Source organism: Pseudophryne corroboree, chromosome 9, assembly GCF_028390025.1.
Source record: "Pseudophryne corroboree isolate aPseCor3 chromosome 9, aPseCor3.hap2, whole genome shotgun sequence".
Lineage (NCBI taxonomy): Eukaryota > Metazoa > Chordata > Amphibia > Anura > Myobatrachidae > Pseudophryne > Pseudophryne corroboree.
In genome coordinates, this window is record NC_086452.1 from 232,098,336 (window position 1) to 232,170,424 (window position 72,089).

A 72,089-nucleotide genomic window follows, 5' to 3' on the forward strand; every position below is an offset into this window, starting at 1 on the left:
ACGAAAATGCAGTGAAACGGCACACTGAACATAAAGAACCTTAGGGACCTTTTAATAAATCTACCCCATAATGCCGGGAGAAGAGAGGAGGGGGGAGAAATGGGACACACACACACACACACACACACACCTAATCATTGATGGAGGCCGGGTCCCGCCGCGATATTGGGAACGGGTGCCGAGCGGTGCAGCGAGGCGGAGGACGAAGACAGAGAGAGAGCGTCCTCCTGACGCGCGTACAGGAAGGAGGGGGCGTGCTCAGATCAGAGGTCACCGTACGCGCGTCAGGACGCTCCTCTCTCTCCTCGTCCGCCGCCGCGCTGCACCGCTCTCCAACCCGTTCCCAATACCGCGCCGTTCCCAATACCGCAGCGGGACCCGGCCTCCATCCCGCTGCCGGTATATGTAGGGGGGGGCGTTCGCCCTGATCGCCCCCCGCTAAATCCGCCACTGGATACAGCACTCACCATCCTGCTGGAGGGGCTGTGCTGAGGATTTCCGGGTGGGACTGGGGGTGCAGTGTCACCAGGTGCATGGTGTATAGGGTGACCCAGGGATAGGGGGTGCAGCAGTAAGACGGGGAAGACAGTCAGGGGTCAGGGAGTCTCTCTATGTGATGCAGCAGTACCGGGACACAGCTTTACCCCCCTCCCTCCCGCCTGCCGAGATTACCTTAGCAGCGAGACATCACTCGAGCCCGACACAGAGAACAGTCCCAGGGGCCGGGCATCTCTGTGCTGCTAGGAGGTTGGGCATCGGCTTTCCCCACCATCCCGGGAGCCAGCCATGCTCTTCTCCTCCGGCCGCACCAGCCACTTGGCTGCAGCCAGCATGAAGGCCCACAGCACCTGGTGATGTTCATGGTGCGGGGTCCCCACCGGGATGTCCAGAGTTAGGGGGTGATGCTGGGTCCTGGTCATCTGCAGACCTGCGGTAGCCGGCTAGCCGCAGCCAGGCTTCACCACAGTGCTGGCTGCGGCTGCCACAGCTGATAATAGGGCCAGGCACCGGGCAGAAGTACTGTGCGGCCGGATGTGTTGCCTGGCCGCAGCTGCGCAGATGATTGCCGCGGCGGGACCTGGCCGTCCATCCTGGCACCAGTATGTATAGGGGGGTGTTCGCCCTAATCGCCCCCCGCTAAATCCACCACTGGTGGCAGCCCTATCTGGCACCAAACTGAGATCAGTCAGCTGGTCAAGATCATAAAAAGCTTGCAGTGACATACACCTGCAAATAGAGGGTGCTCTGGCAATGTACCAAGTGGCTAAAAGCATGTTGTATACCCAAAAAGAGACAGCTAGGACCTGCTGCCACTGCAGCAGTGCCATAGACCCGGCAGCTCATACTCTGGGCCAAACAAAGATCATCAGAGCGGTGGGGACAGATGACCCTCCACTGAAGCAAGTAACACAGTCCACAGTTTAGAGCAATGGCAGTCAGGAAAACAGGACCTTCACATAGTATACAGCAGCATCAAAAGCAGTATGATAACCGAAGGACCATATCAGTTTATTTGGGGCCAAGTTTTTTCATCCTATTTGTGAATGTAGTCAACATATACTAGTTTATGGTAACCATCTAAAGCTAGAAAAGTACATAGCTGCTTTTGCTTCACTGAAGGCCTTAACATTATCAACCATATGCTTAAGGTAACCAGTACTCACAGAGTAGCCCAAATATTTTGTTTTTCTCTTGCTGAAGTGGGCCATTAAGCATGCCTGCCACAAAGACTAAATGACAGCATATACTGAAGACTATTCTGGAATGTTTTTATTATAGACTACAGGTGACTCTTTTCAAGGTAAGAAGCGGCATAGTTCTGATGAGGACACAGGCCTTTGACACTAACGCACTGGAAAGATGCAGGTGCACCAAGGAGCCTGAAAGAAATAGTTACAAATTGATGCAGATCTACAGTACAAGGGTAGAAATGTATAATGTCTTATGCTGGAACTTCTTGGTCAACTAAATTTGCAAGTAGTCTTTTAGAAATAAATATCGTAGAACCCAACTAACATAGAAGCTCATACACACAGGGAATTGGGTTACATTATAACTAAAACCATATTTAGCTTGTGAAAATCTACGCAAAAGCGGGTACTATCACATATTTGTTGACAAGTAAAATTGGATTACAACCATTCACTTATAGACTTCTCTATTATGTCCAGGAGATTTGGTGATGTGCGGTGAGGTCAGTGGCTAGGGAGGCACTGGCAGCTAAACACCCCCCCAATAGAGGGGGAAAAAAGAAAAAAAGAAAAAGTGTAGCCCCCTTCACATCACTAAAAGCAGATTCAGGCAGAACCAGCCAGGGAGAAATAATACCATAGCAGGGGGAGACACTGAGTATGGGGTCCCCCTGCCATAACATTAACCAGCCCCCAAGCCAGTCAGCCAAGGGCTTGAATTCTTTGGAAAGTGGAGACCCCAAAAAATAAAAATGTGGTTCCCCCCTCCCAAGCAACAACCAGCACTGGGCTGATAGCCCAGTGCTATGCACCGCACCCCTGGTGTCGGTGGGTGCGGGGTTCATTGTATGTTAATATTGTTCTTTACAGGTGGCCCACAGGTCCCAGCCAGCCTGCCCCAACAGGCTGGCACTTGGAGAACCACAAGTGCCAGCATGCCCAGACATAAAAGGCCCGCTGGCACCTGTAGTCCGCCTGTAAAGGAAATATTAAAATAAAACACCACTCTTAAAAAAAAAAGTTTTATTAGTCAGGGTCTTCACCTGGGGACGGCGGCCTTTAAGATCTTTTGCACGGCTGCTGCCTTCCCAGGGCTTTTGATGTCTTCACCTGGGGTGCAACCGCCTCCGCAGGGCTTCCAGCGTCTTCCTCCAGCGTCTTCACCTGGGAGGCGGCGGCCTTTAAGCTCTTTTGCATGGCCGCCGCCTTCCCAGGTCTTCCGGTGTCTTCACTTAGGGGGCGGCAGCCTTTAAGCTCTTTTGCATGGCCGCCACCTTTCCAGGGCTTCCGGCATCTTCACCTGGTGGGCGGCGGCTGTTAAGCTCTTTTGCATAGCCGCCGCCCATGCAGGACTTCCACGGCGTCTTCTTTCTTCAGGAGCTCTTCACTGCTCCTCCTCCACCATTGGACTGACGGCGCTGCCTCGTGATGACTTATATAAGTCAGCCGGAGGGGGCAGAGCGATGATGCGGTGAGCCGTGATTGGTTCACGGTGGCCATCTTTAATTAAAAAAATTATGCTGAGGCGCCTTTTTTGAAAATGGTACCGCTCTGCTGCTAAACTCTGCAGAATGGCAGGCAGGGATTTTGGATCCCTGTCTGCCGCTAATACTATCACCTCCAGCTCGTCCTGCTGCCCGCACCTCCGCCGCCCACACCTCCGCCGCATGCTGCTGCCACCGATGCCCGCACCTCTGCTGCACCCACACAGTGATGACAGCGGATGCAGTGATGGATCCGCTGGCCAAACACTGTGGCCTCACTGACAGGGGCGTGCTTTCATGGGTTGAAAGCACATCCCTGTATCAAGGCGGCACTTTAGTAGGTGCCGCTTTGCCTTTGATTTTCAATGGGCTTTTACAGCCCATAGCATGGCCCCACCTCCGCCCGCCCCCCGCTCCTGCCTCTGTGCTATTGACAATAGGAGGCACCACTGTTGTTGCCTCCCAAACTCATTTTAAGTGTAGAAATGATTAGATTAATATAAAGGAGATACTTATGACACAGAATATGTGTCATAAGTATCTTCTTTGTATTATTTTAATCATTATGACAGGGGCGGCACTGACTCCCCTGCCTCCCGTGACTGCACATCCCTGCCACAATCCCAGTGAAATTTGGTTCACAGAGGAAGTGATGCAGTGTCTGTGAGTTCTGAGGTACCTACTGACCAAAACAAACGTCACCTATACAATGGTGTGTAAATAAAGTTTCCTGCTTTGTTCAATGTTTAATCAAGTTTATATGAAAAAGCTACCACCTCTAACTAGTGTCAGATGTACCATGTCATTTATTTCCCCAACTTAATGGAAATCTTCAAAAGGGGCCTTCCATTTGACAACAAATTGTTCATCTAGCATAGGCACTGGGGGGTCTATTGAGAGGTGGACACAGTTAACCAAAAATCGTCCATTTGTGACTGCACATGCACTGCAGGTGCAATGCGCAGACTTTCACTATGCCTATTGCATCCTGGAAGGATGTGATTGCATAGTGATTGACAGGCGGCGGGTGTCCAGAGGCGGCGTTGCGGCATTATTGTAACCCTCACTTGTGACTAATTAGGAGTTACCTCTAAATGTGTGCCTCCACCCAAGCTATTTAATTAAGATCCTTTACCCGTCTGGGTAGGCCTACCTTGCACATAGAGATTTATCAATAAAGTCATTTAATTTACTGTTTTTACCACACTAGGGGGGTCATTCCGAGTTGATCGTAGCTGTGCTAAATTTAGCACAGCTACGATCATCTTCCCTGACATGTGGTGACATGTCAGTGCCGACCCCCCCCCACCCCCGCACAAATACAACAGCATTGCACAGCGGCAATGCTCTTGTTTTTGTGGAGTAACTCCTGGCCAGCGCAGCTCCTGCGGCTGTCCGGGAGTTGTGTGTCGCTGCCACTGGCCACAGCGGCTGCGTGAGATGTCACGCAGCCGCCGCGGCATGCCCCCCCTAACGGACCGGCCACACCAGCGTTGGCTGGACCACGCCTACTAAACGGCGGCTTAACGCCGCCGTTCAGCCCCCTCCTGCCCAGCGACCGCCTCTGTCCCAGAGGCGATCGCTAGGCAGCGACACATGCACAGTTCCGATCCAATCGTTGCGACAAACTGCAGCGAGCGATCGGGTCGGAATGACCCCCTATGTTACCAATATACCTGCTTTTTTATAGGTCTCCGGATTCCGCTCCCATTAATGATCAGAAAATGGTAAGTATAACCGATTTTAATAAAGCGGCACAACATTCATGTAACATAGATATAGGTAAATACACTGCTCAAAAAATAAAGGGAACACTAAAACAACACATCCTAGATCTAAATGAATGAAATATTCTTATTGAATACTTTGTTCTTTACATAGTTGAATGTGCTGACAACAAAATCACACAAAAATTATCAATGGAAATCAAATTTATTAACCCATGGAGGTGTGGATTTGGAGTCACCCTCAAAATTAAAGTGGAAAAACACACTACAGGCTGATCCAACTTTGATGTAATGTCCTTAAAACAAGTCAAAATGAGGCTCAGTAGTGTGTGTGGCCTCCACGTGCCTGTATGACCTCCCTACAACCAACACAAGTGGCTCAGGTAGTGAAGCTCATCTAGGATGGCACATCAATGCGAGCTGTGGCAAGAAGGTTTGCTGTATCTGTCAGCGTAGTGTCCAGAGCATGGAGGCGCTACCAGGAGACAGGCCAGTACATCAGGAGACGTGGAGGAGGCCGTAGGAGGGCAACAACCCAGCAGCAGGACCACTTCCTCTGCCTTTGTGCAAGGAGGAACAGGAGGAGCACTGCCAGAGCCCTGCAAAATTACCTCCAGCAAGCAACAAATTTGCATGTGTCTACTCAAACGATCAGAAACAGACTCCATGAGGGTGGTATGAGGGCCCGAAGTCCACAGGTGGGGGGTTGTGCTTACAGCCCAACACCGTGCAGGACGTTTGGCATTTGCCAGAGAACACCAGGATTGGCAAATTCACCACTGGCGCCCTGTGCTCTTCACAGATGAATGCAGGTTCTCATTGAGCACATGTGATAGACGGAGTCTGGAGATGCCAAGGAGAACGTTCTGCTGCCTGCAACATCCTCCAGCATGACAGGTATGGCAGTGGATCAGTAATGGTGTGGGGTGGCATTTCTTTGGGGGGACGCACAGCCCTCCATGTGCTCGCCAGAGGTAGCTTGACTGCCATTAGGTACCAAGATGAGATCCTCAGACCCCTTGTGAGACCATATGCTGGTGCGTTTGGCCCTGGGTTCCTTCTAATGCAAGACAATGCTAGACCTCATGTGGCTGGAGTGTGTCAGCATTTCCTGCAAGACGAAGGCATTGATGCTATGGACTGGCCCGCCCATTCCCCAGACCTGAATCCAATTGAGCACATCTGGGACATCATGTCTCGCTCAATCCACCAACGCACCACAGACTGTCCAGGAGTTGGCGGATGCTTTCGTTCAGGTCTGGGAGGAAATCCCTCAGGAGACCATCCGCCACCTCATCAGAAGCATGCCCAGGCATTGTAGGGAGGTCATACAGGCACGTGGAGGCCACACACACCACTGAGCCTCATTTTGACTTGTTTTAAGGACATTACATGAAAGTTGGATCAGCCTGTAGTGTGTTTTTCCACTTTAATTTTGAGTGTGACTCCAAATCCAGACCTCCATGGGTTAATAAATTTGATTTCCATTGATAATTTTTGTGTGATTTTGACTTTGTTGTCAGCACATTCAACTATGAAAAGAACAAAGTATTTAATAAGATTATTTCATTCATTCAGATCTAGGATGTGTTATTTAAGTGTTCCCTTTATTTTTTTGAGCAGTGTATATTCATTTTGTCCTTAATGCAGCCTGTCCCTTATTGTCCTGCACTGGGCTATGTAATTTTAGCAGGTAACTCTCTTTGGGGGAAATTCAAATGTTTGAAAAGTCAGTTGGGAGTCTGTTTTTTTCATATCTAATAGACAGGAAAAAAAAGACACCCAACCAACTTTTCAAACATTTGAATCTCCCCCTCTGTGTCTATTCCTATGGGATGCTTGTACTTAATGGCCACCCACTGAACCAATATAATGTCTATATATGACTGTAGTGCAGTTCGTTTTACACTTACGCCTCCTGCAGTCTCTCCCTTAGCGGTGTAGGCTGCGCTCCCCTGTCTCCTCCCTTAATTAGTCACTGGCTGACTGACTATGTAATTTTCATCTCATGCAGCTCTGCCTCCTCCCTCTGAATGCTGGCAAACTTCTCTCACTGGTCTGACTGTTCTGCTCCGCCTCCTCTCTAGACGCTGCTGCCACTTGCCAAATGAGCCTCTCGCCGCTCTGCTCCTACTTGATTGACACATGGAGGTATGTGCTTTGCTGCTGAGTGTTTAGGGACTGCACTGCCCAAGCCTCTGCCGCCGCTGTATGTTCACAGCACCTTACAACTCAGATGTCAGCGGCGGTGAGAGCTCCAGCCCACCCACTTACTCCTATATGCGCCCTCTACTTTGGCTAGCTCCTGCTAACCTGTCCTGTGTGGGCTCCGTCTCCTAAGCCTCAGCCACCACTGTATGTTTACAGCATCTACAGCTTAGTCAGCAGCAGTGAGAGCCCAGGGAGACAAGCGCTAACAGGAGGATCTCCAGTCTGGCTGTCAGCTGTAACTGACAGCTATTTTATACCCTGCAGTGAGGAGAAGCCCCACCCACTGGTATCTCACTCTGAGTGGTAGGCCTGGGGCTAGGCCCCTCCCACTGGCAATCGCCCAATATCAAGCCCCTCCCACTGGCAATCACCCCACTAGGTGATTGACAGCTATGAGTGAGAGGAGTTGCTAGAATGTTCCCTCAGTCACTGGCCACCATTGTGTATATACAGTTTAATGGTATACATCAATTACATGTAAATAAAGTATTAACATGACATGTTTAATATACACATATACACATACATATACACATACATATATGTATATATATATATATATATAATTTTACACACACACACACACATATATATATATATATATATATATATACATACATACCAGGGACGTGCAATCAGGGGAGGCAGTGCCTCCCCTGTCACAATGATTAAAATAATAAAAAGAAGATATTTATAACAGAGTCTGTGATAAATATATTCTTTTATTATTTTAATATTCTCCCCCCCGTGAAAATGTTGGGCTGGTAGGCAGCGGGAGAGGTGCCTCCCGCACCTAACATTAAAGTCCGGGTAGCGGGGGGCGGGGCGCAGCAATGGGCTGTGAAAGCCCATTGAAAAAGTACAGGGAAGCGGCACCTTTACTGATGCCTCAATGACAGGGGCGTGCATTCAGCCCCGATGAATGTACACCCCTGTCATTCCCCCAGATATGATTGGCCCAGGGGATCCATGTCTGGATCCGCTGTCCAATCACTAGCGATCCCCCTTCCCGGCTGTATTTTTTTTATTTTTATGTGTTTGTGTTTGAGGCACAGCTACAGGGGCGCAGTTACAGGGGGCACAACTACAAGGGGCGCAGCTACAGGGGGCACAACTACAAGGGGTGCAGCTACAGGGGCACAACTACAAGGGGCGCAGCTACAGGGGCACAACTACAAGGGGTGCAGCTACAGGGGCACAACTACAAGGGGTGCAGCTACAGGGGCACAATTACAAGGGGCGCAGCTACAAGGGCACAACTACAAGGGGCGCAGCTACAGGGGGCACAACTACAAGGGACGCAGCTACAGGGACACTACTACAAGGGGCGGAGCTACAGGGGCACAACTACAAGGGGCGCAGCTACAGGGGGCACAACTACAAGGGGCGCAGCTACAGGGGCACAACTACAAGGGGCACAGCTACAGGGGCACAACTACAAGGGACACAGCAACTGGGGGCACAACTACAAGGGGCACAGCTACAGGGGACACAGCGACTGGGGGCACAACTACAAGGGGCTCAGCTACAGGGGGCACAGCTACAAGGGGCACAATTACAGGGGGCACAGCCACAAGGGGCACAGCTACTGGGGGCACAATTACAGGGGTCACAACTACTGGGGGCACAGCGACTGGGGGCACAACTACAGGTGTCACAACTACTGGGGGCACAGCTGCAGGGGGCACAGCTACAGGGGGTACAACTACTCAGGGCACTGCTACAAGGGGCACAGCTACAGGGGGCACAGCTACAGGGGTCACAACTACTGGGGGCACAGATACTGGGGGCAAAGCTACAGGGGGAACAGCCACAAAGGGCACAGCTACTGGGGGCACAATTACAGGGGTCACAACTACTGGGGGCACAGCGACTGGGGGCACAACTACAGGTGTCACAACTACTGGGGGCACAGCTGTAGGGGGCACAGCTACAGGGGGTACATATACTCAGGGCACTGCTACAAGGGGCACAGCTACATGGGGCACAGCTACAGGGGTCACAACTACTGGGGGCACAGATACTGGGGGCAAAGCTACAGGGGGAACAGCTACAAGGGGCACTGCGACTGGGGGCACAAATACAGGGGTCACAACTACTCGGGGCACTGTTACAGGGGGCACTGCTACAGGGGGCAAAGCTACTGGGGTCATAGCTAGAGGGGTCACAACTACTGGGGGGCACAGCTACTGGGCTCATAACTATTGGGGGCGCCTGCTACATCCTCCCATCCTCCCCCGTCTGTGCTAACGTCTTCCCACGTCAGTGAGGGCATAATATTCTTTCATTTTTTTCTCTCTCTCTCTCCCTCTCTCTCTCTCTCCTCCTGTGGATTACTTCATTTGTAAGTATAATTTTAATTTTTACAGGTACCCCTATTGGATTCTACTGGACAAGTGGACGTGACCGGCTTGGGATATAGGTAAGTAATCTCTCTCTCTCATTTTTACAGGAACCACCTATTGGATTCTACATGGACAAGTGGACGTGACCGGCGTGGGATGTAGGTAAGTATGTGTGAGTGTGTAAGTGTGTTTTAATAAATTTTTACTTTCACGGTGTGTGTGTTGTGTTTTTTTTGGGGTATTTTTTTGTTGTAGAACTACAGGTACCAGCGGGCCCGATATTTCCCCACATGCTGGTACGTGAGGTTTTACAAGTACCAGCAAGCGGGGGAGGCTTGCTGGGCCTTGTAGCAAACAATGTTTTTTTTTTTACACACTTATGGCTATCAGCCCGGCACCCACTGCCCAGGGGTGCTGGGGACAGCCTCGGGATTCACCACTGGCCCTTGGGTGCCTGGAGGGGGAAAGACCCCTTGATTTAAGGGGTCCCCACTCCTCCAGGGAACCCCGGCCAGGGGTGACTAGTTGGGGGGGGGTAATGCCACGGCCGCAGGGACCTACATAAATGTGTCCCCCGGCTGTGGCATTATGTCCCTGGCTAGTGGAGCCCGTGTTGGTTTTAAAATACGGGGGACCCCTACATCTTTTGTCCCCTGTATTTTTGGAACCAGGACCGGTCTACGAGCCCGGTGCTGGTTGTCTAAATACGGGGAACCCCTGCCCAATTTTTTTCCCAGTATTTAAACAACCAGGACTGGCTCAAAGAGCCCAAGGCTGGTTATGCTTAGGAGGGAGGACCTCACACATTTTTTTTTAAATTTTTTTAATACAGTAAGACCCTTCTCCATTAAATTAATGGAAGCCCTGGACAGCAAAATTGCATTCATTTCCTCCTCCCACTCCCTTCCCAGTCCCAAACACTCATTTTTATTTTTTTTCTATAAAAATGTACAATATATCACAAGCATGATGAGCAGGCAGGCAGCGGGCATTGGCGGCATCGGACTGAGATGCAAATTAGTGGTGGAGTGCTGGGTCAGTTGATGGTAGGCAAATTTGTAAGCCATTGGCGGTGGCAGCAGGCATTGGCTCAGAGGCAGTAGCGGGCATTGGCTCGTGGTGGTAGGGGTCATTGGCAGGATCTGACATTATGGCTGTAGTGCCTCACCAGCCACTGATCTCACCGCATGCCACTGATAGATACATACATACACACTTATATTCCTCTGGGGTACAAATACCTTAAATTAACCACCTACAAATATATACTCCACATCTGTCTCTCTCAGTACAGTGCCATGACCTCAATCACAACAACTTTTACCTCACATTTAGCACTGTAACCCTTAATCAGGATATCATTATGGGGGAGTTTCGTGGGAAATGCAGACATGTCATGGCATGTCACCTGCATTCCTGCGATTGGAAACATGGCGTCGATGCAACTGCCTATTCAGCAAGGATGCGTAGGCAGGTGTCAACCTCTATTCAAGGTTTTTGCAATGCGATCACAATAGAATTGTGATCACATCACTAAGTGGTGCAGCACAAGCTGGCCGGCCATGCTCAGTGCTGGGCAGCCCCCAGCATGTGATTTAGTGGTCACAGTTTTGTTAAAATTGCAAAAACTGCGACCAACTCTGAATAACCCTCTAAATCCAGATGATTATGCATACTCATATAATATTGCACAACATTCTAACCCTGTAGCAGCTGCTTCACCCAGTGCTCCCGAAGGTAGTCAAGGATTCCCTGAGGCTTTCTCCCATAAAGGAGCTCAAACTCAGAAAAGCCAGTAGATAGCTGTGGTACCAGTGGCAGAACTAGGTAGTGGTGGGCCCAAGTCAGGGACGTGCAGTCAGGGGAGGCAGGAGAGGCAGTGCCTCCCCTGTCATAATGATTAAAATAATAAAAAGAAGATATTTATAACAGAGTCTGTGATAAATATATTCTTTTATTATTTTAATAATCTCCCCCCCGTGAAAATGTTGTGCTGGTAGGCAGCGGGAGAGGTGCCTCCCGCACCTAACATTAAAGTCCGGGTAGCGGGGGGCGGGGCGCAGCAATGGGCTGTGAAAGCCCATTGAAAAAGTACAGGGAAGCGGCACCTTTACTGATGCCTCAATGACAGGGGCGTGCATTCAGCCCCGATGAATGTACACCCCTGTCATTCCCCCAGATATGATTGGCCCAGGGGATCCAGTGCTGGATCCGCTGTCCAATCACTAACAATCCCCCTTCCCGGCTGTATTTTTTTTATTTTATGTGTTTGTGTTTGAGGCACAGCTACAGGGGCACAACTACAAGGGGCGCAGCTACAGGGAGCACAACTACAAGGGGCGCAGCTACAGGGGGCACAACTACAAGGGGTGCAGCTACAGGGGCACAACTACAAGGGGCGCAGCTACAGGGGCACAACTACAAGGGGCGCAGCTACAGGGGCACAACTACAAGGGGCGCAGCTACAGGGGCACAACTACAAGGGGCGCAGCTACAGGGGCACAACTACAAGGGGCGCAGCTACAGGGGGCACAACTACAATGGATGCAGCTACATGGACACTACTACAAGGGGCGGAGCTACAGGGACACAACTACAAGGGGCGCAGCTATAGGGGGCACAACTACAAGGGGCACAGCTACAGGGGCACAACTACAAGGGGCACAGCTACAGGCGGCACAGAAACTGGGGGCACAACTACAAGGGGCACAGCAACTGGGGGCTCAACTACAAGGGGCACAGCTACAGGGGACACAGCGACTGGGGGCACAACTACAAGGGGCTCAGCTACAGGGGGCACAGCTACAAGGGGCACAATTACAGGGGGCACAGCCACAAGGGGCACAGCTACTGGGGGCACAATAACAGGGGTCACAACTACTGGGGGCACAGCGACTGGGGGCACAACTACAGGGGTCACAACTACTGGGGGCACAGCTACTGGGGGGCACAGCTGCAGGGGGCACAGCTACAGGGGGTACAACTACTCAGGGCACTGCTACAAGGGGCACAGCTACAGGGGGCACAGCTACAGGGGTCACAACTACTGGGGGCACAGATACTGGGGGCAAAGCTACAGGGGTAACAGCTACAAGGGGCACAGCGACTGGGGGCACAAATACAGGGGTCACAACTACTCGAGGCACTGTTACAGGGGGCGCTGCTACAGGGGGCAAAGCTACTGGGGTCATAGCTAGAGGGGTCACAACTACTGGGGGGCACAGCTACTGGGCTCATAACTATTGGGGGCGCCTGCTACATCCTCCCATCCTCCCCCGTCTGTGCTAACGTCTTCCCACGTCATTGAGGGCATAATATTCTTTCATTTCTCTCTCTCTCTCTATCTCTCTCTCTCTCTCTCTCTCTCCCCTCCTGTGGATTACTTCGTTTGTAAGTATAATTTTAATTTTTACAGGTACCCCTATTGGATTCTACTGGACAAGTGGACGTGACCGGCTTGGGAGATAGGTAAGTAATCTCTCTCTCATTTTTACAGGAACCACCTATTGTATTCTACATGGATAAGTGGACGTGACCGGCGTGGGATGTAGGTAAGTATGTGTGAGTGTGTAAGTGTGTTTTAATAAATTTTTACTTTCACGGTGTGTGTGTTGTGTTTTTATTTGGGTATTTTTTTGTTGTAGAACTACAGGTACCAGCGGGCCCGTTATTTCCCCACATGCTGGTACTTGAGGTTCTCCAAGTACCAGCAAGCGGGGGAGGCTTGCTGGGCCTTGTAGCTCCACAACAAAAAACAATGGTTTTTTTTTACACACTTATGGCTATCAGCCCGGCACCCACTGCCCAGGGGTGCTGGGGACAGCCTCGGGATTCACCACTGGCCCTTGGGTGCCTGGAGGGGGAAAGACCCCTTGATTTAAGGGGTTCCCACTCCTCCAGGGAACCCCGGCCAGGGGTGACTAGTTGGGGGGTAATGCCACGGCCGCAGGGACCAACATAAATGTGTCCCCCGGCTGTGGCATTATGTCCCTGGCTAGTGGAGCCCGGTGCTGGTTTTAAAAATATGGGGGACCCCTACATCTTTTGTCCCCTGTATTTTTGGAACCAGCACCGGTCTAAGAGCCCGGTGCTGGTTGTCTAAATACGGGGAACCCCTGTCCAATTTTTCCCCAGTATTTAAACAACCAGGACCGGCTCAAAGAGCCCGAGGCTGGTTATGCTTAGGAGGGGGGACCTCACACATTTTTTTTTTTACATTTTTTAACACATTAAGACCCTTCTCCATTAAATTAATGGAAGCCCTGGACAACAAAATTGCATTCATTTCCTCCTTCCACTCCCTTCCCAGTCCCAAACACTCATTTTTATTTTTTTTTCTATAAAAATGTACAATATATCACAAGTATGATGAGTAGGCAGGCAGCGGGCACTGGCGGCATCGGACTGAGATGCAAATTAGTGGTGGAGTGCTGGGTCAGTTGATGGTAGGCAAGTTTGTAAGCCATTGGCGGTGGCAGCAGGCATTGGCTCAGAGGCAGTAGCGGGCATTGGCTCGTGGTGGTAGGGGTCATCGGCAGGATCCGACATTATGGCTGTAGTGCCTCACCAGCCACTGATCTCGCCGCACGCCACTGGCCCAAGTGTAAAATTATATTTTTAGCCCTCCTCCCCGACACACACACACATATATACATACACACTACTACGCTCTCACTTCACACTATACTCTGCACAGTTCCAGTGGTGCAAGTGTGTGGGTACGGGTGGGTACGGCGTACCCGTAAGAATTTAGCCGTGGGTACGCCGTACCCACACCGACGGGCCGCCGCTCCTCTTCCCTCCCTCCCTCTGCTGCTCCCCACCGTCCCCGCCGCACCGCCGCTGATGTGAGGGAAGGAGAGCGCAGCCTGCGCATCTCCTTCCCCTCAGTCTCCGGCGGCTGTCTCAGTTTAATTCAGCGCCGATCCGTGAGCCAATCAGAGCTCGCGGGTGCGAGCTCTGATTGGCTCACGGATCGGCGCTGAATTAAACTGAGACACCCGCCGGAGACTGAGGGGAAGGAGAGGGTGCAGGCTGCGCTCTCCTTCCCTCACACAGACAGGACGGCGACGGCAGCGGTGAGCAGGGGAGGGGGGGCATGTATACCTGGCACTGGGGGGGCATGTTATACCTGGCACTGGGGATACCTGGCACTGGGGATATCTGGCACCGGGGGCATATCTGGCACTGGGGGCATATCTGGCACTGGGGGGGGGGGCATGTTATACCTGGCACTGGGGGATATCTGGCACTGGGGGGGCATGTATACCTGGCACTGGGAGCATATCTGGCACTGGGGGGGGGCATGTATACCTGGCACTGGGAGCATATCTGGCACTGGGGGACTTGTGCACCTGGCACTGGGGGATATCTGGCACTGGGGGGGCATATATACCTGGCACTGGGGGGGACTTGTGTACCTGGCACTGGGGGATATCTGGCACTGGGGGCATATCTGGCACTGGAAGGACATGTGTATCTGGCACTGGGGGCATATCTGGCACTGGGGGGCATATCTGGCACTGCGGAGACATGTGTATCTGGCACTGGGGCATATCTGACACTGAGGGCATATCTGGCAATGGGGGCATACTTGTGTATCTGGCACTGGGGGCATTTCTGTATCTGGCACTGGGGGCATATCTGGCACTGGGGGCATACTTGTGTATCTGGCACTGTGGGGGCATTTCTGTATCTGGCACTGGGGGGCAATGTATATTTGACACAGTGTGGGGCATTTGTGTATCTGGCACTGTGGGGCAATGTGTATCTGACACTGTGAGGCAATGTATATCTGGCACTCTGGGGGCATTTGTGTATCTGGCACTGTGAGGCAATGTGTATCTGGCACTGTGAGGCAATGTGTATCTGGCACTCTGGGGACATTTGTGTATCTGGCACTCTGGGGGCATTTGTGTATCTGGCACAGTGAGGCAATGTGTATCTGGCACTGTGGGGCAATGTATATCTTGCACTGTGGGGCAATGTGTATCTGGCACTATTGGGGTCATAGGTGTATCTGCCCCCCCCCCCATATGTGTATCATGCCCCCATTTTTATTGGCCACGCCCCATGTGGCATTTGGCAACACCCATTTTTTTGCGCGCGCGACGAAGGCGCGCGCACACAGTACCCATAAGACATTTTTTCTACTTGCACCACTGCACAGTTCCCACAATTCACATTATATGCCACAATGTGCTGCAATTTAAATGATACAGTATGTCACACTGTGCCCCCAAATCACATAACATGCCCCAGTTAACCCAGAGATTAAATATGGTCCAATGTGCCCCAAAATACATAATATGCCCCTGCATGCATCCAAACCACATAATATACCCCAATGTGTCCTCAAATCACATGTGACCCGGTGTGACCCCAGGTCACATGATATGCCCCCAGTGTGCCCCCAAATCATATGTTCCAGTGTGTCCCCAATTCTCATATCTGACTAGTACTACCCTACAATATGAAAATAATATTTGAATAACTTACCTGTACTGGCTGACTCATTCATGGAATCTTCCTAGCACAAACAAAATAAAGCAAAGCCCTACCTTCCCAACCCACCGAGCCCCCTCTCCCACTCCACCTGCCCACCACCAGGTGCATTTAGCCATGCACATATAAACACCCTTATGTAAAACAGACAATAAAAAGCAAAAAAATAAAACCCATTAAAAAAAAAAATATATATATATAGACAACAAGAAGGTCCGGCACGGCCACTTGAACTGAGAATAAAGCTGGGTGCCCTCACAGTAAAGACGTGTACACAGAGGGTAGGTGCGGCACTCCAATAAAACAGTCGTACAGCTTCGTAAAACACAACGTTTCGATGCCGTTTATTTAGGCATTTTCATCAGGATACAACAAGAACATAAAACAACCTACCTTATATAGCAGGTATCACCCAGTGAAGTGCCAATTACCGCGACGGGACTGCACACCCGGCGGAAGCGCACTGAAAATGACGTAATGACGTCCTGTAGGAGGAAGTCATACGACACGTGTAAGAACCATCACCATGACAACCAGTATCAACACACCAGCTGCCGTATGCTACTATAATGTGGCTGTTAACTTTAGGATACATGCAAATAGAAACATCGCAAGGTAAACATTAGAATGCTATAATGCCATATATAACCAAGAGCAAACGTCTAGTCAATACATACAAATATATAGCTGGTGAATCGAACAGACATTAGGTTAGAAGCAAAATACAAAAGAATCCGTATAGCATTAAATCCACAATAAATAAAGCTGTTAATCTATCAGGATGACAAATTAGTTATTACTAGCTAGTATGCTAATCCCCGACTGCTCGTTTAGCCCACCAGGGGTAAGGGTTCCTAACCGATGGATCCAGCGAGCCTCACACTGCAAAAGTTTCAGACCACGATTCCCACCCCTTATAGAAGGGGGCACATGGTCAATCATTCGGTATCTAAGGGTAGTAAGGTTATGGGATGCAAGCAGAAAATGTCTGGCCACAGGTAAGTCGCTTTTGCCAGAATTAATGGCTAATTTAATTGATGACCTATGGGCGGCCATCCTTTCTTTGAAAGGACGCTCAGTTTTCCCAATATAGGACAGGCCGCATGGGCAGATAATCTGGTACACTGTAAAAGTGGAATTACACGTTAATCTATGACGAATATGTAAAATCTTCCCAGTGTGAGGATGGTAGAAAGTCCCACCAGGAATTAAAAACCTACAAGTGACACATGTACAACGAATACAACCCAGACTACCTCTATAAATACTAGGAGGAATTTCAGAGATATCCGACCTCACCAGGATGTCACGCAGACTCCGGCCACGCTTATAGCATGACATGAGTTTAGTATCAGTTAGGTTACAGTCAGGATCTGACCTTACAATGGGCCAGTGTTTCTTTGAAATCCGACTGATAGTCTGACTGGCTGGAGTGTATTGTGTGACCCAGGGCATAATACGTGTTTGATCAACTTTTCTAGGATGTAAAAGTAGTTCGGTGTCAAGTGCCAGAGCTTTAAATTTAGCTGCCTGTAATGAGGATGGATCATATCCTCGTTCCAAAAATTTTTGGAATAAAGTATCAATTTGTAATATAGCTTGTTTAGGATCGGATGTAATGCGTCTAGCCCTTAAAAATTGAGAATAGGGAAGGCCCTTAACAAATGATCTGGGATGACAACTGGTAGACAGGAGAAGATTATTGCGATCAGTGGGTTTAGTGTACAAATCTGTGGAAATAGACCCATCACAGATAGATATTGCTACATCCAAAAAATGTATTTTGTCAGAGCTAAAATCAAAAGTAAATTTTACAGGGCTCTCACCAGCATTATGGGAATTAATGTGATCGATTAGAATATTACTGTCGCCCTTCCAAAAGATCAGGAGATCATCTATATACCGGCAGAAAAAAATAATATTTGAAAAAATGGCAGGATCTGAAAAAAATACAGACTGTTCAACATCAAACATAAAAATGTTGGCGTATGAGGGGGCTACCGCCGCCCCCATCGCACAACCAATTAGTTGAAGATAGAACGCGCTATCATAAAGAAAAAAATTACGTGTCAAAATAAACTGTAATAATGTCAAAACAAATGTGATTGATTTACCATTATAATCAGCCTGATCACTCAAAAAACGACCCACAGCTGCCAAACCCATCTCATGCGGAATAACAGTGTATAAACTAGTGACATCAATTGTAAACATCACTATGTCAGGATCTAGTCTGGGGAGAGCTCTCAATTTAATCAACAAAGATGTAGTATCTAAAAGGTATCTAGGATGTTTTGTAATAAATGGCTGTAACAGGCTGTCTAAATACACAGAAATGGGTTGTGACAAACCACCCCGGGCCGCAATAATGGGTCTACCCGGGGGGTCTATGACAGATTTATGTAATTTAGGAAGGGTGTAAAATAGTGGAGCCAAAGGAAATGCAGGTAGTAATGCTTTACTCAGTTGTTCAGTGATAGTTCCATTTTCAAAAGCAGTATGTAGAATGGTCGATAGTTCTCTTTTAAACAGTACCGTGGGATCTTGCGGCAGTCGTCTATAGGTGTTACAGTCATTAAGATGTGCTGCTACTTGAAGTTTATATTGAGCAAGATCCTGTATGACCAGGGCACCCCCCTTAAGCTGCAAACAAAACTTAATTGTCAATTTGTCATCATACGAACTGTCTGTGATAGAAACAGAAGTACTATCCAAAGGTTTATCGTTTGTACCGTCGACGAGGTTCAATATGTTAGATTGGAGTGTGGAGAAACATAAATTGCATCGCCAACTGAAACTCAGTGAGTTTTATGGTAAACGTGACACCACTGCTAAGATTCAAGTTGAAAATGAAGCTACCTCTAAAATGGAGCTTCCTCCGCAATTATCTAAAATTCTCCCCAAATCTACATTCGAACCTCAGTCCTTTAATCCCTCCATCAAGACCTTCATGCGCCTTTTGGACGAGGAAACACAGATAGCTATACCTCAGTTACCCCCACAACGTCATAATCTAACCCCTGGACAACAGCTGGCTTTGGACAATTTATCTAAGAATAAATCCTTGATCTTTCGTCCAGCAGATAAGGGGGGTGCCCTGGTCATACAGGATCTTGCTCAATATAAACTTCAAGTAGCAGCACATCTTAATGACTGTAACACCTATAGACGACTGCCGCAAGATCCCACGGTACTGTTTAAAAGAGAACTATCGACCATTCTACATACTGCTTTTGAAAATGGAACTATCACTGAACAACTGAGTAAAGCATTACTACCTGCATTTCCTTTGGCTCCACTATTTTACACCCTTCCTAAATTACATAAATCTGTCATAGACCCCCCGGGTAGACCCATTATTGCGGCCCGGGGTGGTTTGTCACAACCCATTTCTGTGTATTTAGACAGCCTGTTACAGCCATTTATTACAAAACATCCTAGATACCTTTTAGATACTACATCTTTGTTGATTAAATTGAGAGCTCTCCCCAGACTAGATCCTGACATAGTGATGTTTACAATTGATGTCACTAGTTTATACACTGTTATTCCGCATGAGATGGGTTTGGCAGCTGTGGGTCGTTTTTTGAGTGATCAGGCTGATTATAATGGTCCATCAATCACATTTGTTTTGACATTATTACAGTTTATTTTGACACGTAATTTTTTTCTTTATGATAGCGCGTTCTATCTTCAACTAATTGGTTGTGCGATGGGGGCGGCGGTAGCCCCCTCATACGCCAACATTTTTATGTTTGATGTTGAACAGTCTGTATTTTTTTCAGATCCTGCCATTTTTTCAAATATTATTTTTTTCTGCCGGTATATAGATGATCTCCTGATCTTTTGGAAGGGCGACAGTAATATTCTAATCGATCACATTAATTCCCATAATGCTGGTGAGAGCCCTGTAAAATTTACTTTTGATTTTAGCTCTGACAAAATACATTTTTTGGATGTAGCAATATCTATCTGTGATGGGTCTATTTCCACAGATTTGTACACTAAACCCACTGATCGCAATAATCTTCTCCTGTCTACCAGTTGTCATCCCAGATCACTTGTTAAGGGCCTTCCCTATTCTCAATTTTTAAGGGCTAGACGCATTACATCCGATCCTAAACAAGCTATATTACAAATTGATACTTTATTCCAAAAATTTTTGGAACGAGGATATGATCCATCCTCATTACAGGCAGCTAAATTTAAAGCTCTGGCACTTGACACCGAACTACTTTTACATCCTAGAAAAGTTGATCAAACACGTATTATGCCCTGGGTCACACAATACACTCCAGCCAGTCAGACTATCAGTCGGATTTCAAAGAAACACTGGCCCATTGTAAGGTCAGATCCTGACTGTAACCTAACTGATACTAAACTCATGTCATGCTATAAGCGTGGCCGGAGTCTGCGTGACATCCTGGTGAGGTCGGATATCTCTGAAATTCCTCCTAGTATTTATAGAGGTAGTCTGGGTTGTATTCGTTGTACATGTGTCACTTGTAGGTTTTTAATTCCTGGTGGGACTTTCTACCATCCTCACACTGGGAAGATTTTACATATTCGTCATAGATTAACGTGTAATTCCACTTTTACAGTGTACCAGATTATCTGCCCATGCGGCCTGTCCTATATTGGGAAAACTGAGCGTCCTTTCAAAGAAAGGATGGCCGCCCATAGGTCATCAATTAAATTAGCCATTAATTCTGGCAAAAGCGACTTACCTGTGGCCAGACATTTTCTGCTTGCATCCCATAACCTTACTACCCTTAGATACCGAATGATTGACCATGTGCCCCCTTCTATAAGGGGTGGGAATCGTGGTCTGAAACTTTTGCAGTGTGAGGCTCGCTGGATCCATCGGTTAGGAACCCTTACCCCTGGTGGGCTAAACGAGCAGTCGGGGATTAGCATACTAGCTAGTAATAACTAATTTGTCATCCTGATAGATTAACAGCTTTATTTATTGTGGATTTAATGCTATACGGATTCTTTTGTATTTTGCTTCTAACCTAATGTCTGTTCGATTCACCAGCTATATATTTGTATGTATTGACTAGACGTTTGCTCTTGGTTATATATGGCATTATAGCATTCTAATGTTTACCTTGCGATGTTTCTATTTGCATGTATCCTAAAGTTAACAGCCACATTATAGTAGCATACGGCAGCTGGTGTGTTGATACTGGTTGTCATGGTGATGGTTCTTACACGTGTCGTATGACTTCCTCCTACAGGACGTCATTACGTCATTTTCAGTGCGCTTCCGCCGGGTGTGCAGTCCCGTCGCGGTAATTGGCACTTCACTGGGTGATACCTGCTATATAAGGTAGGTTGTTTTATGTTCTTGTTGTATCCTGATGAAAATGCCTAAATAAACGGCATTGAAACGTTGTGTTTTACGAAGCTGTACGACTGTTTTATTGGAGTGCCGCACCTACCCTCTGTATATATATATATATATATATATACACACACACACTTTTTTAATGAGAAAATTGTATTTTGATAAAAAATAAAAAATAAAAAGGATTTTAGGTATACCAGTGGTACAAGAACAATAACTGTTGTTATATTGAATTTTCTCTTACGTTCTATAGGATGCTGGGGTACACATTAGTACCATGGGGTATAGACGGGTCCGACAGGAGCCATTGGCGCTTTAAGAGTTTGAGAGTGTGGGATGGCTCCTCCCTCTATGCCCCTCCTACCAGACTCAGTTTAGAAAATGTGCTCGGAGGAGCCGGTCACAGCTTGGGGAGCTCTACAGAGTTTTTCTAAAAAAAATTAAGTTAGAGTTTTTTTTATCTTACAGGGGGCTGCTGGCAACAACCTCCCTGCAGCAAGGGACTAGGGGGGGGGGAGCAGTGTCCGCCCTGCGGGGTCTGAGCCACTGTCTCCGCTGACTGGACACTGAGCTCCAGAGGGGTCTGATCATTCTCCGCCAAAGGGGACCGCTCGCCCCAGCAGCATGCCGCCAACCCTTTACAGAGCTGAAGAAGTGGTGAGTGAGACACCGACCCCCCTAGCAAGTGGGGGGCCGGTGTGAAGATGGCGGCAGCGGGGAGGTATTAACTGCGCTCCTGGTAAGGCTCAGCGGCACATGGTGCGGTGCTGTGAGGGTCGCCCTGGGCCAGTGCTTACCCCCTACACTGGTCCAGAAGCCCTTCGGGGTCCTCGAATCTCAGCCAGCACAATTTCCTCAGGCCATATTACTCCATGAAGAGTGGGAAGACAGCGCCATTAAGGGGGCAGATCTTCTCCTCACCGCAGACCTTGCCACATTTCAGTGCCATTTTCCTGCCTGCACAGCGCTGAGAGGAAGAACAGGTCCCTCCACAGCAACTCCAGCAATCTGTACATGGTACCAGGGGGTTGTAGAAGGGAGGGGAGGCTGTAATACGACTGTGTATCCTATTAAGGTGCACAGTCAGTGCTGACAAGGGGTCTCCCTTTGCTAAAAGTGGTGTGTGGGTTGGCTCCAGTCTCTGTGTCTCTCTTGCCATTCCTGGGGGGGGGGGGGATTCTGTCTGTCCTCACCTGTGTGTGGAGTATTTGGTGGTCTCCCTTAGCTATGTCCAGGGACACTGTGTCATATGCTGCAGAGGATTTATCCTCCCAGGATGATCCCATTCCATGTAATCAGGATAGCACTGGTTTAGCACAGATGCCAGAAAGGGAACCTGAGTGGTTTTCCTCTATCAAATCTTGGATTTCTCAGATTTCTGACAGGGTTGCAAGTAATGAATCTGCAACCCAGGTATTACAGAGCTCTATGGCAGTATGGCCGGTTTCTGGTACCGCAGGAAGCCCCGCTATATGCCCCCACAAATGTGCGCTTGTGCATGTCATATAAGATGACATGGATACCGATTCTGACCACAAACGGTGATGGGATGTCTTGCAGGGGTCCACATCTCTTGCAAAGGGGGTGCAATTGTTGATAGAGGCGATCAGGGATGTGTTGAATGATAATGATACTACACCTGAGCAGGTTGAGGAGGGCTTTTTCACTGAAAATAAAAAAAGCCTCGCTAACCTTCCCTGCATCAAAGGAATTGAATGCTATATTTGAAAAAGCATGAGAAAACCCTGCGAAAAAATTCCAGGTTCCTAAAGGGGTCCAGGTGGCGTTTCCATTCCCTGAGGAGGATAGGAAAAAATGGGAAAACCCGCCTATTGTTGACGTATCTGTGTCCAGACTCTCAAAAAAGGTGGTTTTGCCTGTTCCAGGATCTACCGCCTTAAAGAAGTCGGCTGATAGAAAAATTGATAACACGCTTAAATCAATGTACACTGCTTCAGGGGCCATATTACGTCCCACTATTGCTAGTGCATGAATTGCAAAGGCGATAGTAAAGTGGTCGGCTGCCTTACTTGAGGATTTGGATACGATGGATAGTGATGATGTTGCATTATATTTATGCAACATACATGATTCAGCAGGTTTTATGGTAGAATCCATGAAAGACCTGGGTTCCATGGCTGCGGGAATATCATCCATGTCTGTTTCAGCTCATCGGGGACTGTGGCTGCGCCAGTGGTCGGCCGACACGGAATCCAGAAAAAGTGTGGAGTCCCTACCCTATACAGGTCAGGCTCTCTTTGGGGAAGCTCTAGAAGCGTGGATATCCACGGCTACAGCGGGTAAGTCTCCGTTTCTTCCCCCAGCAGCACCTGCTCCGATGAAATCCATCTCTTCATCTGCAATGCAGTCCTTTCGGACTAACAAGCCTAGATAGGCCAGAACGTCCAATCCCTTCTTTAGGGGAGGTCGAGTTAAGTAAACAAAAGCCTGCTTCAGGTACGACAAAGTCCTCCGCATGACGGTGGACCGCGCGGCCTGGAGGTGTGGCCAGTGGGAGCGAGATTCAGACACTTCAGTCACGTCTGGGTATCCCTGGGTGATAGTTATTGTGTCCCAGGGATATAGGCTGGAATTTCAAAGTCTCCTTCCTCATCGCTTTTTCAAATCAGGCTTACCAACTTTGTTGGCAGACAGCACTGTACTACAAGAGGGTGGTATTCATGTGACCGCCGGTCTGCTGACCGACAGTCACATGACCTCCTCCACCATCCCGCCGGCTCAGTATCCCGATGGTCGGCATGCCGACCAACAGGGACTATTTCCACTCGTGGATGTCCACGACACCCATAGAGTGGGAATAGAACCCCTGGCGACCGCAGGTCGCCACCGAGCCCGCAAGGGGCTTGCTGCACTCGCCCCTCCCCGCCGGGATCCCGGCGTCGGTATGCTGCCGGGATCCCAGCGTCGGTAAGCTGACCGGCGGTCAGGAGACCGCCGGTCAGCCATACTACACCCCTACAAGACGCTGTTTAAAAACTGGTGGAGGCACAGGTCATTGTGCCAGTACCACCTCACATGCAGAACAAAGGTTACTATTCGAACCTTTTCGTGGTACCGAAACCGGATGGTTCGGTCAGGCCCATTCTGAACCTAAAATCAATGAACCCCTTTCTAAAGAAGTTCAAGTTCAAGATGGAGTCTCTCAGGTTGGTGATATCAGGTCTTGAAGAGGGAGATTTCCTGGTATCCCTGGATATCAAGGATGCGTACCTCCACATTCTGATCTGGCTGCCGCATCAGACTTTTCTCTTTTTCGCATTGCTGGACTGTCATTTCCAGTTCCAGGCCCTGCCATTCGGCCTCTCCACAGCACCAAGGGTGTTTGCCAAGGTGATGGCAGAAATGATAGTTCTCCTCCGCAAACAGGGTGTAAACATCATTCTATATCTGGACAATCTGCTGATAAAGGCATCGTCCAAGGAGAAGCTGCTGCAGTCCATTGTTCTCACAACACGCCTCCTCAAGAGTCATGGTTGGATTCTGAACCTTCCAAAGTCACATTTGGAACCAACCCAGAGGTTGTCCTTTTTGGGAATGATCCTGGATACGGAAGTGCAAAAGGTGTTTTTTCCGCAGGAAAAGGCGTTGGTGATACACGCTATGGTCCGGAATGTCCTGAAGCCAGCCCGGGGGTCGGTTCATCAATGCATTAGGAAAGATGGTGGCCTCTAACCAGGTCCTCCAGGTCGGGAGGTTCCACGCTCAGACCTTCCAACTGGATCTCCTGGACAAGTGGTCGGGATCTCATCTCCACATGCACCCAAGAATTCGTCTGTCGCCAAAGGCCAGGATTTCACTCCTCTGGTGGCTCCAATTGCCTCACCTTCTAGAGGGCCGCAGGTTCGGGATTCAGGATTGGGTCCTTCTAACCACAGATGCGAGCATTCGGAGCTGGGGAGCAGTCACTCAGGGAGTAACCTTCCAAGGACAGTGGTCAAGCCTGGAAGCCGGCCTGCCTATCAACATCCTAGAACTAAGAACCGTCTTCAGGCGGCCCCTCTTCTAAGAAATCGAGCCATTCAAGTGCAGTCGGACAACGTAACAAAAGTAGCTTACATAAACCGACAAGGCGGAATGAAGAGCAGAGCGGCAATGTCAGAGGTGACAAGAATACTCCTCTGGACAGAAAAGCACATGTTGGCGCTGTCAGCCATCTTCATTCCGGGAGTAGACAACTGGGAAGACTTCCTCAGCAGACACTATCTTCATCCAGGGGAGTGGGGTCTCCATCTGGAGGTGTTCAAAGACATAACCGACCTTTGGGGATTGCCCCAAATAGACATGATGGCCTCTCGTCTCAACAAGAAGCTTCTGCATTATTGTTCCAGATCAAGGAACCCACAGGCAGTGGCAGTGGATGCCCTGGTGTCTCCGTGGGTGTTCCAGTCAGGGTACGTGTTTCCACCACTCCCACTCATCTCAAGAATCCTAAAGCTCATAAGGAGAACAGGGGTTCAAGCAATCCTCATTGCCCCAGACTGGCCTAGAAGGGCTTGGTACACAGACCTTCTGAATCTACTTCAAGAAGAACCGAGGCCTCTTCCTCTTCAGGAGGACCTGCTGCACCAGGGTCCGTTCGCCTATCAAGACTTACTGTGGCTACGTTTGACGGCATGGAAGTTTAGAGCCTGATACTTGCTCGGGAGGGCATTCCGAAGAAGGTCATTCCTACCCTCATACAGGCTAGGAAAGGTGTAACATCTAAGAATTACCATCGTATTTGGAAGTTATATGTCTCTTGGTGTGAATCCAAGAAGCTTCCTACGGTGGAGTTTCAACTCGGATGTTTTCTCCTCCTCCTGCAAACAGGTGTGGATATGGGCCTGAGGTTAGGATCCATAAAGGTCCAGATTTCAGCCCTATCCATTTTCTTTCAGAAACAATTGGCTGCCCTCCCTGAGGTTCATACTTTTTTGAAGGGAGTTCTGCACATCCATCCTCTCTTTGTACCGCCTACGGCGCCTTGGGACCTTAACGTGGTGTTGCAGTTCCTCCAGTTGGATTGGCTTGAGCCTCTACAGGAGGTTGAGGTCAAATTCCATACATGGAAAGTGGTCACGTTGTTGGCCTTAGCTTCTGCTAGACGCGTTTCCGAGTTGGGGGCTTTATCATGTAAAAGCCCTTCCTTGATCTTCCACAAAGATAGAGCTGAGCTCCGGACATGTCAGCAGTTTCTTCCAAAGGTTGTGTCGGCATTTCATATCAACCAACCTATTGTGGTGCCAGTGTTGTGAGGGCTTTGAAGATCTATGTGAAGAGGACTGCTCGTCACAGAAAGTCAGACTCTCTGTTTGTCCTATATGATCCCAAGAAAATTGGGTGTCCTGCTTCTTAGCAGACTATTTCAGGCTGGATTAGGTTCACTATCCAGCACGCTTATTCCATGGCAGGACTGCCATGTCCAAAATCTATTAAGGCCCACTCTACTCGTAAGGTGGGTTCTTCCTGGGTGGCTGCCCGGGGTGTCTCGGCATTTCAACTTTGCCGAGCTGCAACTTGGTCTGGGTCGAACACATTTGCAAAGTTTTACAAGCTCGATACTTTGGCCTCTGATGATCTGAAGTTCAGTCAATCAGTTCTGCAGGAACCTCTGCGCTCTCCCTCCCGTTCTGGGAGCTTTGGTACATCCCCATGGTACTATTGTGGACCCCAGCATCCTCTAGGACGTGAGAGAAAATAGGATTTTAATTACCTACCGGTAAATCCTTTTTTCGTAGTCCATAGAGGATGCTGGGTGCCCGCCCAGCGCTTCATTTTCCTCCAAATGTTATTTGGTTCAGTACAACTTCATTCTAGTTGAGTACTGCATTGTTACTTGGTAAGTAATGTTTCAGGAGTTGCTGAGTATTTCAAGCTAGTTAGCTTGATGTGCCTTGTATGTGTGAGCTGGTATGAATCTCGCCACTATCTGTGTATAATCCTTCTCTCGAAGATGTCCGTATCCTCGGACACATTTTTTAGACTGAGTCTGGTAGGAGGGGCATAGAGGGAGGTCCTGGTGGATCCGTCTATACCCCATGGTACTAATGTGGACCCCAGCATCCTCTACGGACTACGAGAAAAGGATTTACTGGTAGATAACCAAAATACTATTTGCCCTCACATACGAAGTCTAATTACTAGTAGTAACCTTTTAAATTAAGAGGGGTTTTTTTATTAAAAGGAAAAATGTGAGGCCCTTATCTCTCTCTCTCTCTCTCCCTCTGTGTATATATATATATATATATACTGTTATATACTGTAATGTGTGTGCGCAGAGGCGTCACTAATGGTGATGACACCCGATGCAAGGGATACACAGTGAGTGCGGCGAAGCTGTGCACCTGGAAAAGGGGTGTGGCCTCGCAGGTAGAGGGCATGGTCCAAACACCCGTTTTGTCACTCTAGGGGTCCCTGAGATGTGGGCTGCCCCTGGGGACCACTGTGAGTGCAGCTGTGGCTGCTACACAGTGACAGGAGATGGGTGCTGCACATAATGTCACAGTGCGGCACCCGACTCCTGTCACTGAAGAGGAGTTGGCACTTTGGTGTCATCCTTCAGCGGGTGTGGGCTGATCAGCTTCCACGTGGCATTACTACACCCCCTCCCCACACACACATATTATTACCAAATAACTAACATATGTCCAATAGAACATAGTATACAACCCTAGTACATTAATGTACTGTATCCAACGCACAAAATAATATTACACAAAGCTTCAGATTTAATACTACACCAAAAATTTCATACATTTCTGAGAAAACTAGAAAAACTATGTATGATGTATGATTTATGGCTGACTGTGTGGACAGCTGGGTGGCTGATCATCATCATGTTGCCATTTGTATGGACCTATTTTTCTGTGGAGGCCTGGAGCTACAGCTCCACACGCCCCATTGTTAATCTGGCCCTGCCCTTCCCTGATACATTACACCCCTCAAACCACCTCCTTCCACCCTTCCCCCCCCACATATGTTTACTGCCTTCCACACACAACTGGTATCAGTGACGTGCGGTGAGGTCAGTGGCTGGGGAGGCACTGGCTGATAAATACCCCTCCCCCCATATATATAAAATTCCAAAATAAAAAATAAAAGTGTAGGGATCCAGTGACAAATCTGCTGGCCAATCACATCCTCCTCAAAGACAGGGGCATGCTTTCATGGACGAAAGCACGTCCCTGTGTCACGGCGGCACTAATGGTGCCGCTTCTTCATTTATTTTCAGTGGGCTTTTACAGCCCGAGGTACGACCCCTGTCCCATTTACAACAGGAGGCAACACAATCGGTGCCTCCCAAAGCCTATTTAAATGTTAAAATGATTAAAATAATATGAAGCAGATACTTATGACACAAAATATGGGATAGATGCATCATCGCTTGGAAAGTGATAAAATGGAGAGTGAAAAAGCACCAGCCAATCAGTTCATGGCCATGTCACAGGCTGTGACAATTTCTCCATTTTATCACTTTCCAAGTGATGATGCATCTTTGTATTATTTTAATCATTAATGGCAGGGGAGGCACTGCCTCTCCTGACTTTACGTCCCTGAAATATTAAACCCCCTGTACAACCAGTTTTCTACCCATCTGTGCCAATGTTTTCAACCCATACACATTGTTGCCCCTCATACGCACCACTCTGTCTCCCTTCCCATACATGCTGCATAATCTCCCCCCTATCCTCACCACTCTTACCCCATTCATGTAGTTGACATTGCCGACATCCTGTTGGTAAGTATCAGGGTCACTGTTAGGGTGTGTACACATGGGGGTAAATTTACTAAGATGGGAGTTCTATTTAAGATGTGATGTTGCCCATAGCAACCAATCAGATTCCAGGTATTATGTTCTAGAAGGTGCTAGATAAATGAGAAGTAGAATCTGATTGGTAGAATCTCTCTGCACATGTTAAATCTGCCTCCCCTGCAGTGCACATGGTTTTTCCCAACTGCTAAAAAATTTCTTGCTGCAATCAACTTGGAATTACCCCCTATATCCCATCTTAAATAGAACTCCCATCTTAGTAAATTTTCCCCATGGTTTGATCCTTGCTATGCCCGATTTCCCTTGAACTTCCCGGAGCCCAGCACCACCAATTTTGACTAACTTTTCTTGAGATATGGACTATGTGTGCTTACGATTTTGGCTTATGTGAGATTTTGGCTTATGTGAGATGTCATTGACATGTGAGATGAACTAGATAGTACATCGATCTAACAAGGATTGACTTGCCTGCACAGTCTATCTTTTCTTGAGATGCCGACCTGGCGGGACCGCGCATCGGGATCGAATCGGGATCGCAAGGTGACTTTCACCTTGCGATCTGCACTAACTTTTCTTGCGATTTTGACTATATAGTCAAAATTGAAAGAAAATATCTCACCGTGTGTACACATCCTTAAGGTTATGGCCCAGGGTGGGATGGGGGGGTTAGCCCTAGCCACCCCCCCCCCCCAATGATTAGGCCTAGCTGCCACCCACCCAGGGTAGGTGAAAATACTTGCCCCCTCCGATGTCGGGACTGTATTCCTCTATCTATGCTGCTCTGCCCCACTCATCTGTGCCACTGTTTCTTTTCATCTGACTGCTCTCACCTCTCTCCATCTGTGCTGCTCTATTGCCCTCATCCACACATGCTGCTCTGTCCACCCATCCACACCGCTCTGTCTCCCCTCCATCTGTGCCACTGTTTCTTTCCATCTGTACTGCTCTCATCCCTCTCCATCTGTGCTGCTGTGTTGCCCTCATCCACACGGCACTGTCCTCCCATCCACACCGCTCTGACTACCCACCATCTGGGCCACTGTCTTTCCCCCATCTGTGCCACTCTTTCCACCATCTGCACCATTTTCTTTCCCCATCTGTGGCACTCTCTTTCCCCATCTGTTGCACTCTGTCTCCCCCCCAACTGCATCACTCTTTCTTACCTCCCGTATATGCACCACTATTTTCCACCCATTTGTGTTGCTTTGTCCCCCTATCAGTGTGCCTGGTCTTCACCCTAGCCACACATTTCTGTTCCCCCATCCACACTGCTCTGTCTCCTCACTCCAATCAACACCACTCTTACCTCATCTGAGCAGCTGTCTTTTGCCAAGACCTTCAGTTGCATAGACTGCATCTGTGAATTAGCAGCTCCACTATTGTGTGAGTGACAGCAATCTCACTCTGTGAGAGTGCTGAATCTGCACTTACCCACAGGCTGTGATGGCATACCATATCTGTATTGTGCAAGGAACACGTCCATTAAGGCGTCAGCCTTAATGATCGGAATTTCATTGCTTTTTGGAGTTTGAGTGGAAGTGTTACAACAGGTTTCTGAAATGCCAGATCATGTGTAAGAAGCCTTAATAGGACATGTGAAACCGTAAGGTTTTTTGTCTATGGAATTTCATAGCTTTTTTTCAATTTATTTATTTTTAATTCAGAAATGTAAAATTTCACTGTAAGAATAAACATTTGATTTTTTTAAATGTTTAACGATAACACACCCCTGGCAACAAGCATTACCCCTGGCCACAAGCATTACAAACACCTGGCAATGAGTATGACATCCGTACCAGAGCATGAAACCCCTGGCAATGAGCATGACACCCAGCATGTAGAAGCTTTACTGTAGGGCATAATGTATCACGGGCATTGCAGTATGGGGAATATGGTGCAGGGGACATTACTGTATGGGGCTTAATATGGTGAACATTTTTTTCCCCTGTGGTGTCCAAGGTCTGTTGGTGCATTGCCAAAAACTGGGGTGTAAGGTAGTCTTTTCCGGTGAGGCCATGCCCATTTTAATGAGACTACGCCCCTTGCCTGGGGCAAAGCACTCTGCAGCTTTTACATTTCCCCAATGGCTGCTGAGAGAAACAGCCAATGTGAATACACTGGGGGTAGTTCATTGTGTATTTACATTTCCCAGGTGGCTGCTTCTCTTTTCAACAGAAGCAGAGTGCTGAGTGGAGGGGGGGGGGGACACCTCCAGCTCCACTGGACTGCCCGATCATTGAGATCAGGGACACACTGGGATAGAAGCCATGGGTGCAGAGCGACCAGGAGGTTCCTCTAATATTGGCAAATGCTGGAAATGCTGGAAGCAGTACAGTTTTCTGGTTTAAGTGATATTTAGTAGTTTTTTTAAATCGTACAAGTGCAACCATTATATATATACGCCAAGACAAGGGTGTAACTAGGGTCTTTGGTGCCCAGGGCAGGTTGAAGAATGCCCACCTCCCCCCCCCCCACAAAAAAAAAAAAAAAATAACACACTTCCGAAAAAGGGATATGGTCAGCTGGGGATAGGCATTATCACTGTTATGGTGAGTAACTGAAAGAGACATGTGGCAGAGAGAGAGAGAGGGAGACACATGGGGCAGAGAGATAGAGGGAGACACTGGAAAGAGAAACCAGGGGCAGAGAGAGATGGAGACCAAGAGAGAGAGATGGAGACCGAGAGAGAGAGAGGGGGGGGATCAGGAGCAGAGAGAGAGACCAGGGGCAGTGAGAGGAACACATGGGAGAGAGGGAAACAGAGAACAGGGTTAGACAGAGAGAGGGAGATATGGGGAAGAGAGAGACAGAGAGAGACCAGGGGCAGAGACAGAGAGAAACCAGGGGCAGAGACAGAGAGAGACCAGGGGCAGAGACATAGAGAGACCAGGGGCAAAGAAAGAGAGAGACTAGAAGTCATGGAAGAGAGAGAGGTGGAGGAGACAGAGAGAGACCAGGGCCAGAGAGACACTGGGAGACATGGGGGAAAAAGAGAGATGGGGAGACAGAGAGAGACCAGGGGCAAAGAGACTGGGAGACATGGGGGGAGACAGATAGAGACCAAGGGCAGAGAGACAGATAGGTGGAGGCCAAGGACAGAGAGAGAGAGACCAGAGCCAGAGATAGACGGGGAGAGAGAGGGGGAAACGGAGAGAGCAGGGACCATTACAGAGAGAGAGAGAGAGACTAGGGACAGTGAGAGAGAGAGAGAAAGAGACCAGGGGCAGCAAGAAACAGACCAGGGGCAGAGAGAGATGGAGACATGAAAGAGAGAGAGATCAGGAGCAGAGAGAGAGAGAGAGAGAGACACCAGGGGCAGTGAGAGGAGACATGAGAGAGGGAGACAGAGCCCTGGGCCAGACAGTGAGAGGGAGACATGGGGGAGAGACTAGGGGCAGACACAGTAAGAGATGATGGGCAGAAAGAGATGGAGACATGGGGCAGAGAGACAGAGACCAGGGCCAGAGAGAAGACCACTGGAAGACATGGGAGAGAGAGAGCTGGAGGAGACAGAGACAGACCAGAGGTAGAGAGAGAGAGGGAGACAGACTAGATCAAGAGAGAAACTGGGAGACATAGAAGACAGAGAGATGGGGAGACAGAGAGAGACCAGGATCAGAAAGATACTGGGAGACAGGGAGGAAGAGAGAGAGGAGACAGAAAGACCAGGGACAGATAGATAGACACACACACACACACACACACACACACACACACACACACACACAGAGATCAGGTGCAGTAAGAGAGAGACAGACCAGGGGCAGTGAGAGAGAATGACAGACCAGGAGCAGCGAGAGAGACAGACAGACCAGGGAGATAGTGGGTGACTGAGGCAGGGGTGACAGGGAGATAGTGAGTGATTGAGGCAGGGGTGACAGGGAGATCATGGGTGACTGAGGCAAGGGTGACAGGGAGATAGTGAGGGACTGAGGCAAGGGTGACAGGGAGATAGTGGGTGACTGAGGCAGGGGTGCCAGGGAGATAGGGGGTGACTGAGGCAGGGGTGACAGTGATTTAGTGGGTGACTGAGGCAGGGGTGACAGGGAGATAGTGGGTGTCTGAAGCACAGGTGAAAGGGAGATAGTGGATGACTGGAGAAGCAGGGGTGACTGGGAAATAGCGGGTGACTGGAGAGGCAGGGGTGGCTGGGAGATAGCGGGTCACTGGAGAGGCAGGGTGACTGGGAGATAGTGAGTGACTGAAGTAGGGGTCACTGGGAGATAGTGGGTGACTGAGGCAGGGGTGACAGAGAGATAGTGGGTGACTGATTAAGGGGTGTCTGGGAGATGGTGGATGGCTGAGGCAGGGATAATAGGGAGATAGTGGATGACTGAAGTAGGGGTGACAGGAAGATAGTGGGTGACTGGGAGGTAGTGGGTGACTGAGGCAGTGGTGACTTGAAGATAGTGGGTAACTGAAGCAGGAGTGACAAGGAGATAGTCGTGACTGAGGCAGGGGAGACAGGGAAATAATGGGTGACTGAGGCAGAGGAGACAGGGAGATAGTGGGTGACTGAGGTAGTGGTGACAGGGAGATAGTGGGGAACTGAAGTAGGGGTGACAGGGAGATAGTGGGTGACTGAAGTAGGGGTGACTGGGAGGCAGTGGGTGACTGAGGCAGGGGTGACAGGAAGAGTTGGTGACTGGGAGATAGTGGGTGACTGAAGCAGGGGTGACAGAGAGATAGTGGGTGACTGAAGTATGGGTGACTAGGAGATAGTGGGTGATTGAGGCTGGGGTGATAGGGAGATAGTGGGTGACTGAGGCCGAGTTGACAGGGAGATAGTGGGTGACTAAGGCTTTGGTTACAGGGAGATAGTGGGTGACTGAAGTAGGGGTGACTGGGAGATAGTGGGTGACTGAGGCAGGGGTGACAGGAAGATAGTGGGTGACTGATGAAGGGGTGTCTGGGAGATAGTGGATGACTGGGACAGGGGTAATAGGGAGATAGTGGGTGACTGAAGTAGGGGTAACAGGGAGATAGTGGGTGACAGGGAGATAGTGGGAGACTGAAGCAAGAGTGATTAGTCAGTGACTGAGGCAGGGTGACAGGGAGATAGTGGGCTACTGAAGCAGGGGTGACAGGGAGATAGTGGGTGACTGAGGCAGGGGAGACAGGGAGATAGTGGGTGTCTGAGGCAGGGGAGACAGGGAGATAGTGGGTGACTGAGGCAGGGGTGACAGAGAGATAATGGGGGACTTAAGTAGGGTGACAGGCAGATAGTGGGTGACTGAAGTAGGGGTGACTGGGAGACAGTGGGTGACTGAGGCAGGGGTGACAGGTAGAGTTGGTGACTGGGAGATAGTGGGTGACTGAAGCAGCGGTGACAGGGAGATAGTGGGAGACTGAAGCAGAGGTAACAGGGAGATAGTGGGTGACTGAAGAAGGGGTGACAGGGAGATAGTGGTTGACTGAAGAAGGGGTGACAGGGAGATAGTGTGTGAATGAGGCAGGGGTGAAATGTAGAGTTGGTGACTGAAGTAGGGGTGACAGGGAGATAGTGGGTGACTGAGGCAGGGGTGACAGGAAGATAGTGGATGACTGAAGCAGGGGTGACAGGGAGACAGTGGGTGACTGGGAGGTAGTGGGTGATTGAGGCAGGGGTGACTGAAGCATGGGTGACAGGGAGATAGTGGGTGACTGAGGCAGGGGTGCCAGGGAGATAGTGGGTGACTGAGGCAGGGGTGACAGGGAGATAGTGGGTGTCTGAAGCACAGATGAAAGGGAGATAGTGGATGACTGGAGAAGCAGGGGTGACTGGGAAATAGCGGGTGACTGGAGAGGCAGGGGTGGCTGGGAGATAGCGGGTCACTGGAGAGGCAGGGGTGACTGGGAGATAGTGAGTGACTGAAGTAGGGGTCACTGGGAGATAGTGGGTGACTGAGGCAGGGGTGACAGAGAGATAGTGGGTGACTGATTAATGGGTGTCTGGGAGATGGTGGATGACTAGGACAGGGGTAATAGGGAGATAGTGGGTGACTGAAGTAGGGGTGACAGGAAGATAGTGGGTGACTGGGAGGTAGTGGGTGACTGAGGCAGGGGTGACTTGGAGATAGTGGGCAACTGAAGCAGGAGTGACACGGAGATAGTCGTGACTGAGGCAGGGGAGACAGGGAAATAATGGTTGACTGAGGCAGAGGAGACAGGGAGATAGTGGGTGACTGAGGTAGTGGTGACAGGGAGATAGTGGGGGACAGAAGTAGGGGTGACAGGGAGATATTGGGTGACTGAAGTAGGGGTGACTGGGAGGCAGTGGGTGACTGAGGCAGGGGTGACAGGAAGAGTTGGTGACTGGGAGATAGTGGGTGACTGAAGCAGGGGTGACAGAGAGATAGTGGGTGACTGAAGTAGGGATGACTAGGAGATAGTGGGTGATTGAGGCTGGGGTGAGAGGGAGATAGTGGGTGACTGAGGCAGGGTGATAGGGAGATAGTGGGTGACTGAGGCCGAGTTGACAGGGAGATAGTGGGTGACTAAGGCTGGGGTTACAGGGAGATAGTGGGTGACTGAAGTAGGGGTGACTGGGAGATAGTGGGTGACTGAGGCAGTGGTGACAGGAAGATAGTGGGTGACTGATGAAGGGGTGTCTGGGAGATGGTGGATGACTAGGACGGGGTAATAGGGAGATAGTGGGTGACTGAAGTAGGGGTAACAGGGAGATAGTGGGTGACAGGGAGATAGTGGGAGACTGAAGTAGGGGTCACTGGGAGATAGTGGGTGACTGAGGCAGGGGTGACAGAGAGATAGTGGGTGACTGATTAATGGGTGTCTGGGTGATGGTGGATGGCTGAGGCAGGGATAATAGGGAGATAGTGGATGACTGAAGTAGGGGTGACAGGAAGATAGTGGGTGACTGAGGCCGAGTTGACAGGGAGATAGTGGGTGACTAAGGCTGGGGTTACAGGGAGATAGTGGGTGACTGAAGTAGGGGTGACTGGGAGATAGTGGGTGACTGAGGCAGTGGTGACAGGAAGATAGTGGGTGACTGATGAAGGGGTGTCTGGGAGATGGTGGATGACTAGGACAGGGGTAATAGGGAGATAGTGGGTGACTGAAGTAGGGGTAACAGGGAGATAGTGGGTGACTGGGAGATAGTGAGTGACTGAAGTAGGGGTCACTGGGAGATAGTGGGTGACTGAGGCAGGGGTGACAGAGAGATAGTGGGTGACTGATTAATGGGTGTCTGGGAGATGGTGGATGGCTGAGGCAGGGATAATAGGGAGATAGTGGATGACTGAAGTAGGGGTGACTGGGAGATAGTGGGTGACTGAGGCAGTGGTGACAGGAAGATAGTGGGTGACTGATGAAGGGGTGTCTGGGAGATGGATGACTAGGACAGGGGTAATAGGGAGATAGTGGGTGACTGAAGTAGGGGTAACAGGGAGATAGTGGGTGACATGGAGATAGTGGGAGACTGAAGTAGGGGTCACTGGGAGATAGTGGGTGACTGAGGCAGGGGTGACAGAGAGATAGTGGGTGACTGATTAATGGGTGTCTGGGAGATGGTGGATGGCTGAGGCAGGGTGATAGGGAGATAGTGGGTGACTGAGGCCGAGTTGACAGGGAGATAGTGGGTGACTAAGGCTGGGGTTACAGGGAGATAGTGGGTGACTGAAGTAGGGGTGACTGGGAGATAGTGGGTGACTGAGGCAGTGGTGACAGGAAGATAGTGGGTGACTGATGAAGGGGTGTCTGGGAGATGGTGGATGACTAGGACAGGGGTAATAGGGAGATAGTGGGTGACTGAAGTAGGGGTAACAGGGAGATAGTGGGTGACAGGGAGATAGTGGGAGACTGAAGTAGGGGTCACTGGGAGATAGTGGGTGACTGAGGCAGGGGTGACAGAGAGATAGTGGGTGACTGATTAATGGGTGTCTGGGAGATGGTGGATGGCTGAGGCAGGGATAATAGGGAGATAGTGGATGACTGAAGTAGGGGTGACAGGAAGATAGTGGGTGACTGAGGCCGAGTTGACAGGGAGATAGTGGGTGACTAAGGCTGGGGTTACAGGGAGATAGTGGGTGACTGAAGTAGGGGTGACTGGGAGATAGTGGGTGACTGAGGCAGTGGTGACAGGAAGATAGTGGGTGACTGATGAAGGGGTGTCTGGGAGATGGTGGATGGCTGAGGCAGGGATAATAGGGAGATAGTGGATGACTGAAGTAGGGGTGACAGGAAGATAGTGGGTGACTGGGAGGTAGTGGGTGACTGAGGCAGGGGTGACTTGGAGATAGTGGGCAACTGAAGCAGGAGTGACACGGAGATAGTCGTGACTGAGGCAGGGGAGACAGGGAAATAATGGTTGACTGAGGCAGAGGAGACAGGGAGATAGTGGGTGACTGAGGTAGTGGTGACAGGGAGATAGTGGGGGACAGAAGTAGGGGTGACAGGGAGATATTGGGTGACTGAAGTAGGGGTGACTGGGAGGCAGTGGGTGACTGAGGCAGGGGTGACAGGAAGAGTTGGTGACTGGGAGATAGTGGGTGACTGAAGCAGGGGTGACAGAGAGATAGTGGGTGACTGAAGTAGGGATGACTAGGAGATAGTGGGTGATTGAGGCTGGGGTGAGAGGGAGATAGTGGGTGACTGAGGCAGGGTGATAGGGAGATAGTGGGTGACTGAGGCCGAGTTGACAGGGAGATAGTGGGTGACTAAGGCTGGGGTTACAGGGAGATAGTGGGTGACTGAAGTAGGGGTGACTGGGAGATAGTGGGTGACTGAGGCAGTGGTGACAGGAAGATAGTGGGTGACTGATGAAGGGGTGTCTGGGAGATGGTGGATGACTAGGACAGGGGTAATAGGGAGATAGTGGGTGACTGAAGTAGGGGTAACAGGGAGATAGTGGGTGACAGGGAGATAGTGGGAGACTGAAGCAAGAGTGATTAGTCAGTGACTGAGGCAGGGTGACAGGGAGATAGTGGGCTACTGAAGCAGGGGTGACAGGGAGATAGTGGGTGACTGAGGCAGGGGAGACAGGGAGATAGTGGGTGTCTGAGGCAGGGGAGACAGGGAGATAGTGGGTGACTGAGGCAGGTGTGACAGAGAGATAGTGGGGGACTGAAGTAGGGTGACAGGGAGATAGTGGGTGACTGAAGTAGGGGTGACTGGGAGACAGTGGGTGACTGAGGCTGGGATGACAGGTAGAGTTGGTGACCGGGAGATAGTGGGTGACTGAAGCAGGGGTGACAGGGAGATAGTGGGTGACTAAAGCAGAGGTGACAGGGAGATAGTGGGTGACTGAAGTAGGGGTGACAGGGAGATAGTGGTTGACTGAAGAAGGGGTGACAGGGAGATAGTGGGTGAATGAGGCAGGGGTGAAATGTAGAGTTGGTGACTGAAGTAGGGGTGACAGGGAGATAGTGGGTGACTGAGGCAGGGGTGACAGGAAGATAGTGGATGACTGAAGCAGGGGTGACAGGGAGACAGTGGGTGACTGGGAGGTAGTGGGTGATTGAGGCAGGGGTGACTGGGAGATAGTGGGTGACTGAAGCATGGGTGACAGGGAGATAGTGGGTGACTGAGGCAGGGTGACAGGGAGAAAGTGGGTGACTGAAGCAGGGGTGACTGGGAGATAGTGGGTGACTGAGGCAGGGGTGACAGGTAGAGTTGGTACCTGGGAGATAGTGGGTGACAGAAGCAAGAGTGACAGGAAGACAGTGGGTGACTGGGAGGTAGTGGGTGACTGAGGCAGGGGTGACTGGGAGATAGTGGGTGACTGAAGTAGGGGTGAAAGGGATATAGTAGGTGACTGAGGAAGGGGTGACAGGCAGATGGTGGGTGACTGATGAAGGGGTGACTGGGAGATGGTGGATGACTGAGGCAGGGGTGTTAGGGAGATAGTAGGTGACTGAAGGAGGGGTGATAGAGAGATAGTGGGTGTCTGAGGCCGGGGTGACAGGGAGATAGTGTGTGACTGAGGACGGGGTGACATGGAGATAGTGGGTGACTGAGGCAGGGGTGACAGGGAGATAATGGGTGACTGAGGCAAGGGTGACAGGCAGAGTTGGTCACAGATGCAGGGGTGACTGGGAGATGGTGGGTGACAGGGTAATAGTGGTTGACTGAGGCAGGGGTGAAAGGGAGATAGTGGGTGACTGAAGAAGGAGTGATGGAGATAGTGGGTGACTGAGGCAGGGGTGACAGGAAGATAGTGGGTGACTGAGGCGTGGGTGACTGAGGCAGGGGTGACAGGAAGATCGTGGGTGACTTAAGTAGGGGTGACAGGGAGATAGCGAGGAGTGAGGGTACAGAGACGACAGGAGTTTGTGTGGGGGAGGAGAGGGTACCGCAGATGGGGGATCGAGGGGAGGCAGTGGATGTGGGGTGGGTAGCAGGAGTGAGGGCACAGAGAGGACAGGAGTCTGTGTGGGGGAGGAGGGGGTACCGCAGATGGGGGATCATGGGGTGCAGCGGATGTGGGGTGGGTAGCAGGAGTGAGGGCACAGAGAGGACAGGAGTCTGTGTTGGGGGGGAAGGGGTACCGCAGATGGGGGATCGTGGGGTGCAGCAGATGTGTGGTGGGTAGCGAGAGTGAGGGAACAGAGAGGACTGGAGACAGGAGTCTGTGTGGGGTATTGGGGGTGTTGTGGATGTTGGTTGGGTAGCAGGAGTGAGGGCACAGAGAAGACAAGAATCAGTGTGGGGGAGGAGGTGGGGGGGGTCGGGGGTGCCGCAGATATAGGACAGGTAACAGGAGTGATTCCCATACACACTGAGGAAGCCGCTGACGGTATATCAAAGCGGTGAAACGCGTATGTGGAGGATTGGATAAGTGAGTTTACAGCCGGCCGGCCAAATTATTAACAAGACATTCTATAGGCATACTTTGCATGATGGCTTACTAACTAACTCGGCACCCGGACATCCGGACCCCAGTGCTAAGGGGGAATAGGGAGTGCGCTCCCGGACCAGAGTATTTCTATCAGCCATTCATTGTTCAGAGACTGCTTTCCAATTTAATACCCTAGTGCTAAAGGGAAGGATATTTACAAGCTTGCTATAACCGCATTACTAATACCGCTTTGCTGACCTACTGTTCGTGGGACATTTTAGTACAAGTGACTGTTATCTAGTATAACCCCAGAGATATAGGGGTATGATAAGGGAATTTTAACATTGCTTTGCCGTTATACTAACAAATTCTGCGGATATCTAATTACTTGCTATGCATTGCAGGGACGCCTGCAAGGTTATAGGAGTCACCAATGAGTAGTTATCTGAATCAGTGAAATGATTATGTGTGCAATAAGTTTTTATTGTTAAAGTATTTACACATGTGTGGTAACTTTATTTTACAGAGGTATTGAGGGTACTAATTAATATAATTATTGTTTTATGTGTAATATATTTAAATCCGGCCGGTAATTGTATAATTGTTTTTATGAATTGTGATAGTGAATAAATGTCTTTAATTGGATGATATGCGCAGTTCCAATTTGTTTTTATTTTAGGACAGGAGTCTGTGTGGCAATGGAGAGGGTCCCGCAGATGGGGGATCGGGTGGTGCAGCAGATGTGGGGTGGGTAGCAGGAGGGGCTCCTGCAGATGGGGGATCGAGGGATGCAGTGGATGTGGAATGGGTAGCAGGAGTGAGGGCACAGATTGGACAGGAGTCTGTGTGGGGGAGAAGGGGGTCTTGCAGATGAGGGATCGGGAGATGCAGCGGATGTGGGGTGGGTAGCAGGAGTGAGGGCACAGAGAGGACAGGAGTCTGTGTGGGGGAGGAGGGGGTGCCGCAGATGGGGGATCGGGCAGTGCAGCGGATGTGGGGTGGGTAGCAGGAGTGAGGGCACAGAGAGGACAGGAGTCTGTGTGGGGGAGGAGGGGAAGGTGGTCGGGGTGCCGCAGATAGAGGATAGGTAGCAGGAGTGATTGCACAGAGAGGACTGCAGACAGGAGTCTGTGTGGTGGAGGACGGGGGGAGTCGCGGGTGCCGCAGATATAGGATAGGTAGCAGGAGTGATAGCACAGAGAGGACAGGAGACGGGAGTCTATGTGGGGGAGGAGGGTGTCCCGCAGATGGGGGATTGGGGGTGCAGCGGATGTGGGGTGGGTAGCAGGAGTGAGGCCACAGAGAGGATGGGAGACAGAAGTCTGTGTGGGGGAGGAGAGGTTCCCGCAGATGAGGGTTCGGGGGTTACAGCGGATGTGGGGTGGGTAGCAGGAGTGAGGACACAGAGAGGACAGGAGTCTGTGTGGGAGAGGAGGGGGTCCCGCAGATGGGGGTTCCGGGGGTGCAACGGATATGGGGTGGGTAGCAGGAGTGAGGGCACAGAGAGGACAGGAGTCTGTGTGGGGGAGGAGGGGGTCCCGCTGACGGGGGATCCGGGGGTGCAACGGATGTGGGGTGGGTAGCAGGAGTGAGGGCATAGAGAGGACAGGAGTCTGTGTGTGGGAGGAGGGGTCGACAGATGGGGATCAGGGTGTGCAACGGATGTGGGGTGGGTAGCAGGAGTGAGGGCATAGAGTGGACATGAGACTGTGTGGGGGAGAAGAGGGTCCCGCAAATTGGAGTTCGGGGGTGCAGCGGATGTGGAGTGGGTAGCAGGAGTGAGGGCACAGAGAGGACAGGAGTCTGTGTGGGGGGGGAGGGGGTGCCGCAGATGGGGGATCGGGCAGTGCAGCGGATGTGGGGTGGGTAGCAGGAGTGAGGGCACAGAGAGGACAGGAGTCTGTGTGGGGGAGGAGGGGGTCTCTCAGTTGGAAGATCAGGGGGTGCAGCGGATGTGGGTGGGTAGTAGGAGCGAAGAGACAGATAGGACAGGAGACAGTAGTCTGTGTGGGTAAGGAGGTGGGCTCACAGATGGGGGATCGGGGGGTGCAGCGAATGTGGGGTGGGTAGCAGGAGTGAGGGCACAGAGAAGACTGGAGACAGTAGTGTGTGTGTGGGAGAGGAGGGGTCCCGCAGATGAGGGATCAGGGGGTGCAACGGATGTGGAGTGGGTAGCAGAAGGGAGTCCTGCAGATGGGGGATCGAGGGGTGCAGTGGATGTGGAGTGGGTAGCAGAAGTGAGGGCATAGAGAGGACAGGAGTCTGTGTGGGTAAGGAGGGGGTCCTGCAGCTGGGGGATTGTGGGGTGCAGCGGATGTGGGGTGGGTAGCAGGAGTGAGGGCACAGAGAGGACAGGAGTCTGTGTGGGGGAGGAGGGGGTCGGGGGTGCCGCAGATATAGGATAGGTAGCAGGAGTGAGGGCACAGGGAGGACTGGAGACAGGAGTCTGGATGGGGGAGGAGGTGGTCCCGCAGTTGGGGGATCGAGGGGTGCAGCGGATGTGGGGTGGGTAGCAGGAGTGAGGGCACAGAGAGGACTGGAGACAGGAGTCTGTGTGGGGGAGGAGGAGAGGGGGTCGGGGGTGACGTAGATATAGGATAGGTAGCAGGAGTGAGGACACAGGGAGGACTGGAGACAGGAGTCTGTATGGGGGAGGAGGTGGCCCGCAGTTGGGGGATCGAGGGGTGCAGTGGATGTGGGGTGGGTAGCAGGAGTGAGGGCACAGAGAGGACTGGAGACAGGAGTCTGTGTGGGGGAGGAGGGGAGGGGGTCGGGGGTGCCGTAGATATAGGATAGGTAGCAAGAGTGAGGGCACAGGGAGGACTGGAGACAGGAATCTGTATGGGGGAGGAGGTGGCCCGCAGTTGGGGGATCGGAGGTGCAGCAGATGTGGGGTGGGTAGCAGGAGTGAGGGCACAGAGAGGACTAGAGACAGGAGTCTGTGTGGGGGAGGAGGAAGTGCCGCAGATGAAGGGTCGGGGGATGCAGCGGATGTGGGGTGGGTAGCAGGAGTGAGGGCATAGAGAGGACAGGAGTCTGTGTGGGGGAGGAGGGAGTCCCGCAGATGGGGGATCAAGGGGTGCAGCGGATTTGGGGTGGGTAGCAGGAGTTAGGGCACAGAGAGGACAGGAGTCTGAGACGCCTGTGTTTTTTGCAAATGCCGGGAAAACGCTGAGTTGCCGCCCAAAAACGCCCCTTTCCTGTCAATCATTTACCGAACACGAGTGCAACTGAAATGCGCCGCAGAAGCCACAGCAAAACTGCTAAGTTTTGTGTTAAATAACTAAGCGCATGCGCCCTGCAAAACAAATCGCAGCATAGCGAAAATCGTCAACAAGCGAAAAACTCGGAATGACCCCCCCACTGTGTCAAGACACTGCCTGTCCCTAATTACACCCACTGTAAGCCCTGGCTGAAAGCAATAAAACTAATCATGGTTTTACCCATACTTGCCTACCTGACCCTCTCCATGGCCAGTATTTACTAAAAATCCGAGTTTGGTCGATTTGTGTTTTTTTTTCTAAGTCCCAATCCGGGAATTCACTAAGCACCAATCTCGGCAGTGTCTGGTCTATTCGTAATGGTTTGAATGACAACGTCCCGAAATACGAATGAATAGACCATCGGTCAAACGCGGCTGTTATTTCATAGAATACAGGAATTCACTATTCATTCGTATTTGGGTGTTAGTCTCTGAGTGCTCAAATGCGGTCGTATTATTTTGCGATTCGTTAAAAAAAGCGGCAAAAAAATAGACCTGCTTTTTTCAGTCGTGTTTACATGTGTTGCCAATAAAAAATCACTCACACCTGAATTAGGATGCCTATGTTAGGCCCATTTCAATACACCTACACTCAGAAATGGCAGCAGGACTGTGGGCCAGTGATCTTTTGTATGCTGTGGGATTCCTCAGACTCAGACATCAGCCTGTAAGTACCCAGGGCCAAGAAACTGAACATGGTCAGCAGGTTGTACAGGTTCCGCGGAGGCCTCGTTTTTTTAGGGGGCGTTTAAACTTGAACGCATTGTCCGATGATAAGGTCATACAGATGTTCCGTCTAAATCGTAACAACATTTTCCGTCTGTATGACCTTGTCAAACTGGGCCTAGACCCTGAGACAGCACGCTCTCGCCCTGTCTCAGGCCTGCACAAACTCCTGGCTGTGTTGCACTTTATGGCTACTGGCAGCTTTCAGGCTGTGTCTGGGGATGTCATAGGAATCTCACAGCCCTCATTTTCAAGAATCTTAACACAGGTGATGTATACCTAACAACCTCTTCTGTTTTGTGTTTGTTTTAATTTCTCGGTGGCCAGTTCTGTCCTAAAATCTCAAGTTTATTGTTCTTTAAAATGTTCACACAGGTTTTGGCTGTTTTGCAGCCCCACATCGAGGCCTCAATCTGCTTCCCTACCCAGGAGTCTCAGTGGCATGCCGTCAGGGTAGATTTCTATGAGCTGGCTGGCATGCCCAATGTGCTTGGAGCCATAGATTGCACACACATTCAGCTGAGACCACCTAGGGGCAGGCAGCACATATATACTAACCGCCATTTTCAACACTCCACAAATGTGCAGGTGGTTTGTGATGCAAATCTCAAAATAATGAGTGTTGTTGCTGGTTACCCTGGGGGCTGCCATGACTCCTTCATCCTCAGTCAGTCATCCCTCTTTGATAAGTTTGAGGACGGACAAATGCCAGATGGATGGCTGCTGGGTATGTCATTTGATATGTGTAGGCCTGCGTATACTTTGTCCAAATACAGGGGCAGATGTATTAACCTGTAGAAGGCATAAGGAAGTGAGAAACCAGTGATCTGTGCAAGGTGATAAAGGCACCTGCCAATCTGCTCCAATATGTAAATTAACATTTAGGAACAGATTGTCTGCTGCCTTTTTTACCTTGCACATATCACTGGTTTTTCACTTCCTTATGCCTTCTACAGGTTAATACATCTGCCCCACAGTGTGTTACTTATGTGTTGCTGTATCCTAACATGAATCACGTTACTATATCTGTCTTTTAGGTGATGGAGGATATGGCTGTTACTCTTGGCTTCTAACTCCATTGTCCCGACCTGATACCCCTGCTGAACACAATTACAATAATGCACATAAGTCCACGCAGAATGTGATAGAAAGATGTTTTGGTGTGCTGAAATCTAGGTTTCGGTGTCTGGATAAGTCTGGTGGCCTTTTGTTGTATAGTCCCTCCAAGGTGACTCAAATTGTGTTCTGCTGCTGCTTTCTTCATAACATGTGTTTGCAACAACATCTGCCACATGTTGAGGAGGAGGAGGAGGAGGAGGAGGAGGAAGAAAGCAGCCAGCAAGCAGAGGAATTAGAGACATCTGGTGATACTTGGAGTACTGATGTAGGGAGGCAGGTTAGGCAACAGATCATAAATCGCTATTTCTAAGGTAAGCTTGGTTTGCTTATTTCATTTGTTGTGTCTTCATAAATAGATGTTTTGTGTTTTTTGACAAAATCCATTACTCTGAATGTGTCTGTCTCCTTGACACATACAAACATACCCTCACTATATGAAAAAAAAATGTCGCATGTGTATTGTGTCTTTTTAATATCAAAACAACAGATTATGAGTGGCATGCATTAAGTCTGGATTAGTGTTCGAAATCTTGCAGTGCTAATTTCTTACAAGCCAACAACATCCATTTAGTATTTCACTTTATCATTGTGTGTAATGTCCTAATGCACAGGTTCACAAACTCGGCCCTCAGGACCACACACAGTGCATGTTTTTCAAGTAACACAGTAGAAGCACAGGTGTATGAATTACTCACAGACATATGTTAAAAGGTTCACAGGTGGAGCTAATTATGTCACTTGTGATTCTGTGAGTAGACCTGCAAAACATGCACTGTGTGGGTTCCTGATGGCCGAGTTTGAGAATCTGTGTTCCCAAAAAACACTCCTCAACATATAATATGTTAGCCTTGAGGAATACATGTGTCCCTATGTGTGATGCACCATCATATTTAAGACTCACAAACTTACTGTAATCAGGAATAATTTATTTCCTAATGTTTGATGCTGTAAACTTGATGATGTGTAAGTAAATACACAGTTTGCCACACATATACATTATTGTACACATTTTTTTTTTTGTAAAAGTACATATTTGTTTGTTTCTGCATCATGTGTAAAAACATGCTTAATAATTTTTAACACACACAAACATGTCCCAACAATACTGTCATTCATTTGGACAATGTTTTACGAACAAAACAAAGGCAACATATTACAAGCTTTTTACGCCACTCAATTGAGTTCATCTTGTAATGTTGTATAGATAAGATAGCTAAGATATGTATCACTAACATTGTAATTTGGATTGTCTGCAGGCAAAGAGAATGATTGGAATCTAGAAAGAGTATTGATTAGAAAAAAATCAAGTGGTCAGTTTACTTCCTGCTAAAGTCATTCTGCCTGGCAGGCAATTATTGTATCTGCAGGCAAAGAGAATGATTGGAATCTAGAAAGAGTAATGATTAGAAAAAAAATCAAGTGGTCAGTTTACTTCCTGCTAACATGTATGTGTAGCTACATCAACATTTTCCTCCTCCAATACCTAAAAAAAATGAAAAGGAATAAATGTGCGTACTATTTATTTCTATTATTTTGGCCCACTTATAATTAATGATGTTAAAAAAAGGGTCAAGGAGCTAAGTGTGATATTTTGTAAACCATCAAAAACACTTGCAAATTATTTTGAGTTAATTATCACAAATGTCTAACTTGTTTTTTTACGTTTTTTTGGGTGGCTGCTTGTCCTGGCCTTTGCCTTTAGCACTGTCATGTTGGTGTGCTCTGGTGGACCGTCTTGGTGGTGATGAGACTGGCGTGATATTTGGAGTAGTCGTACCAGAACTGCTGGTTGTTTGCTGTTGGTGCATGCATCTGAGAGTTTCATTCAGGTTAGTGAGGGTGGCATTGAGTTCACGTGTAGCAGCATTTTGATTGTCTACTATTCTGAATAAACTTTCATTAATCTTTTGACTGTTTTGAAAAATGCTCATATAACTTTGCTGTTGTCTGTGCTGTTCTTCCATTAGTCTGTGCTGTTCTTCCATTAGTCTGTGCTGTTCTTCCATTATGCGCTGTAAGTTGCCCATGACCTGTGTAATGTCTGTACGCATGAGTTCCATGGTATTGCCTATTCTGGTTGTTTGCTCATTTTGTCAACTCAGATTTCTTGAGATTCTTCTGTGGTGAGATGGTAGGCTTGCAAACATTTGTGTGTGCTTACGCAGGCAATCTTCATTAGTGGCCTGCTGTCTAGCCCAAATTATCCAAAACACCTGATCAGGGCCTTGTGTTCCTGGTGTTGTTGGGCTGTGTTGTGGTGGTGTGCTTTGCTGTGGTGGTGTACTCACGGGTGCTGGGGGGCTCATTCCTTGCATTAATGGCTGCATTTCTAAGATGTTTGTCTCCTCCATGTCACTGTGTTGGTGTTGTTGCGGAGGGATGCTGTTCCCAGGACTCGAAGCTGAAATGTTAAACATATCTACGTTAGCTATCCATATGTTTGTGAAATGATAAAAAATCACTACACATGGAACACATGTCATTCACTGTTGCTTTCAACTATTCTGCCTAGCAACATCATCACTCATAGCTTAAATGCATACATATGCCTGTTTGTGGCAAATGTGTCTGGTTACTTAATTGTGAAAGCAAACACTTTAGTTTTATTGTAGCTCACACATACTCCACCATAAAAAAACATTGTAATACATAATGTGTTACCTTACAGCTTTGTTCCAACAAACAAAGTAATGTTTTTGTATGTATTTTGCAATGTTACCTCAAGCACACATGAGATTTTCAGAAAATTTTTTTTTTACAAACAAACCAACATGCTTTTTTGTTGCAGCATCTTATACCCAATGTCATACTGTATGACTCAAGTGGACATACATATCTTTACTGGATGTGGACAAGGACATTTAGTTTGGATTCCATTTCAGCTTTTACTTACTGCGGTAAGTATTTTTGTTTAGGAAGTGTTTTGACTTAATGCGGTTATGACTGATTATGATTATGTTCTGACATTTTTCACTTTTTTTTCAGTTTGATACTCACAATCAAGATGAGGGGAGTGTGGATGACGTCTTGGAGGTGTGTCCAAAATTTGGAGTGGGGGGACAGAACATACGGACGATAATCTTCGTGGCGGAGTAGCCTGCTGTGTTTGTGCCGGGACAGACGACCTTGCTTTCTTTTCGGCCACAGGTTTCTTGTGGTGATGTCTTACAGAAGAGCCACTTCTGCTGCTCCATACTTCTTTTGATGGACCTTTAAATGAAAGTGCAATTTTGTTATGGCCATTCCTTTACAAGCATACCCTATACTACAATGGACACTTTACCTGCTTCCGCAGCATCATCATCATCAGATGTGTTAGGATTTACTGGCCGACGAGTAGTACTGCTTTTTTCAGACACTGTATAAAATGAGATATATTCATAAATCATGCTATTGTGTATACATCCACCCATTATGCTTATAAACAGTTTTACATTTAGAAATGCTTGGTTTTTAATTCAAACAAACATAAGGACCAGAAATACAAAAATTTATCACAAAAAACAACCAAAACACATATGCTCATATAACTTTGCTGTTGTCTGTGCTGTTTTTCCATTAGTCTGTGCTGTTCTTCCATTAGTCTGTGCTGTTCTTCCATTATGCGCTGTAAGTTGCCCATGACCTGTGTAATGTCTGTACGCATGAGTTCCATGGTATTGCCTATTCTGGTTGTTTGCTCATTTTGTCGACTCAGATTTCTTGAGATTCTTCTGAGGTGAGATGGTAGGCTTGCAAACATTTGTGTCTGCTTACGCAGGCAATCTTCATTAGTGGCCTGCTGTCTAGCCCAAATTATCCAAAACACCTAATCAGGGCCTTGTGTTCCTGGTGTTGTTGGGCTGGGTTGTGGTGGTGGTGTGCTTTGCTGTTGTGGTGTACTCACAGGTGCTGGGGGGCTCATTCCTTGCATTAATGGCTGCATTTCTAAGATGTTAGTCTCCTCCATGTCACTGTGTTGGTGTTGTTGCGGAGGGATGCTGTTCCCAGGACTCGAAGCTGAAATGTTAAACATATCTACGTTAGCTATCCATATGTTTGTGAAATGATAAAAATTCACTACACATGGAACACATGTCATTCACTGTTGCTTTCAACTATTCTGCCTAGCAACATCATCACTCATAGCTTAAATGCATACATACAGTATGCCTGTTTGTGGCAAATGTGTCTGGTTACTTAATTGTGAAAGCAAACACTTTAGTTTTATTGTAGCTCACACATACTCCACCATAAAAAAACATTGTAATACATAATGTGTTACCTTACAGCTTTGTTCCAACAAACAAAGTAATGTTTTTGTATGTATTTTGCAATGTTACCTCAAGCACACATGAGATTTTCAGAAAAAAAAAAACTTTTTACAAACAAACCAACATGCTTTTTTGTTGCAGCATCTTATACCCAATGTCATACTGTATGACTCAAGTGGACATACATATCTTTACTGGATGTGGACAAGGACATTTAGTTTGGATTCCATTTCAGCTTTTACTTACTGCGGTAAGTATTTTTGTTTAGGAAGTGTTTTGACTTAATGCGGTTATGACTGATTATGATTATGTTCTGACATTTTTCACTTTTTTTTCAGTTTGATACTCACAATCAAGATGAGGGGAGTGTGGATGACGTCTTGGAGGTGTGTCCAAAATTTGGAGTGGGGAGACAGAACATACGGACGATAATCTTCGTGGCGGGGTAGCCTGCTGTGTTTGTGCCGGGACAGACGACCTTGCTTTCTTTTCGGCCACAGGTTTCTTGTGGTGATGTCTTACAGAAGAGCCACTTCTGCTGCTCCATACTTCTTTTGATGGACCTTTTAATGAAAGTGCAATTTTGTTATGGCCATTCCTTTACAAGCATACCCTATACTACAATGGACACGTTACCTGCTTCCGCGGCATCATCATCATCAGATGTGTTAGGATTTACTGGCCGACGAGTAGTACTGCTTTTTTCAGACACTGTATAAAAAGATATATATTTATAAATCATGCTATTGTGTATACATCCACCCATTATGCTTATAAACAGTTTTACATTTAGAAATGCTTGGTTTTTAATTCAAACAAACATAAAGACCAGAAATACAAAAATGTATCACAAAAAACAAGCAAAACACATATGCACTATGGCAACATCAAGACAGCCAAACATGTACAGGACACTGACATAGGCCACAAGTTCAAGGAAAGGTTTTTTATTTTTTAAAAAACACACAACTTCATTTTGTATTGTTTATAAAAAATATTACAGATGCAATATCTAATTTGCTCTGTGATGTGGCACTCCAAAGACACATTACCAGTATATGACCAAAAAAAACCAAAAACTAATTTTTGGAAAAAACTAAATGCAGTATGGTGTCACGGTACAAATACAAGCCAAAAAAAACATTACAAAAAACAACAACCAATAACATTCTCTAAAGATGACATTACACATGTAAGTGGTTTAAAAACCACTTTCCAGTACTCCAGCCTCTAACATGACAACAATTTTTTTTAATTAAAAAAAACATGGAACACATATATAAAACATAGTCATAATCAAAAAAAAAAAACACACGCCCAAATGGAAAACATTATTGCAGGACAAATCAGAGACACACCAAGTCCAAACTACACATGCAAAATATCTGTCTGAAAAACACATGACATACAATAAAGTAAGATGTTACATTGGCTTTTAGCTAACACATGACCCAAAACAATGATTTTGCTGACACACACTTGAAGATGGGAGTAATATGCAACGTCACATGACACAGATTACAAAATAAAACATTTTAACACAAAAAACAAAAATAAAAATACACATGCTCACCATTCTTCCTTGGCCTATCTGAATCTCGGACATGGGTTGCAGAGACAACTTCAGGAGGTATTACACTCCGCATGGGCTCCTCATACTCCAGATAACTTGCAATATAGGGCTGCCCACCATCGGTTTGCCGAGCCGACTTGGCCTCCTTGGCCATTTTGGACTTGACACGTCGCTTTATGTCATAGTACTGTTTGCGGCATGTGTCCTCCGTCTGCTTGACCACCCACTCACTATTGACAGCAGCAACTACTTTCGACCACAACACCGTCTTCCTCCGTGTTGGCACCTTGGCAGACTCAGGGCCAAATAGCTGCTTCTGATACTTCATCAGCTCACGCACCAATGCCACATTTTCTGCAAAACTAAACTTAACATTCCGCCCAGTCTTAATAGTGGTGCGTGGCTGCGGAGCACTCTGACTGTCACTGTCACTTGAGGCTGCTGCAGCAACCTCACCCACCTCCTCCACCTCACTAACCTCACTAACACTCACCTCCTCCACCTGACCGACCTCCTCCCCCTCACTCACACCCTCCACCTCTGAGTCACACATAATTGTGTGTCTAAACAGGTAACACAGGAAAAAAAAAGACAAACAACACACTCCTCCACTACCACTACACAACTCACTCACACACACACACACACACACACACACACACACACACACACACACACACACGCACACACAAACACTGACAAGGGACTATAAAGAAAAATAACTTGGACTAAAAATGAGACAAAACCACAAAATACAAGACAACAAGAATGACAAGACGACTTTCAAACACAATACCACACTCAGAAATCGCTACCAACACTCCTCACCAAACCACAAATTCACCTACCTCCACAGCACAACCTCCCTCCTCCTCACCACTAACTAAACCCACGAGGTGCGGACGGTTTGGGGCGTATTTATATGGTTGCGCACAGACACTCCTACCATCTGAAACACAACCAATCACGAACGGGGATGAAAATCGAAACTGAAAGTGAAAATGCGGCCGCGGGGAAAAAAAACCCTGCCGCGTTTAACTTAGGAAAAAAACCAGCAAATCCAACAAAAACACGTACGCAAACGACAATGACGGCCGTAAATGTGCCAAAAAAACCCGACTGGCATCGACATCGGAAAACACGAAAACCATAAATTCGACTGCTTCGTAACTTTGCGTATATGGATTCAAAAAGTTGCATGAAAATGCACCCGATACAAAACGAGTTTAAACACTACACAAACCGACTCAAACACGAACATTAGTAAATATTGCCCCATGTGTGAAAAAATGCTCTGTTCCTGGACTTTCCTGGTAATGTATGATTCCCATCACCTGTGGTGAGCTAGTTAATTGATAAGAAAGGTGTTTCACCACAGGTGATGGCAATCATACATTACCAGGAAAGTCCAGGAACAGCATTTTCTCCCTCATGTAGAGGGTCAGGTAGGCAAGTATGGTTTTACCCCAAAGTTTCTTTGAGGTGGTAAAAGTAGTAACACTATTTTGTGGTCTACATTTTAATTCTTATACAGTAAATTAAGAACAGGAAAAAAAATTATTGAAAACATTTCAGAAATGATTAAAATAAGTATCTGCTCAGGTATCCAGAGTGTGGAAGCTACTATAAATCTTGGATCAAGTTGTTACTTTAGGTGAGCACCTTTTCTCTTGGATAAAGCACACATTTTGCCTTTATTAATCTTTCCCTAGATTCTTGAAAGATCTTTGATTGCTGCAGTATATGTATGTAACAGTTCATGTGTGCTGCAGGGTTTCCTTACTTCAATCTTCTGGGAACCCTGACAGTGCATGTTTTACAGATCTTCTCAGTATCACAATTAAAATACTGCTAATTAAAATTAGCTCCACCTATGTTTTTTTTTTTTTTAAATATGTCCGCCAGTAATGAATACACCTGTGCACCAACTAGCAGATCTGTAAAACATGCTCTATTATGGGTTCATGAGGACTGGTGATGGAAAACACTGGAGTACTGAAAGGTTTCAGGTAACTGATTCCTTTCAGTGACAGAGGAGCATGTTTATTCCTTTTGCATTTAAGCTGTTTTGTTTGACTCATTGGTACTCAGGGTCGGACTGGCCCACAGGGGTACCAGGGAAACCACTGGTAGGCCCCACTGTCTGAGGGCCCACTCCTTCCTCTAGGGATCAGGTTCCAGACTGTGCACTTGTATTATACATGGTAGATATGTTGCATTACACTGCACTAAACTATTGTGTATTTCAAGCCTCTGTGGAGGCTGGCCACACCCCTAAGTATGGGCCCCTATAACCGCATTGCCCCAGTCCGACACTGTTGGTACTTACCACTCTTGAGGCATTTAGGATATTGCACCACTCCTTGATTACACGTTTGTCTCATATCAATGCCAGGGAGAGGATCATGTCCTGCTTTACAGGAAAAATCTGTTGCCTGACCATTTTTACTGTATATCTTGGGTTCATCACTCCACCTCAGATATAAATTATTTTCATCCATTTCCTTTTTTGTTATAGTACATGGCTCTGAATTAAAAAAACAAAAATAACATTTAAGTCAATAACATTTGATTTACAGACCAGCTGAGGTTAATTAATTGTATCTCTAAAACGTGCTAATGCTAAATATAAATACATGTTAAATATGTGCAGTACGTTTTTTTCCGATAATTGGACACCTCCAAACTTAACGGATCCGAGTGTTTCCAAATGCTGACTCAGGTCTTCTCACGACACTCGGAACCCAGCTCAAGGCAAAATATAATTTTCCCAGAGTCGTATCTCACATGTGTTGTCTTCCATATAAGTTCCCCCTTCGTGATCGAGAGAGGAGAGTGGAGGGAGAGGTTGTGGGATGGGGCTGGAGGCTGGAGAGCAGTTTCTTAAAACAAATATATTATTAGCAGCACTTTATTAGCACTGGTACTATAAGGAGTAGGAGGACTGGTATAATGCATAAATACTACACTTACTAATATCCCTTTCACACAGAAAGTCAAATTACTCGTTGAAGAAGTTCTACCTGGTAATTTGCTGAAAAACACAGATATTTTTTCAGTGTAAAAGGGTCAACCCGGGTTGAAATTCTCGGGACTTTGACCCAGGAATTTGTACCCGGATTGACTCTTTCATGCAGAAGAAATACCCATGTTGATTCACAAATTGCCAGGAAAAAGTTATTGACCAGGTAAATTGTTTGTGTGAAAGGGGGTCAGGCAGGGATCAACAAAATTACTAGAGATGAGCGCCTGAAATTTTTCGGGTTTTGTGTTTTGGTTTTGGGTTCGGTTCCGCGGCCGTGTTTTGGGTTCGAACGCGTTTTGGCAAAACCTCACCGAATTTTTTTTGTCGGATTCGGGTGTGTTTTGGATTCGGGTGTTTTTTTCAAAAAACACTAAAAAACAGCTTAAATCATAGAATTTGGGGGTCATTTTGATCCCAAAGTATTATTAACCTCAAAAACCATAATTTACACTCATTTTCAGTCTATTCTGAATACCTCACACCTCACAATATTATTTTTAGTCCTAAAATTTGCACCGAGGTCGCTGTGTGAGTAAGATAAGCGACCCTAGTGGCCGACACAAACACCGAGCCCATCTAGGAGTGGCACTGCAGTGTCACGCAGGATGTCCCTTCCAAAAAACCCTCCCCAAACAGCACATGACGCAAAGAAAAAAAGAGGCGCAATGAGGTAGCTGTGTGAGTAAGATTAGCGACCCTAGTGGCCGACACAAACACCAGGCCCATCTAGGAGTGGCACTGCAGTGTCACGCAGGATGGCCCTTCCAAAAAACCCTCCCCAAACAGCACATGACGCAAAGAAAAAAAGAGGCGCAATGAGGTAGCTGTGTGAGTAAGATTAGCGACCCTAGTGGCCGACATAAACACCGGGCCCATCTAGGAGTGGCACTGCAGTGTCACGCAGGATGGCCCTTCCAAAAAACCCTCCCCAAACAGCACATGACGCAAAGAAAAAAAGAGGCGCAATGAGGTAGCTGTGTGAGTAAGATTAGCGACCCTAGTGGCCGACACAAACACCGGGCCCATCTAGGAGTGGCACTGCAGTGTCACGCAGGATGTCCCTTCCAAAAAACCCTCCCCAAACAGCACATGACGCAAAGAAAAAAAGAGGCGCAATGAGGTAGCTGTGTGAGTAAGATTAGCGACCCTAGTGGCCGACACAAACACCGGGCCCATCTAGGAGTGGCACTGCAGTGTCACGCAGGATGTCCCTTCCAAAAAAACCTCCCCAAACAGCACATGACGCAAAGAAAAAAAGAGGCGCAATGAGGTAGCTGACTGTGTGAGTAAGATTAGCGACCCTAGTGGCCGACACAAACACCGGGCCCATCTAGGAGTGGCACTGCAGTGTCACGCAGGATGTCCCTTCCAAAAAAACCCTCCCCAATCAGCACATGATGCAAAGAAAAAGAAAAGAAAAAAGAGGTGCAAGATGGAATTGTCCTTGGGCCCTCCCACCCACCCTTATGTTGTATAAACAAAACAGGACATGCACACTTTAACCAACCCATCATTTCAGTGACAGGGTCTGCCACATGACTGTGACTGATATGACGGGTTGGTTTGGACCCCCCCCAAAAAAGAAGCAATTAATCTCTCCTTGCACAAACTGGCTCTACAGAGGCAAGATGTCCACCTCATCTTCACCCTCCGATATATCACCGTGTACATCCCCCTCCTCACAGATTATCAATTCGTCCCCACTGGAATCCACCATCTCAGCTCCCTGTGTACTTTGTGGAGGCAATTGCTGCTGGTCAATGTCTCCGCGGAGGAATTGATTATAATTCATTTTAATGAACATCATCTTCTCCACATTTTCTGGATGTAACCTCGTACGCCGATTGCTGACAAGGTGAGCGGCGGCACTAAACACTCTTTCGGAGTACACACTTGTGGGAGGGCAACTTAGGTAGAATAAAGCCAGTTTGTGCAAGGGCCTCCAAATTGCCTCTTTTTCCTGCCAGTATAAGTACGGACTGTGTGACGTGCCTACTTGGATGCGGTCACTCATATAATCCTCCACCATTCTATCAATGTTGAGAGAATCATATGCAGTGACAGTAGACGACATGTCCGTAATCGTTGTCAGGTCCTTCAGTCCGTACCAGATGTCAGCATCAGCAGTCGCTCCAGACTGCCCTGCATCACCGCCAGCGGGTGGGCTCGGAATTCTGAGCCTTTTCCTCGCACCCCCAGTTGCGGGAGAATGTGAAGGAGGAGATGTTGACAGGTCGCGTTCCGCTTGACTTGACAATTTTGTCACCAGCAGGTCTTTCAACCCCAGCAGACCTGTGTCTGCCGGAAAGAGAGATCCAAGGTAGGCTTTAAATCTAGGATCGAGCACGGTGGCCAAAATGTAGTGCTCTGATTTCAACAGATTGACCACCCGTGAATCCTTGTTAAGCGAATTAAGGGCTGCATCCACAAGTCCCACATGCCTAGCGGAATCGCTCCCTTTTAGCTCCTTCTTCAATGCCTCCAGCTTCTTCTGCAAAAGCCTGATGAGGGGAATGACCTGACTCAGGCTGGCAGTGTCTGAACTGACTTCACGTGTGGCAAGTTCAAAGGGCATCAGAACCTTGCACAACGTTGAAATCATTCTCCACTGCACTTGAGACAGGTGCATTCCATCTCCTATATCGTGCTCAATTGTATAGGCTTGAATGGCCTTTTGCTGCTCCTCCAACCTCTGAAGCATATAGAGGGTTGAATTCCACCTCGTTACCACTTCTTGCTTCAGATGATGGCAGGGCAGGTTCAGTAGTTTTTGGTGGTGCTCCAGTCTTCTGTACGTGGTGCCTGTACGCCGAAAGTGTCCCGCAATTTTTCTGGCCACCGACAGCATCTCTTGCATGCCCCTGTCGTTTTTTAAAAAATTCTGCACCACCAAATTCAAGGTATGTGCAAAACATGGGACGTGCTGGAATTTGCCCATATTTAATGCACACACAATATTGCTGGCGTTGTCCGATGCCACAAATCCACAGGAGAGTCCAATTGGGGTAAGCCATTCCGCGATGATCTTCCTCAGTTGCCGTAAGAGGTTTTCAGCTGTGTGCGTATTCTGGAAAGCGGTGATACAAAGCGTAGCCTGCCTAGGAAAGAGTTGGCGTTTGCGAGATGCTGCTACTGGTGCCGCCGCTGCTGTTCTTGCGGCGGGAGTCCATACATCTACCCAGTGGGCTGTCACAGTCATATAGTCCTGACCCTGCCCTGCTCCACTTGTCCACATGTCCGTGGTTAAGTGGACATTGGGTACAACTGCATTTTTTAGGAGACTGGTGAGTCTTTTTCTGACGTCCGTGTACATTCTCGGTATCGCCTGCCTAGAGAAGTGGAACCTAGATGGTATTTGGTAACGGGGGCACACTGCCTCAATAAATTGTCTAGTTCCCTGTGAACTAACGGCGGATACCGGACGCACGTCTAACACCAACATAGTTGTCAAGGACTCAGTTATCCGCTTTGCAGTAGGATGACTGCTGTGATATTTCATCTTCCTCGCAAAGGACTGTTGAACAGTCAATTGCTTACTGGAAGTAGTACAAGTGGGCTTACGACTTCCCCTCTGGGATGACCATCGACTCCCAGCGGCAACAACAGCAGCGCCAGCAGCAGTAGGCGTTACACGCAAGGATGCATCGGAGGAATCCCAGGCAGGAGAGGACTCGTCAGACTTGCCAGTGACATGGCCTGCAGGACTATTGGCATTCCTGGGGAAGGAGGAAATTGACACTGAGGGAGTTGGTGGGGTGGTTTGCGTGAGCTTGGTTACAAGAGGAAGGGATTTACTGGTCAGTGGACTGCTTCCGCTGTCACCCAAAGTTTTTGAACTTGTCACTGACTTATTATGAATGCGCTGCAGGTGACGTATAAGGGAGGATGTTCCGAGGTGGTTAACGTCCTTACCCCTACTTATTACAGCTTGACAAAGGGAACACACGGCTTGACACCTGTTGTCCGCATTTCTGGTGAAATACCTCCACACCGAAGAGCTGATTTTTTTGGTATTTTCACCTGGCATGTCAACGGCCATATTCCTCCCACGGACAACAGGTGTCTCCCCGGGTGCCTGACTTAAACAAACCACCTCACCATCAGAATCCTCCTGGTCAATTTCCTCCCCAGCGCCAGCAACACCCATATCCTCCTCATCCTGGTGTACTTCAACACTGACATCTTCAATCTGACTATCAGGAACTGGACTGCGGGTGCTCCTTCCAGCACTTGCAGGGGGCGTGCAAATGGTGGAAGGCGCATGCTCTTCACGTCCAGTGTTGGGAAGGTCAGGCATCGCAACCGACACAATTGGACTCTCCTTGTGGATTTGGGATTTCAAAGAACGCACAGTTCTTTGCGGTGCTTTTGCCAGCTTGAGTCTTTTCAGTTTTCTAGCGAGAGGCTGAGTGCTTCCATCCTCATGTGAAGCTGAACCACTAGCCATGAACATAGGCCAGGGCCTCAGCCGTTCCTTGCCACTCCGTGTGGTAAATGGCATATTGGCAAGTTTACGCTTCTCCTCCGACAATTTTATTTTAGGTTTTGGAGTCCTTTTTTTACTGATATTTGGTGTTTTGGTTTTGACATGCTCTGTACTATGCCATTGGGCATCGGCCTTGGCAGACGACGTTGCTGGCATTTCATCGTCTCGGCCATGACTAGTGGCAGCAGCTTCAGCACGAGGTGGAAGTGGATCTTGATCTTTCCCTAATTTTGGAACCTCAACATTTTTGTTCTCCATATTTTAATAGGCACAACTAAAAGGCACCTCAGGTAAACAATGGAGATGGATGGATTGGATACTAGTATACAATTATGGACGGGCTGCCGAGTGCCGACACAGAGGTAGCCACAGCCGTGAACTACCGCACTGTACTGTGTCTGCTGCTAATATATAGACTGGTTGATAAAGAGATAGTATACTCGTAACTAGTATGTATGTATAAAGAAAGAAAAAAAAAACCACGGTTAGGTGGTATATACAATTATGGACGGGCTGCCGAGTGCCGACACAGAGGTAGCCACAGCCGTGAACTACCGCACTGTACTGTGTCTGCTGCTAATATATAGACTGGTTGATAAAGAGATAGTATACTCGTAACTAGTATGTATGTATAAAGAAAGAAAAAAAAACCACGGTTAGGTGGTATATACAATTATGGACGGGCTGCCGATTGCCGACACAGAGGTAGCCACAGCCGTGAACTACCGCACTGTACTGTGTCTGCTGCTAATATATAGACTGGTTGATAAAGAGATAGTATACTCGTAACTAGTATGTATGTATAAAGAAAGAAAAAAAAACCACGGTTAGGTGGTATATACAATTATGGACGGGCTGCCGAGTGCCGACACAGAGGTAGCCACAGCCGTGAACTACCGCACTGTACTGTGTCTGCTGCTAATATATAGACTGGTTGATAAAGAGATAGGAGTCGTAACTAGTATGTATGTATAAAGAAAGAAAAAAAAACCACGGTTAGGTGGTATATACAATTATGGACGGGCTGCCGAGTGCCGACACAGAGGTAGCCACAGCCGTGAACTACCGCACTGTACTGTGTCTGCTGCTAATATATAGACTGGTTGATAAAGAGATAGTATACTCGTAACTAGTATGTATGTATAAAGAAAGAAAAAAAAACCACGGTTAGGTGGTATATACAATTATGGACGGGCTGCCGAGTGCCGACACAGAGGTAGCCACAGCCGTGAACTACCGCACTGTACTGTGTCTGCTGCTAATATATAGACTGGTTGATAAAGAGATAGTATACTCGTAACTAGTATGTATGTATAAAGAAAGAAAAAAAAACCACGGTTAGGTGGTATATACAATTATGGACGGGCTGCCGAGTGCCGACACAGAGGTAGCCACAGCCGTGAACTACCGCACTGTACTGTGTCTGCTGCTAATATATAGACTGGTTGATAAAGAGATAGGAGTCGTAACTAGTATGTATGTATAAAGAAAGAAAAAAAAACCACGGTTAGGTGGTATATACAATTATGGACGGGCTGCCGAGTGCCGACACAGAGGTAGCCACAGCCGTGAACTACCGCACTGTACTGTGTCTGCTGCTAATATATAGACTGGTTGATAAAGAGATAGTATACTCGTAACTAGTATGTATGTATAAAGAAAGAAAAAAAAACCACGGTTAGGTGGTATATACAATTATGGACGGGCTGCCGAGTGCCGACACAGAGGTAGCCACAGCCGTGAACTACCGCACTGTACTGTGTCTGCTGCTAATATATAGACTGGTTGATAAAGAGATAGTATACTCGTAACTAGTATGTATGTATAAAGAAAGAAAAAAAAACCACGGTTAGGTGGTATATACAATTATGGACGGGCTGCCGAGTGCCGACACAGAGGTAGCCACAGCCGTGAACTACCGCACTGTACTGTGTCTGCTGCTAATATATAGACTGGTTGATAAAGAGATAGTATACTCGTAACTAGTATGTATGTATAAAGAAAGAAAAAAAAACCACGGTTAGGTGGTATATACAATTATGGACGGGCTGCCGAGTGCCGACACAGAGGTAGCCACAGCCGTGAACTACCGCACTGTACTGTGTCTGCTGCTAATATATAGACTGGTTGATAAAGAGATAGTATACTCGTAACTAGTATGTATGTATAAAGAAAGAAAAAAAAACCACGGTTAGGTGGTATATACAATTATGGACGGGCTGCCGAGTGCCGACACAGAGGTAGCCACAGCCGTGAACTACCGCACTGTACTGTGTCTGCTGCTAATATAGACTGGTTGATAAAGAGATAGTATACTACTAATATTATATACTGGTGGTCAGGTCACTGGTCACTAGTCACACTGGCAGTGGCACTCCTGCAGCAAAAGTGTGCACTGTTTAATTTTAATATAATATTATGTACTCCTGGCTCCTGCTATAACCTATAACTGGCACTGCAGTAGTGCTCCCCAGTCTCCCCCACAATTATAAGCTGTGTGAGCTGAGCAGTCAGACAGATATATAATATATATAGATGATGCAGCACACTGGCCTGAGCCTGAGCAGTGCACACAGATATGGTATGTGACTGACTGAGTCACTGTGTGTATCGCTTTTTTCAGGCAGAGAACGGATATATTAAATAAACTGCACTGTGTGTCTGGTGGTCACTCACTATATAATATATTATGTACTCCTGGCTCCTGCTATAACCTATAACTGGCACTGCAGTAGTGCTCCCCAGTCTCCCCCACAATTATAAGCTGTGTGAGCTGAGCAGTCAGACAGATATATAATATTATATATAGATAATAGATGATGCAGCACACTGGCCTGAGCCTGAGCAGTGCACACAGATATGGTATGTGACTGAGTCACTGTGTGCTGTGTATCGCTTTTTTCAGGCAGAGAACGGATTATAAATAAAAGTGGTGGTCACTGGTCACTATCAGCAAAACTCTGCACTGTACACTACTGAGTACTCCTAATGCTCCCCAAAATTAGTAAATCAAGTGTCTAAACGGAGAGGACGCCAGCCACGTCCTCTCCCTATCAATCTCAATGCACGTGTGAAAATGGCGGCGACGCGCGGCTCCTTATATAGAATCCGAGTCTCGCGATAGAATCCGAGCCTCGCGAGAATCCGACAGCGTCATGATGACGTTCGGGCGCGCTCGGGTTAACCGAGCAAGGCGGGAAGATCCGAGTCGCTCGGACCCGTGAAAAAAAACATGAAGTTCTGGCGGGTTCGGACTCAGAGAAACCGAACCCGCTCATCTCTAAAAATTACCCGGCACTCAAATGCTGGGTGAAAGCTGGGATTTTTAGACATTTTCAGACTGAAAAGGGTTTTAGTGGTGCCTGGGAACTGGAAAGGGTGATTGGCTGTCAGTATCTGCAGGCATCATCATACCTCCCAACATGACCCTCTCCAGAAGGGACAAAATGCTCCACTTCTGGACTTTTCTCTTAATGTATGATTGCGGGCACCTGTTTTGAACAGGTTAATGGGTAAGAAATGCATTTCAGCATAGGTGAGGGCAATCATAAATTAATAGGGAAGTCCAAGATCAGAGCATTCTGTCCCTCCTGGAGAGGGTCATGTTGGGAGGTATGCATCATGATTGTCAGTGTTTGTCACACACATACACACATTGCACAGTACACAACTGCACACACACTGCAGTGCAGACACATGCCAACTGTGCTGTGCTGCAAAAACAAGTTCAAAAACAAAACAAAATAAATGGCTTGTTTATTAAAGTGAACCTGCACTTTTCACATAAGGTGGGTTGTGTTACATTAGACATATTGGGTGTCTGGATGAAATGTACTGCCTGTCTGTCTAATAGAAAATAATAATAATAATAATAATAATAATAATAATAATTATTATTATTATTATTGAAGTTGACCAATTGTTTCTGCTTATTTCAAAATTAAAACAAGTGATTCAGCAAATGTCAAAAAAGAAAAAAGTGAATCAGTCAGAAAATGGGTACACACAAAATGTGATATATATATAATTAAGATTACTCTTTGTTATATTCACTTTAAAAAGAAAGTACCAATGTCCATATGTATTAGAAATAGAGATGAGCGGGTTCGGTTCTTAGAGAACCGAACCCTACCGGACTTGACGTCACAAGGCCGGATCCGAGTCAGGCTTGGGTTTTTCCACCTGACTCGGAAACCAGAACGAGGCAAAACGTCATCATCCCGCTGTCGGATTCTCGCGGGATTTGGATTCCATATAAGGAGCCACGCATCACGGCCATTTTCACTCCACTCTCGGAGAGTCTGTGTGGGGGCGGGAAAGTGGGGTGGTGATTCTAGTGCTGCTCAGTCCAGTGTAGTCAGTGTCTTATGCTGCATCAGTCAAGCCAGTCACAGTGTTGGTGTCCTCTGCTGCTATATGTCCCCAGTGCTGCTGGCTGCTGTATAAGTCCCTTGCAGTTTTGCTGTGTTGTCTTGCATAAGACCAGGGGTAGTGTCTCTCTTGTGCAGCATCAGTCCAGTGACCAGTCACAGTGGTGGTGTCCTCTGCTGCCATATATCCAGTGTTACTGGCGTATAATACCAGTGATATTGCCATATAATTCCTGTGATACTGTTGTATAATTACTGCGATATTGGCGTATAATTCTCGGGATACTGGCGTATAAATCCTGTGATATTGCCGAATAGTTACAGTGATATTGCCATATAATTCCCGTGATACTGGCGTATAATTACAGTGATATTGCCGTATAATTCTCAGGATACTGGCGTATAATTCCCGTGATATTGCCGTATAATTCCCATGATATTGTCATATAATTCCCGTGATACTGGCGTATAATTCCTGTGATATTGCCGTGTAATTCTCGGGACACTGGCGTATAATTCCAGTGATATTGCAGTATAATTCCCATGATACTGGTGTATAATTACAGTAATATTGCTGTATAAATCTCGGGATACTGGCATATAAATCCTGTCATATTGGCACTCATTCCGAGTTGTTCACTCGCTAGCAGATTTTAGCAGCATTGCACACGCTAGGCCGCCGCCCTCTGGGAGTGTATCTTAGCATAGCAGAATTGCGAACGAAAGATTAGCAGAATTGCGAATAGAAAATTCTTAGCAGTTTCTGAGTAGCTCGAGACTTACTCCTACACTGCGATCAGCTCAGCCCATTTCGTTCCTGGTTTGACGTCACAAACACGCCCTGCGTTCGGCCAGCCACTCCCCCATTTCTCCAGACACTCCTGCGTTTTATCCTGGCACGCCTGCGTTATTCCGCACACTCCCAGAAAACGGTCAGTTTCCACCCAGAAACACCCACTTCCTGTCAATCACACTCTGATCACTTCAACGATGAAAATTCTTCGTTCGGACGTGAGTAAATCTACTAAGTTTTGTGCTAAAATACTTAGCGCATGCACACTGCGTACCATGCGCATTTTTGCCTTAATCGGTCCGTTGCGAAAATCGGCAATGAGCGAACAACTCAGAATGACCCCCATTGTCGTTTAATTACAGTGATATTGAAATATAATGCCTGTGATACTGGCGTATCATTACGGTGATATTGCCGTGTAATTCTCGGGATACTGGCGCATAATTCCTTTGATATTGCCGTATAAATCCAGTGATATTGCCGTATAATTCCCGTGGTACTGGCATAGAAATCCAGTGATCCTGCCGTATAATTCCATATTATTCCGTATAAATCCAGTCCAGTGGTGCTGCTATATAAATAAGTTCAGTGGTGATGTCCTGTGCTGTATATTATTTACTCCAAATAAAGGGGTTATTAATATTTAATCTAAATAATTTTCACAGGGCTCTCCTGTACCGCATATTGGGGGTAATTCTGAGTTGATCGCAGCAGGAATTTTGTTAGCAGTTGGGCAAAACCATGTGCACTGCAGGGGAGGCAGATATAACATGTGCAGAGAGAGATAGATTTGGGTGTGGTGAGTTCAATCTGCAATCTAAATTGCAGTGTAAAAATAAAGCAGCCAGTATTTACCCTGAACAGAAACAAAATAACCCACCCAAATCTAACTCTCTCTGCAAATGTTATATCTGGCCCCCCTGCAGTGCACATGGTTTTGCCCAACTGCTAATACATTTCCTGCTGCGATCAAATTGGAATTACCCCCATTGTTATATAACTCCAGAAAAATTTGGAGGATAAAATAGGGAAAGATCAAGAACCACTTTCTCCTAGTGCTGAAGCTGCTGCCACTAGTTATGACATACATGATGAAATGCCATCAACGTTGTCTGCCAAGGCCGAAGCCCAATGTGATAGTAGAGGGCATGTAAAATCCCAAAAGCAAAGTTCAGTAAAAAGACCCAAAAAAATAAATTTAAATGGTCTGAGGAGAAACGTAAACTTGCCAATATGCCATTTACGACACGGAGTGGCATGGAGCAGCTAAGGCCCTGGCCTATGTTCATGGCTAGTGGTTCAGCTTCACATGACGATGGAAGCCCTCATCCTCCCACTAGAAAAATTAAAACAGTTAAGCTGGAAAAAGCACAGAAAAGAACTGTTCGTTCTGAGATGGTATCACAAATCCCTAAGGAGAGTCCAAGTGTGTCGGCGGTTGCAATACCTGACCTTCCCAACACTGGATGGGAAGAGGTGGCTCCTTCCACCATTTGCTCGCCCCCTGCAAGTGCTGGAAGGAGCACCCACAGTCCAGTTTTTGATAATCAAATTGAAGATGTCACTGTTGAAGTACACCAGGATGAGGATATGGGTGTTGCTGGCGCTGAGGAGGAAGTTGACAAGCAGTATTCTGATGGTGATGTGGTTTGTTTAAATGAGGCACCGGGGAGACACCTGTTGTCCGTGGGAATTATTTCTCCACAAATCCGGACAATAGGTGTCAAGCCGTGTGTTGCCTCTGTCAATCTGTAATAAGTAGGGGTAAGGATGTTAACCACCTAGGAACATCCTCCCTTATATGTCACTTGCAGTGCATTCATCAGAAGTCAGTGTCAAGTTGTGAAACTTTGGATAAGAGCCAGTGCCGGGCTGGGGCATGAACGGCCCACCGGGTGAATCCAGTGATAGGGGCCCGTACTTATGGGAGTGGCCAGCCTTCAAAGGGGATTGTGGATAGCTTCCACAGAGGCTTGAAATACACAATTGTCTTTTGCAGTGTAATGCAACATATCTACTATGTATAATACAAGGGCACAGTCTGGAACCTGATCCCTAGAGGAAGGAGTGGGCCCTAAGGCAGTGGGGCCCACCAGTGGTTCCCTTGTACCCCTGTGGGCCAGTCTGACCTTGGCAAGAGCGTAATCAGTTCACTGACACCTAAATCCCTTCTTCCTCTTGTACCCAAGCTCCTGCAAGCCACACCATCAACTCCCTCAACGTCAACTTCCTCCTCAGTCAGGAATGTCAGTAGTCCTGCAGGCCATGTCACTGGCAAGACTGAGGAGTCCTCTTCTAACCGGGATTCCTCCGGAGGATCCTTGAATGGTACGCCTGCTGTTGCTTCCACTGCTATTGTTGCTGCTGGGAGTCAATCGTCATCCCAGAGGGGAAGTTGGAAGACCACTTGTACTACTTCCAGTAAGCATTTGACTGTCCAACAGTCCTTTGTGAGGAAGATGGAATATGACAGCAGTTATCCTTTTGCAAAGCGGATAACTGAGGCCTTGACAACTATGTTGGTGTTAGACATGCGTCCGGTATCCGCCATTAGTTCAATGGGACTTAGAGAATTGTTTGAAGTACTGTGTCCCCGGTATCAAATCCCATCTAGGTTCCACTTCTCTAGTCAGGTGATACCGAGAATGTATAGAGAAGTCAGAAAAAGTGTCCGCAGCGTCCTACAAAATGCAGTTGTACCCACTGTCCACTTAACCATGGACTATATGATTGTGACAGCCCACTGGGTAGATGTATGGCCTCCCGCAGCAACAACAACAGCGGCACCAGTAGCAGCATCTTGCAAACGCCAACTCATTCCTAGGCAGGCTACGCTATGTATCACCGCTTTCCATAAGAGGCACACCGATGACAACCTCTTACGGAAACAGAGGAACATCATTGCACAATGGCTTACCCCAATTAGACTCTCCTGGGGATTTGTGATGTCGGACAACGCCACCAATATTGTGCGTGCATTACATCTGGGAAAATTCCATCAAGTCCCATGTTTTGCACATACAATTAATTTGGTGGTGCAGAATTTTTTTAAAAATGACAGTGGCGTGCAGGAGATGCTGTCAATGGCCCGAAAAATTGTGGGCCACTTTCGGCATTCAGCCACCACGTGCTGAAGACTGGAGCGCCATCAAACACACCTGAACCTGCCCTGCCATCACCTGAAGCAAGAAGTGAAAACGAGGTGGAATTCAACACTCTATATGCATCAGAGGATGGAGGAGCAGCCAAAGGCCATTCAAGCCTATACATCCACCTACGATATAGGCAAAGGAGAGGAAATGCACCTGACTCAAGCGCAGTGGAGTATGATTTCCGTCTTGTTCAAGGTTCTCCAACCCTTTGAACTTGCCATACGTGAAGTCAGTTCAGACAATGCCAGCTTGAGTCAGGTAATTTCCCTCATAAGGCTTTTGCAGAAGCAGCTGGAGAAATTAAAGGAGGAGTTAAGATGGAGCGATTCTGCAAAGTATGTGGGACTTGTGGATGGATCTGTTGAAACCAGAGCACTACATTTTGGCCACCATGCTCGATCCTAGGTTTAAAGCCTACGTTGTATCTCTCTTTCCAGTAGACTCAAGTCTGCAGAGGTTCAAAGACCTGCTGGTGAGAAAATTGTCAACTCAAGCGGAACGTGACCCGTCAACAGCTCCTCCTTCACTTTCTCCCGCAACTGGGGCTGCAAGGAAAAGGATAAGATTTCCGAGCCCACCCGCTGGCGGTGATGCAGGGCAGTCAGGAGTGAGTGCTAATATCTGGTCCGGACTGAAGGACCTGCCAACGATTACTGACATGTCAACTGTCACTGCATATGATTCTGTCACCATTGAAAGAATGGTGGAGGATTATATGAGTGACAGCATCCAAGTAGGCATGTCAGACAGTCCGTACGTATACTGGCAAGAAAAAGAGGCAATTTGGAGGCCCTTGCACAAACTGGCTTTATTTTACCTAAGTTGCCCCCCCTCCAGTGTGTACTGAAAGAGTGTTTAGTGCAGCCGGTAACCTTGTCAGTGATCGGCGTATGAGGTTACTTCCACAAAATGTGGAGAAGATGATGTTCATCAAAATGAATGATAAATTCCTCCGGGAAGACCTTTACCAGCAATTGCCTCCAGAAAGTACACAGGGACCTGTGATGGTGGATTCCAGTGGGGATGAATTAATACTCTGTGAGGAGGAGGATGTACATAGTGAAAGGGGTGAGGAATCGTAGGATGAGGATGAGGTCGACATCTTGCCTCTGTAGAGCCAGTTTGTGCAAGGAGAGATTGATTGCTTCTTTTTTGGTGGGGGCCCAAACAAACCAGTCATTTCAGCCACAGTTGTGTGGCAAGACCCTGTCGCTGAAATGATTGGTTTGTTAAAGTGTGCATGTCCTGTTTATACAACATAAGGGTGGGTAGGAGGGCCCAAGGACAATTCCATCGTGCACCTCTTTTTCTTCTTTGCATCATGTGCTGTTTGGGGAATAGTTTTTTAAAGTGCCATCCTGTCTGACATTGCCGTACAACTCCAGGGGTACAGCCGTATAAGACCAGGAGTACTGCTGTATAAGTCCAGTCCAGTGGTGCTGTCTTGTGCTACATCAGTCCAGTGGTGGTGTCTTGTGGTGCCATAAGTCCAGTGGTGGTGTCCTGTGCTGTATATTATTTACTCCAAATAAAAGGGTTATATACATTACTTATATTAGTATCCAAATAATTTTTACAGGGTTGCCCTTTGTGGTGTAGGGCTACGCTCTCCTTTGCTGCATAATGTTAAAATAGCTTGAAATCAAAGGGTTATTATTATCCAAATTAATTTTACAGGCTTTGCCGTGTGTGTTTTTAGTTTAGGGGTATGCTATCCTGTGCCACCAATATTGTGCGTGTATTACATCTGCGCAAATTCTAGCACATCCCATGTTGTTTGTGCCGCACACTTGTGTCGCTTAGCTTAGTCATACAGCTACCTCATTGCACCTCTTTTTCTTCTTTGCATGATGTGCTGTTTGGGGCCTAGTTTTTGAATAGTGCCATTCTATCTGCAACTGCAACTGCAGTGCCACTCCTAGATGGTCAGGTGTTTGTGCCGCACACTTGTGTCGCTTAGCTTAGTCATCCAGCTACCTTATTGCACCTTTTTTTCTTCTTTGCATGATGTGCTATTTGGGGCCTAGTTTTTGAACAGTGCCATCCTGTCTGCCACTGCAGTGCCACTCCTAGATGGGCCAGGTGTTTGTGCTGCACACTTGTGTCGCTTAGCTTAGTAATACAGCGACCTTGATGCAAATTTTAGGCCTTAAAACAATATTGTGAGGTGTTCAGAATACACTGGAAATGAGTGGAAATGAATGTTATTGAGGTTAATAATACCGTAGGATCAAAATTACCCCCAAATTCTGTGATTTTAGCTGTTTTTATGTTTTTTTTCCAAAAATCATCCAGATCCACAACCAAAACCAAAACATGAAAGGGTGGTTTTGGCAAAACCAACCCAAAACCAAAACATGAGCAGTGACTTAGAACCAAAACACAAAATGCGAAAAGGATCCGCCACATATCTCTAATATATATATATATATATATATATATATATATATATGCACACACACACACACACACACACACACACACACACACACACACACACACACACACACACACACACACACACACACACACACGACAACAGACTGTGATTAACTGGTTCTGCAGGTTCCAAAGGAAATAAAAATAAAAACACTCACGTCTCACTTTTTACAACAGTGGAAAAGAGATTAAAAAAAACAGCACTCACATTTTTAGAACAATTCCATAAGGGTCCGTGTGAGGGCTGCAGCTTATGGAATTGTTCTGAAGAATAAACACCCTTTTTGATTAATCTTAAAACGTGAGTGCTGGTTTTTAACTTGTTTCTACGGCTGGAAACAGTGAGTGTTTTTATAATCTCTTTTGAACCATGCCCCACCAGTATTGCAAATCACAGTCTGTTACATATATTACAACACAGTATCTTTACTGGCATCAGACACTGTAGAACAGCATACACAGGCTTGGGCCTGGTCTCACAGGTACAGACAGAAAATAAACAAATGAACATAAAGGTCCTAGCACTGCTCATGCTCAATAGTCATTCTCCTGCAGTGGCTTGTAACCACACATGCCATGTTCTCCTGGCACAGCCAATGTCCACAGTCCCTGGCACTACAACTGTTCCCTCCTTACTGGCCTCTAACAGGCATCAGCACCATGCACTGTGGGTGTTTTGAGTTTTAAACCCCTCTCTGCTGTCTCTGGGTGAACTGGAAAACCCGGACCTCTGTTTCTCCAGCTGCAGCAGTGCAGAATGTGCAGGTCTTATTTTCTTCACCCTTGGAGGGAGCTGATCCCACCAGATTGTGGGCAATTGTTGTGAGATACAAGCCCTCTCATCACTATATATATATATATATATATATATATATAAATCTCTATCTATATCTATATATATATATATGTATATGTGTTGTAAATGTCAAATTGCTTTCTAACTAATATTTAAAATGCCTGATCTAATATATACTGTGGACGCCTGCGCATCTTATTACCATGTACTATGAATGTGCGCTATACATCGCAAAACACTGCATCCCATAAAAGAAAACAATGCACCCACACATTTTCTGAGTTCCAAAGCTCATTGATGTATATATATTTGTTATTAAAAGGATATGTATTCATATATATATATATATATATATATATATATCTATCTATCTATATATAGTTACATGGTTACAATTTACACAGTAAGCCGTTAATCAATACAGTTACAGGCCAGCATACAATACCATATTTTGCTCAAATAAAGTCTCCATTCAATATCACTCTCTCTCTCTCTCTCTCTCTCTGTAAAATTATGCAGCCACAGGACAGTCAACATCTCCATCATCATCTGGGACAAAAGAACAGCCAGCTCTTGTGTCTGCAATCAGCTACATACTATGTAGTTTGGGGGAGTGCACAGACTAGTCTAGGGGAGGGAACTTTCTCATTCATGATGAGTCACTGGTCAGTTCATATGCAAGCAAGGTCCAGCCTTCATGGTGTAATCAGAGGAGATAGCCACTGGTCAGGCATGCTGTCTTCCAGGAAATCCATTGTTCTAATAAGAGTAACTTTAGCTTTCATACATTTAATCATATCTACTTGTTGCAATGAGCTACAACTTAATAACAGGCATCAAACTGATATACACATTAATCTGGTTGCTTTAATACCAAACACGACATGTCCATCTTGCTTCGTTCCAATGATACACATAAATAACGTTACTCAATTATATAATTTGAAACTTTATGATGTCTGGCGCTTGATATGTTCAATTTATGTGCTGTATGAAATATGTGTTGAATATATCTTTGTGGCGTGTCTGTGTAAATGCATATGTTACCATGTATTGCTGTGCTCGCTGCGTGTATTTGCAAGCATAGCGACTCAATATATGTGGAGTCTGTATGTTCTCTCTATGTAATATTTTTGACTTTGACAGTGTATGTATATATATATATATATATATACACTGCTCAAAAAAATAAAGGGAACACTAAAATAACACATCCTAGATCTGAATGAATGATATATTCTTATTAAATACTTTGTTCTTTACATAGTTGAATATGTTGACAACAAAATCACACAAAAATTATCAATGGAAATCCAATTTATGTACCCATCGAGGTCTGGATTTGGAGTCACACTCAAAATTAAAGTGGAAAAACACACTACAGGCTGATCCAACTTTGATGTAATGTCCTTAAAAAAAGTCAAAGTGAGGCTCAGTAGTGTGTGTGGCCTCCACGTGCCTGTATGACCTCCCTACAATGCCTGGGCATGCTTCTGATGAGGTGGCGGATGGTTTTCTGAGGGATCTGCTCCCAGACCTGGACTAAAGCATCCTCCAACTCCTGGACAGTCTGTGGTGCAACATGGCGTTGGTGAATGGAGCGAGACATGATGTCCCAGATGTGCTCAATTGGATTCAGGTCTGGGGAATGGGCGGGCCAGTCCATAGCATCAATGCCTTTGTCTTGCAGGAACTGCTGACACACCCCAGCCACATGAGGTCTAGCATTGTCTTGCATTAGGAGGAACCCAAGGCCAACCGCCCCAGCATATGGTCTCAGAAGGGGTTTGAGGATCTCATATCGATACCTAATGGCAGTCAGGCTACCTCTGGTGAGCACATAGAGGGCTATGCAGCCCCCCAAAGAAATGCCACCCCACACCATTACTGACCCACTTCCAAACCGGTCATGCTGGAGGATGTTGCAGGCAGCAGAACGTTCTCCTTGGCGTCTCCAGACTCTGTCACGTCTGTCACATGTGCTCAGTGTGAACCTGCTTTCATCTGTGAAGAGCACAGGGCACCAGTGGTGAATTTGCCAATCTTGGTGTTCTCTGGCAAATGCCAAACGTCCTGCACGGTGTTGGGCTGTGAGCACAACCCCCACCTGTGGACGTCGGGCCCTCATACCACCCTCATGGAGTCTGTTTCTGATCGATTGAGTAGACACATGCACATTTGTGGCTTGCTGGAGGTCATTTTGCAGGGCTCTGGCAGTGCTCCTCCTGTTCCTCCTTG

At 47.5% G+C, this 72,089-nt stretch overlaps 2 long non-coding RNA genes across 2 annotated transcripts; both read right to left on the reverse strand.

The window, feature by feature from the left end:
- Positions 1-45,953: 45,953 nt before the first annotated feature.
- LOC134956921 (uncharacterized) lies at positions 45,954-48,414 on the reverse strand. Its single transcript, XR_010186293.1, has 3 exons — positions 48,248-48,414; positions 47,962-48,174; positions 45,954-47,365 (listed from the first exon to the last, which is right to left on the reverse strand). It is a non-coding gene; the product is annotated as an uncharacterized LOC134956921 (long non-coding RNA).
- A 142-nt stretch (positions 48,415-48,556) lies between these two features.
- LOC134956922 (uncharacterized) lies at positions 48,557-49,935 on the reverse strand. Its single transcript, XR_010186294.1, has 3 exons — positions 49,854-49,935; positions 49,568-49,780; positions 48,557-48,963 (listed from the first exon to the last, which is right to left on the reverse strand). It is a non-coding gene; the product is annotated as an uncharacterized LOC134956922 (long non-coding RNA).
- Between the last annotated feature and the right edge of the window lie 22,154 nt (positions 49,936-72,089).